The sequence below is a fragment of the Xenopus tropicalis genome, chromosome 8 (assembly GCF_000004195.4).
Source record: "Xenopus tropicalis strain Nigerian chromosome 8, UCB_Xtro_10.0, whole genome shotgun sequence".
NCBI lineage: Eukaryota > Metazoa > Chordata > Amphibia > Anura > Pipidae > Xenopus > Xenopus tropicalis.
The window spans coordinates 130,906,548-130,978,636 of record NC_030684.2 but is presented as its reverse complement, the minus strand read 5'-3'; the positions used below and the strand labels follow the sequence as shown (position 1 = coordinate 130,978,636).

At 41.8% G+C, this 72,089-nt stretch overlaps 1 protein-coding gene across 1 annotated transcript; it reads right to left on the bottom strand.

Annotated features, from left to right (window-relative positions):
• Positions 1–31,464: 31,464 nt before the first annotated feature.
• On the bottom strand, positions 31,465–57,405 carry LOC116406710 (SLAM family member 5-like). The gene is made up of 8 exons (XM_031891389.1): positions 57,058–57,405; positions 53,243–53,569; positions 47,995–48,318; positions 46,401–46,685; positions 39,153–39,274; positions 36,634–36,693; positions 35,735–35,851; positions 31,465–33,097 (listed from the first exon to the last, which is right to left on the bottom strand). Exons 1-7 carry the CDS (start codon positions 57,158–57,160, stop codon positions 35,735–35,737), a joined length of 1,338 nt encoding a protein of 445 aa, XP_031747249.1. The 5' UTR covers positions 57,161–57,405; the 3' UTR covers positions 31,465–33,097.
• Positions 57,406–72,089: the final 14,684 nt, after the last annotated feature.

The window sequence follows — 72,089 nt, the reverse complement described above, 5'->3', positions numbered from 1 at the left end:
AGGCAGGTTTGAAATGATCCTGCTGTGAAAGACCCTTGAGGTGCCTGTGGAAAGTAAATGTTCTCCATAGAGAAGAATATTAGAAAGATATATTACACCAGCTTATATTTTGTATACACTCACACATTTATTCCCCAGTGCATACCCTTGTTGGTGTATATGTTTGTTAGTGAATGACCTACGGCACACATGGAAAATTACATGCCTACCAACACTGGGGAATTTCAAGCAATTCTTGCCCACAAATGTGCACTAGATCAAGCAATGGAAAGCAGTGGGGAATGATATTGGGAATATATATATATATATATATATATATATATATATATATATATATATCAGCATATCCCCCCCCCGTTTGCCTGGGGTAAATGAGTGCTACAGTGCTACAAGGAAGCTAAATTCGGTTTATCTAATGGTGAATTGGATTATTGGTGCATTTGTAGAAGCATTAATAGTTACCCTGGAGATTTATGTTGCTGAGTTAATATTTGACAAGGCGGTCAGATGATTAACGCTTTCATTTTAACCATCAAGGGAATCCTATGTTGTCATTTTTATTCTGAGAGATGTTAAACAAACCAGCCATTGGTAAATAATGTACAGTATGTAGAACAAACGGAGAGCCGCTTGGTGCATTTACCATCACTTTGGTCACTGGAGGCCAATGATTGCTCTTGGGCAGCTCCTGTTTATAAATGCAAAGAGTGAAATAAGTTTGAATTACTGGTAGAATTAGCTAAACCCTTTTTATTTCTGGACTCTTGGCAAGTATGAGAGTTAATAAAAGACTTTTTAATACTGGAAGCCTCAGTGCTGTGTGCAGAACATGAGAGACTTGCAGGGAACAAGGAGCTCCCATTAACTAATGTTAGGGTTTCTGCTTTTATTGGGAAGAACAAATCACTCATGTGGAATTTCCCTTAATGGTTAGATGAATGGAAAAGGCTGTGAGACAGTTGGCTGCAAAGTACAGGTGCCTATTGCCAAGTATATTGCCAACAAAGCACTATCTTATCAGAGCAGTGTCTTGAATTTGTGCCTTTCAGTGTCAGACCCAAGTCTTTGTACCCCATTCACAGTTGTATGATGTGTATAAGGGCGCAAGTGGTTTCTACAACCCTTGTGTGTCATCCCACAGGCACTAGCAGGAGTGGGCACCAGATGCCAGTGTACTTACAACTTACTTAATGGGTCCTCCAACCAAAATCAATTTTCTTCCAATCAAAATCAATCCTGAAGACTTGAAACCTAAGCAATTTTCCAACAAAAACTGCTTACATTGACAACTGCAATTTTATGAATTTTGAATTATATTTCTTCCATAATACAAAGAAAATAGTATTTGGGTGGAGGGGCCCTTTAAAGCTCACCTCATAATAATTTTGTGTATCATGTAGATAGTGATATTGTGAGGAAATATGCAATTGGTCTTTTTTAATCTTTGTGGTTGTTGAATTATTTAGCATTTTGTTCAGCAGGTCTTCAGCAGCAATTTGGAATTTAAGCAGCTATCTGGTTGGTAGGGGACAGTTTACTCTATTAACGAGGTAGTGGGTTGAATGAGAGACTAGAAGGGCCAAATACAAAGATAAGTATAAATAGTAACAATAACAATAAAACTGTAACCTCACAGAGCAATAGATTTTTGGCTGCTGGGGTCAGTGACCCCCATTTGAAAGCTTCAAAGAGTCAGAAAAAGAAAACAAATAATAAAAAAAATGATAAACAAAACTGAAGACAAAATGAAATGTAAAGAACATTCTAGAACATATGAAATATTAAAGATTAACTAGCCATTAAAGACAGGAATACATGGTTCCATTGTGCTCCATAGTACTCTATACCTTGGCGTAGATTCAAAGGCTACAGAACAGAGAGAAATGAACACAGAACATATGTTTTGCCCCAGGGGAAGGATCGAGTACAAAGCTCTAAGCCTATTGCTTTCACCTACCAATTCTAAGTGCGCCCTAAAGGTTTTATTTGTGCATAAAAACAGTAAGTAACGTAGAACAGCTCTGGGAGAAACAACTTAAAAATATTTTAAAAATATGCTGTATACTCACGCTAGTGCTTGCATGGAAAAGTGCATTCATATATAGAATACACTGGAGAAGCTCTATTAACTGATGTGTTTTGCAAAAGCATGTTTTCCCATGTCAGTATGCCTTTAAGTCACCTTTTTTCACAAATCAGTTTTTAAAGAAACAGTAACACTGCAAAAGAAAGAGTTTTATATGCATTTTAACATAATGTACTGTTGCCCTGCACTAGTGAAACTTGAGCATTTGCTTCAGAAATACTACTATGGTTATATAAATAAAGCTGCTGTCTAGCCCCGGGGGCAGATATTCCAGCTGAAATAGGGCTAAATGGCCCAGGTTACACAGCAGATAATAGATAATCTCTGTAGAACACAATGGGTTTTGTTTTTACACAGGAAGATAAACAGGGGCCAAATAGCATTCATGACTCTCTACATGACTACAGACTGAAAATCTCTCTCATATAAAATAATAAAAAAATTGTTAACTAAACAAGAATGTTTATTTGTGGGTGCTGAATGAACAGATACAATTAATATAAAATACTTTCTTTTTTAATGTTATTGGTATTTAAATGGCCGAAACTCTATGTTTTTCAGAGAACAATCTGAGCATTGATCTTGTCTGAAACCTTATTTATATTACTGCAGGACACTGAGCAATTATACTGAGCACACAGCCTATGAATAGCCTACCTTAAACAGTTTCTAATCTATTTATACAGATCTGTAATTCCTGGAAAAACATTAAAGGAAACATGTAGAGATGACAGTATGACATTTAAAGTGCAGATTCACTAAAGGTCAGGATTTTCCTGCTGATAGGCAAATAAAATGCAGATTTTTCCCCAGTTTTGAATGTCGAATGGAACTTTTTAGCCTTGTTCCACGTGTATCACCATGTATTTGCGGTGAGTCTATTCATACTCTCTATCAAACTCTTATTAGAACTTCCCTATTAGTTTTTCACCAAAGCCTGTCTGGCAGCTCTGAGGTTGGTGAACATTTTTTGTGGGGAGGCTGATCCGTATTGGTGGAACGAAAATTCTATTGAGTTTATATGATGTTTGAATGTTTTTGGGCTTTACAGAACCTGTGTGTATGCATTTTCAACAATATGCAATACACATACGTAATAATTAGGGATGAAGCGAACCTAAAAAAAAAAGTTCGCAAACATGTTCGCGAACTTACGCCAAAACCCGCGAATATTCGCGAACTTTGCGAACCCCATAGACTTCAATGGGAAGGCGAACTTTAAAACCTAGAAAAGCCATTTCTGGCCAGAAAACTGATTTTAAAGTTGTTTAAAGGGTGCCACGACCTGGACAGCGGCATGCAGGAGGGGGATCAAGGGCAAAAATTTCTCTGAAAAATACTTTGTTGGCACAGCGTTGCGCAAAAAACGCAAGCTATTCTAGTGAAAATACGCGGCATACATATTTGGCTTACTTGCCCTATATTAAGACAATTCTGGGCTAAAATTATTTCATCAATAGCCAATATTACTGGGACTGCACTACAGGATATAGAGGGCTCAACGATTCTTTTATATTTTAGTCCCCGAGGAAAGTCAGTTATATCTGACCCACTCACTCTTCACTTATTCCATGCCGCAAAAACATTGATCCCACGCAATCGGAAATCGGTGATACCCCCATCCTTCACGGAGTGGGTTAACTTAGTGGAAGACACTAGAAAAATGGAAGAGATCACCCACATTTTACATAAAACAAGCACACTCTACTGGAAAATATGGGAACCATGCCACAATTTTATTAAATCAAACTCCTTTTGACTAGTATATTAGGATAGCCATTGACAAAAACAGAAATTACACGATAGAGATATTGAGCAGGGTGAATTCACACTTGTTGATGGGAATTATGTTAAGGAAAATTCTTTGTTTTGTGATCTGTTTGGATTGACCCCCTCCCTTTTCCCTTTTTTTTCTTCTGTAACCCCTTTATTTGTTCAGAAAATCAATAAAGAAAGAATATATAAAAAAAAGAAAATACGCGGCTAAGTCGCGCTAAACACCATGAAAACGGGTTTTACGGAACAACGCCATGTGTGACTTGTGCGGCGTATTGTACAATACTTTTGCAACGATAAAAAACGCGGCGGAAAACGCGGCGCGAACCCAAACTGCGAACATACGCTGAAAGTTCGCGAACATCACGAACACCCGATGTTCGCGCGAATTTGTTCGCCGGCGAACAGTTCGCTACATCTCTAGTGATAATAATCAAAATTGGATAACATTGCCAGCATAGGTTCCATTGCATCGTACAATTACATTCTTCACAATTTCACACTTCCTATAGTTTGGGGGAGGCTCTTCCCTGTTTCAGTACAATAATGCCCCTAAGTACAGAGTGGGGTTCATACAGAAGGGGTTTGCTGAGATGGGAGTAGAAGAAATTGACTGCACAGAGCCCTGACCTTAACCCAACTGAGTTCCTGTGGAATGAATTAAAACAATGATGCAAGCCAGGTCTGATCCCCAATATGAGTGCCCAAATTGATAGGAAGCAAATCCCACCAACAACCAACATATAATGGAAGCCTTCCCATAGGAGTTGAGGGTAAAGGATGAATTCATAGTACTAGCCCTTAGCTTTGGAATGAGATGTTGTACAAGCAGGGGTCTAAATACTTGGTCATATAGTGTATAGCAGTGTTTCAGTTGTTGATATGTTCCTCTGCATGTAACAGGTATATTGTGATCCACCAGTAGTTGTTGAATTGGTAACCAGTAAATAACAGCAGAGATGTCTCCTAGACCATCTGTCAGAGTGTATCCCATTACCCCTTATTGGGGCAGAGATGGTGCCTATAGTAGCAGTGGGAGGATAATAGCCTCTGGGAAGGGGGTGTGGCTGTGGGATAGCAGGTATAGTAGGGAGAGATGGTGCCTATAGTAGCAGTGGGGGGATAATAGCCTCTGGGAAGGGACTGTGGCTGTGGGATAGCAGGTATAGTAGGGAGAGATGGTGCCTATAGTAGCAGTGGGGGGATAATAGCCTCTGGGAAGGGACTGGGGCTGTGGGATAGCAGGTATAGTAGGGAGAGATGGTGCCTATAGTAGCAGTGGGGGGATAATAGCCTCTGGGAAGGGGGTGTGGCTGTGGGATAGCAGGTATAGTAGGGAGAGATGGTGCCTATAGTAGCAGTGGGAGGATAATAGCCTCTGGGAAGGGGGTGTGGCTGTGGGATAGCAGGTATAGTAGGGAGAGATGGTGCCTATAGTAGCAGTGGGGGGGATAATAGCCTCTGGGAAGGGACTGGGGCTGTGGGATAGCAGGTATAGTAGGGAGAGATGGTGCCTATAGTAGCAGTGGGGGGATAATAGCCTCTGGGAAGGGACTGGGGCTGTGGGATAGCAGGTATAGTAGGGAGAGATGGTGCCTATAGTAGCAGTGAGGGGATAATAGCCTCTGGGAAGGGACTGGGGCTGTGGGATAGCAGGTATAGTAGGGAGAGATGGTCCCTATAGTAGCAGTGAGGGGATAATAGCCTCTGGGAAGGGACTGGGGCTGTGGGATAGCAGGTATAGTAGGGAGAGATGGTACCTATAGTAGCAGTGGGGGGATAATAGCCTCTGGGAAGGGACTGGGGCTGTGGGATAGCAGGTATAGTAGGGAGAGATGGTGCCTATAGTAGCAGTGGGGGGATAATAGCCTCTGGGAAGGGACTGGGGCTATCACAAGAAAAGAGGAGAGCACCTTCACGCAGATGAACTGCTTCAGCCTTTATTCAAACCACAGCACACGACATGTTTCGGGCTGTATCAAGCCCTTTCTCAAGTGTAACTAGTTAACAACAGAGTGAACATTTGAACCCATAGCCCCACCTCCTAAGCACTAATTAGTGCTTGCAAATATCCAGCCAAATTACTTTAGATCACCATATATTTTCTTTTACAAAATATTTATAGAAAAATTCATCAGTTTAAAAAAGTCCATAATTAGAAAAATACTGTATAGAAAATCCTTACATGATCCATCCTTTGTGCACAGGAAACTGTGAAAAAATATTAAAATCAGAAAATCACCAATTAAACATACATCTACCAGGGTGCTTGGGACTGCACATCACCATGCCTACCAAATAAGCACCATGTATAACAAATAGCACGATAAAAACTATTATAAAAACAATCTTACCCTTAATTTTTATGTAGCTACCATTTCTGGTAAATAAGATTTTCAAAGCCTGCAAAAAGATAACACATATATAGAACCATCAGTGTATAGATAAGCTAAAGAATTTCATAGAAAAGGTTTTAAACTCCAAGCATCATTAAGCCCATCTGGCACCAATGTATTGAGTTTCTTTATCCATTTACCTTCACACTTTAAGAGCTCTTTCTTTCGATCGCTACCCCTCAATTTTAAAGTCACCTCATCTAAAACACACCATCTAAGTTGTGCTACATTATGCTTATGTTCCATAAAGTGTCTAGATACTTGTGTGTCAGTTTGTGTATTTGCTTTAAAGTTCCTAATATTCCCTTTATAATATACCCACATAGCCTAAGCCACACGGGCATTTCAATAGGTAGACCACATATGAGGAATTACATGTTGCATAAATTTTTAAAGGGATCTCGTACCCTTTTGTTGGATGATGTATAACTTTACCTCTCATTATTGAGGAGCAGCAGTTACAATTTAGACAGGAGAATGTACCTATTTTTGGCATACTTTTAAATCTTGGTCTCTCTAGTCTAGTGTCAGAAGGACATAAAATGTCTTTTATTGTAGAACCCCGTTTATAACAGAACAGGGGAGTATCTTGAAACAATTTACCAAAGTGTTTGTCATTTTGTATCAAAGGCCAGTACTTATGAATCACACTTTGTACCTTACTGCTATTTTGGTTAAAAGTAGAAACAAAAGTTATTCTCTGATTATTTTGCCTCTTATTTTTACTACATAACAAATCATTTCTATCCAATTTATCTACTTCATTGATTGCAGTCTGTATTTTGCATCTCTTATACCCTCTTTCAGCAAATCTCTCTACAAGCCCAGTTTTTACTTCCTCATATTTCTCTGGACGTGAAGAGATCCTTTTTACACGCATAAACTGCCCTTTAGGTATTGCGCGCATTACTTTTGGATTATGATAACTTTTAGCATGTAAAAATTGTTTCTATCCACTGTTTTTCTATACAGGTCTGTCTGCAATATGCCATTGTGCAAGGATATCTTCACATCCAAGAAATTTAATTCTGACCTAGACCACTCGTACGTGAATTTAATAGTATTATGGCTTCCATTAGCCTCACTCATCATTTCATGCAGCATCTCTAGCGAACCTTTCCAAAGCAAAAGAATATCATCCACATACCTAAAATATGCGTGTATAAAGTGACAAAAAGGTGCTTTTTCCAAAAAGAATACTTTTTCTAAATGGTTGACAAAAATATTAGCAAAAGACGGCGCGACCGTCGCCCCCATTGACGTACCTTGTGTCTGCCAATAATAGTCACCTTCAAAGTTAAAGTAATTCCTAGTTAAGACCATGTTAAGACAATCAAGTATAAAGTAGATTTTTTGATTAGCCAGATTGGTTTCAAGTAATGTTTCCTCTATATATACCATACCTTCTTCATGGGGGATAGAAGTATAGAGGCTTTGAATATCTATACCACACAGAATCAAATCTGGCGGTACTGGTCCCATCTGCTGTAATCTGACTAACAGGTCTGTTGTGTCCTTCAAGCATATATTGACTTTTTGTACTTCCTTCTGTAAATAAAAATCAACATATTTTGATAAAGGTTCCAAAACAGACCCTATGCCAGAGACTATCGGCCTCCCAGGGGGGTTTTCCAAAGTTTTATGTATTTTTGGTAAAAAATATAGAACAGGGACCCGTGGATGTGTAATCGTAAGGAATTCCCTCTCAACATTATCAATTATGGCATTCAACCATGCTTCATTAACCATCATATCAACCTCTTTTTTGATTTTACCTGTAGGGTCATTGGCTATAAGGGCATAATGTCCTGGTATATTTAGTTGTCTAAGGGCCTCCATCACATATTGGCTCCTATCAAGTACAACTATACCTCCCCCCTTATCTGCCTTACGAATAATGATATCACTGTTATTTTTTAATGTATGCAGAGCTTGTCTCTCACTTAACGTTAAATTCTTTTGGTGCCTTACCAACTTATTACTATCTAGTTTTCTTATTTCAGCAATAACAATTTTTTCAAAAGCATCAACAGAATCATTTTGTAAATCAGGAATAACTGTGCTAGGTTTCTTAAACATACTTGTCAAACTAGCATCACTTTTACCCAATAGCTCAGTATTTACCTGTTTAGACGTGCTTGTTGAACTAGCACTCACATCATTAGAATGACACATTTTTAACTTAAGTTTCCGTATAAATTTTAGAAAGTCAATTTCCAAGTCCTCTATACTTGTAAGGTATGTGGGAACAAAACCTAACCCTTTATTTAATAAGGACAGTTCAGCTGCTGAAAGTTCATAGGAAGAGATGTTAATAACCAAATTTTCTACCTCTGCTGATGTCTGTTTCTCCTGGGGTACTGTTCTCTCCCGATCGGTAGCCTGGGATTGATACGCTGTTTTGGCCTTACCATGCCTTCGTCCTCGATGCGTGCGGTGCCTAAAAAAGGTGCCCTCTGTGGAATACCAGATGACTCTTCCTCGCTGCTTGTTGGAACTGCAAGGCTGTGTCTCTCATTCCGGTTTCTCCAATGGCGCCGGCGGTTTCCCACACCGATCCTCGGGGATCCTCCTTCGAAACGCTGTCTTTGGTGGTCTTTGCGCCAGGTGTACACCCTCTCTTTGGCATAATCCTCTGAGTCGCTCTCAAACTTCGTCAGTTTACGTGTAAGGATGCTTTGTCGCAATTTATCAAGCGCATCCTTTTGCCGGGCATATATACGCTCTGCTTCTTCCATCCCCACATTCAAGGTAATCTCCAATTTTATCTGTGCAATCTGTCCTTTCAACTCCATTAATTTAACATGCAGCCTATCAATCATTAGAATCATCAAATCTAGGCTGCATTTATTAGTTATCTCATGCCAACATTGCATAAAGACCGCATCATCTGTGCATAAATTAGGGGTGAGATCCAATCTTAAACCTCTTGGAATTTGTTTTGCTTTAACATATCGAATCAAAGTGCTTTGATGCAATGACAGACTCACTTCTTTTTTCTGCAAATACAATAAATCTTTAGCAGGGTCTTTAAACAAACAAAGTTCCTTATTACCTTCTAGGCTTTGTTCCGCCTCATATAGGATGCGTTGAATTTCACTATCCGAATACACAAAAGTATTGCTGCAAGGGTCTTGTTCACTATTAGTGGTCATTTTGGTATAACTCGCCAACAAGCGTGGCGGCGTTCACACACGGTAATGGAGTCCAGAAAATTGAATATATAAACGCTCAGCCTTACTGCTCACACGGCACGATGCGTCAATCCCCAATAGCCCACCGCTTGGCTTTTTTGGAATATCACAAGAAAAGAGGAGAGCACCTTCACGCAGATGAACTGCTTCAGCCTTTATTCAAACCACAGCACACAACATGTTTCGGGCTGTATCAAGCCCTTTCTCAAGTGTAACTAGTTAACAACAGAGTGAACATTTGAACCCATAGCCCCACCTCCTAAGCACTAATTAGTGCTTGCAAATATCCAGCCAAATTACTTTAGATCACCATATATTTTCTTTTACAAAATATTTATAGAAAAATTCATCAGTTTAAAAAAGTCCATAATTAGAAAAATACTGTATAGAAAATCCTTAGATGATCCATCCTTTGTGCACAGGAAACTGTGAAAAAATATTAAAATCAGAAAATCACCAATTAAACATACATCTACCAGGGTGCTTGGGACTGCACATCACCATGCCTACCAAATAAGCACCATGTATAACAAATAGCACGATAAAAACTATTATAAAAACAATCTTACCCTTAATTTTTATGTAGCTACCATTTCTGGTAAATAAGATTTTCAAAGCCTGCAAAAAGATAACACATATATAGAACCATCAGTGTATAGATAAGCTAAAGAATTTCATAGAAAAGGTTTTAAACTCCAAGCATCATTAAGCCCATCTGGCACCAATGTATTGAGTTTCTTTATCCATTTACCTTTACACTTTAAGAGCTCTTTCTTTCGATCGCTACCCCTCAATTTTAAAGTCACCTCATCTAAAACACACCATCTAAGTGATATTCCAAAAAAGCCAAGCGGTGGGCTATTGGGGATTGACGCATCGTGCCGTGTGAGCAGTAAGGCTGAGCGTTTATATATTCAATTTTAAGGGACTGGGGCTGTGGGATAGCAGGTATAGTAGGGAGAGATGGTGCCTATAGTAGCAGTGGGGGGATAATAGCCTCTGGGAAGGGACTGGGGCTGTGGGATAGCAGGTATAGTAGGGAGAGATGGTGCCTATAGTAGCAGTGGGGGGATAATAGCCTCTGGGAAGGGACTGGGGCTGTGGGATAGCAGGTATAGTAGGGAGAGATGGTGCCTATAGTAGCAGTGGGGGGGATAATAGCCTCTGGGAAGGGACTGGGGCTGTGGGATAGCAGGTATAGTAGGGAGAGATGGTGCCTATAGTAGCAGTGGGGGATAATAGCCTCTGGGAAGGGACTGGGGCTGTGGGATAGCAGGTATAGTAGGGAGAGATGGTGCCTATAGTAGCAGTGGGGGGATAATAGCCTCTGGGAAGGGACTGGGGCTGTGGGATAGCAGGTATAGTAGGGAGAGATGGTGCCTATAGTAGCAGTGGGGGGATAATAGCCTCTGGGAAGGGACTGGGGCTGTGGGATAGCAGGTATAGTAGGGAGAGATGGTGCCTATAGTAGCAGTGGGGGGATAATAGCCTCTGGGAAGGGACTGGGGCTGTGGGATAGCAGGTATAGTAGGGAGAGATGGTGCCTATAGTAGCAGTGGGATAATAGCCTCTGGGAAGGGACTGGGGCTGAGGGATAGCAGGTATAGTAGGGAGAGATGGTGCCTATAGTAGCAGTGGGATAATAGCCTCTGGGAAGGGACTGGGGCTGTGGGATAGCAGGTATAGTAGGGAGAGATGGTGCCTATAGTAGCAGTGGGATAATAGCCTCTGGGAAGGGACTGGGGCTGTGGGATAGCAGGTATAGTAGGGAGAGATGGTGCCTATAGTAGCAGTGGGGGGATAATAGCCTCTGGGAAGGGACTGGGACTGGGGCTGTGGGATAGCAGGTATAGTAGGGAGAGATGGTGCCTATAGTAGCAGTGGGGGGATAATAGCCTCTGGGAAGGGACTGGGGCTGTGGGATAGCAGGTATAGTAGGGAGAGATGGTGCCTATAGTAGCAGTGGGGGGATAATAGCCTCTGGGAAGGGACTGGGGCTGTGGGATAGCAGGTATAGTAGGGAGAGATGGTGCCTATAGTAGCAGTGGGGGGATAATAGCCTCTGGGAAGGGACTGGGGCTGTGGGATAGCAGGTATAGTAGGGAGAGATGGTGCCTATAGTAGCAGTGGGGGATAATAGCCTCTGGGAAGGGACTGGGGCTGTGGGATAGCAGGTATAGTAGGGAGAGAATTTTATTAAAGTATATGAAACAGTTACAACAGAAATACAATTACATTTCAATCAAAAAGAAATATACAATAAACAATATCACATCAAAAAACAAAGTGAACATTTCTCCAAAGCATCTTATTTCCCACAGATTTCTCAATTTCCATTGTCTTAATAAGAATTAGTTCATTTACAATCACTTTTGCAACATGTTCTGCAGGATCTTTCGTTTGTCCAAATGTCCATTTGCATCTCATATGCCAGAGATGATACCTTATCACCATAATGATTATATACAATGTTTCTTTGTTCGTGCCATTCTCCCTCCCAGCACCCACCACCCCATAGGCAAACTCAGAATAGTTGAGGTCTCTAAGCATCTGTAGGTGTAACAGTCTCGCCAGTAGACATCTCAGAGATTGTGAGACAGGACACTCAATTAGAAAATGCTCCTGTGACTCCTCTGTCCCACAACCCCAAGGACATGCCCTGTTATCAACACTTCGATACTTAAGGTTTCCCCTTACAAATAGCTTCCCATGAAAGGACAGCCAAGCATTATCCCAAAAATTTTTCGGAATTCTCTTGCTATTCAGAAAGCTTAAACTCTCCTCCATAATCCTACTCACACAGTCCTGCACTATTGGGGGGGTACAAAAGAAAAAATCTAAAACCCGTAAATAAATACTTTTCCTAGAGAAGGAAAATAACTCCTGCTTTCCAATGCTCCATTTCCGCAGAAGCTTAACTGCCTGGCTCAGAAATGATGGGATGCTGCCTCCTCTCACTCAAACCTCCTTCACTCTGTCCCCAAGTAGGGATGTAGCGAACCTCAAAAAAAAAGTTCGCGAACCTGTTCGCGAACTTCCGCCGAAAATTGCGAATATTCGCGAACTTTGCGAACCCCATAGACTTCAATGGGAAGGCGAACTTTAAAACCTAGAAAAGCCATTTCTGCCCAGAAAATTGATTTTAAAGTTGTTTAAAGGGTGCCACGACCTGGACAGTGACATGCAGGAGGGGGATCAAGGGCAAAAACCTCTGAAAAATTGACACACGCCGTTTTTCGAAATTATCGGTAATTTTGCGACTTTTTCGTATTTTCCGGCGCTTTCGTAAAGTTATCGTAAGTTTTGCGACTTTTTCGGAGCTTTCGTACCGTTATCGTAAGTTTTGCGACTTTTTCGGAGCTTTCGTACCGTTATCGTAAGTTTTGCGACTTTTTCGGATCTTTCGTAACGTTATCGTAAGTTTTGCGACTTTTTCGGAGCATTCGTACCATTATCGTAAGTTTTGCGACTTTTTCGGAGCTTTCGTACCGTTATCGTAAGTTATGCAACTTTTTCGGATCTTTCGTAACGTTATCGTAAGTTTTGCGACTTTTTCGGATCTTTCGTAACGTTATTGTAAGTTTTGCGAATTTTTCGGAGCATTCGTACCGTTATCGTAAGTTTTGCGATTTTTTCGGTGCCGGCGAACCCAAATTGCGAACATCACGAAAAGTTCGCGAATTTGCGGACTTGCGAACACCCGATGTTCGCGCGAATTAGTTCGCCGGCGAACAGTTCGCTACATCTCTATCCCCAAGTAACCAGTCCTTGATAAATGGCGATACCCAGTCCTTAACACTGACTTCCCACAGCAATTTCTTTTCTTGCATCAAATTCCTAAAATTATATTTCAGGAAAATGACACAAAAGAACCCCACTGGACATAACATGTCCAACCCACCCTTTTTTCTCTGCAGGAAGGTCACACCCCTTTTTACAGGATTGATCCTGCTCCCCCATAGCATCTGGAAGAACAGGCTCTGGATCCGGACATAGAGAGCTTCTGGCAATAAGAAGACATAGGAAACGAAGAGAAACAAAGGAATCAGATAAGTTTAATAATGTCGATCCTTTCCCTATAGGTCAGCTTCCATGCCTTCCATCTCTGAACCTTTGCAATACCAACATCCAACTTTTCTTCCCAATTTACCTGAGCATTATCTCCTCTCCCAAATTTGATACCCAGAATTCTAACCTGCTCTGGGGCTACGGGAAAATTCTCAAGATTAAAACTTGGTCTCCCTTCTAAAACCCAAAGAGCTTCCGATTTTTCCTGGTTGACTAGAGACCCAGAGGCCTCTGAATAACTTTTGATGTGCTCCGACACCAGCGACTCCTCCTCTGGATAAGACAGAACCAAAGTCACATCATCCGCGTAGGCTACCGACTTAAAAGACTGACCCATGGGAAACGGAACACCCTCCAAACCACAACTCTGCAAACCCCTTAAAAAAGGATCCAGAGCAAATATGTATAAGAGTGGGCTAAGAGGGCATCCCTGTCTCACCCCAGCCTGCACTTCAAAGTCTTCACCCTGCCAACCATTAATTAAAGGGAAGCTCTTTGCCCCTCCATACAAAACTCTTAACCATTCAATAAACTGACCCGGGATGTGGTACTTTTGCAAAGTAGCCCATAGGTATTCGTGATCGACTTTATCAAAAGCTTTAGCCTGATCTAATGAGAGAAAGTACCTTCCCCATTTATTTAGTTTACACCTTTCCAAAGTTTCCCTGAGAAGTAGAAGTGCCCCATAGATGTCACGTCCCTCCACCGAGCAGAACTGAGAAGATGACAAAAGAAGCCCAGCAAACTTACCCAGCCTTACAGAAAAAATCCTTGCAAGAAGCTTCCTATCGCAGTTGAGAAGTGCAATAGGCCTCCAATTCTCAATGTGTCTCGAATCCTTCCCCTTTGACAACAGAATCAACGAGGAGTTCTGCATAGAAGAAGGAAGGCTCCCATTCACTAAACTCTCATTAAACACCTCCACCAGAATTGGTGCCAACTTCACCTTAAAAGTTTTATAGAACTCAGCTGTTAAACCATCCGGCCCAGGAGCCTTCTTCTTCTGCTGTTTGTCAATGGCCTGCAAAACCTCCTCCTCTGTTATTTCTTTCACCAAAGGGGAAAAGTCCAAATTCTCAATGTTAGGGCCTGGGGTCGCCTCTAGGAAGGCTTGCATCTTTCCCCTATCCAAAGCTCTTTTTCTGAAAAGCTCAGCATAGTATGATCTTACAACTCCCAGAATCCCCTCCCTAGTACTCTGTAAGTGACCCTGGGAGTCATACAGACCTTCCACCAACTTTCTCTTAACTGTCTCCTTACAGTTTTGGTAAGGGTCTGGAGAGTTGGACACCCCATAATCCCTTTCCAAAACCAAGGACTTGTAGCGGCTATACTGCTGCTGTCTTAACAGATACTTGAGCCGGTTCACTTTTTCCCCCACCTCTCCCTCCGAAACACAGACCTCAAGCTTCCTTCTCAAGGACCAGCACTTTTGCTCTCTTTCCCTCCCTTTCTTAAAAGAGACAGACTTGAAAAAGGTTCTAAAAGAATCCTTGGTAGCATCCCACCATTCTGATAGTGAGCCGAAAAAATCTACCTTTGTGACTTCCCTCTGCAATAAACGCTCAAAGGATTTCCCTACCTCTGCATCCTCTAGGGAACCTGCCCCCAATCTCCACAGTCCCCTCCCAAATCTGGGTTTTCCTACAGAACCATAACAAAATGACAGAGCTAAATGATCAGAAAATGCTACTGCTGTTTCCTTAATCTCTGAGAAAATCTCCCCTTTCTTAACAAAAACCAAATCAATTCTGCTGCTTCTCCCACCACAATAATAAGTGTGCTTCCCCTTCCTCCCATGGGCTGTAGCGATGTCTATAAGGCCGGTCTCTTCCACCAAATTCACCAGAAATTTCTCAAATTTCTCAAATTTTTTATACCTTCCCGTTCTGTCCACATCCCTGAGAACCTGATTAAAGTCCCCAGCTAGAATCACAGGAGCAGATGTGTATAAGAACTGCTTAATTTCTGATAATAATTTCCTCCTCTCCGAGATTGTCTGGGGCCCATATACATTTATCAACCTCAACAGGGACCCATCAATCTGCACATCCAGCATCAGACACCTTCCCAGCCATATGTCTACTACCTTCTTTACCTCAATTTTTCTACCCCCTTTAAAGAGGATACCAACCCCACCAGCTGGCTCAGTAGCCACCAACCAAAAAGAAAACCCCCCTTTCCAATCCCTTTTAGCCTCCCTTATCTCTTGGATAGAGGTCAGTCTAGTCTCTTGCAGAAAGATAATATCTGCAGCCACTGACTCTAGGAAATCAAAAGCCATAAAGCGAGTCTTTCTGTTCTTAATGCTGCAAACATTCATGGTTATAAAATGTATATCAAGAGGCATCTTTATGTTTCTTGTTTAGAGACGTATCAGAACTTTTCCCACCTGATCTTTTTACCTGTATCCTTATACCTGTCTCCTGATTCTCCATCCTGCTTTCTTCTTCCAACTCCCCTTCCTCCAGCGACTCCAAATCTGCCCCCTGAGACTGAAAAGCCCCTTCCCTCTTGCTCTTTTTTCTGCTGGAGATGATATCAGAAGAGAGACTTTTTCTTTTCTCCCTCTCTTCCTCCTCCTCCATTCTCTCCAACTCTGCCTGTTCTTCTGCCAAATCCCCCCACGACTTCCCTCCTGGCAAAACAAATCTATTTTCAGTTGGGAGGGTCATTACACCTGGGCACTGACCTTCCTTAACTTCCTTTGATTTATTGCCCACCACTATCCAACCATCCTCCCCCCCTTGGGATGCCTGTACCTTTGCCTTTTTATTCGCCTTATTCCTCCCCCTTTCACTCTTCCTGCCCTCTTTCTCTGCCTCTTTCTCTCTCACCTCTGTTGGGCGCCCCCTGTCTGTCTCTTTTCCCCCACCTGCCCTCTCCTTTCCCCCTCCCTCAGTCTGTGGCAAGTTCTCCCCTGGCATTGGGGTACTCATTATTTCTTCCAAATTTGGACAAGCCTTCCTAATGTTGCACCAGGCGTCGGGGCAGGCCCTATAAGCATGGCCGGATTGCATACACAGGTTACACTTTATTGCCTTTACACACTCCTTGCTTGGGTGCCCAGTCTCCCCACACAAAGCACATTTCTGTATGTTACACTTTACAGCATAATGCCTGTTGGACCCACATTTATAGCATAGCCTGGGCTGGCCCACATAGAAACAGACACCCCTTGCTTTCCCAATGAAAAAGGAATTTGGGAGATGTTTCTGAACATTCTGATCCACATGCAATTTTACTTGGACTTTATACCCCCCTACCCAGAATCCCTCCTCATCAAACACCGGCTCCAGGGGGGATAGGACAGCGCACTGGCGCCGGAGCCATATGAGGATGTCCTGCTCATGCACTGTCTCTCTCTTCATGATAATGGTGACCAGTTTGGTTTCGGGTTTGGACACAGGGATTACCCTAAACCCCTCCCACTCCTTGGCCCCTTTACTTGGATGGTACCGCCTCCAGAACTCCTCTAACCCTTGGGATAACTTAAAGCTTAAATCAAACTCTTTGTCTGTGACACTCAGCAAGGCATAAACATCCTGTGGGGTAAAACCCAGCAACTGCTTAATGATGTTTCTGCCCACAAACCTGCGCCCCGGGAAATCCTCCCTCTCTTTCTCCCACTTAATTTTCACCACATTCTTCCTCTTATCAAACTCATCATCAAACTCCTCATCCTGCTCACGTGCAAAGAATCTCCTTCCCTCCCAAACACTGCCCCCCGCAGCCCCAGCAACACTCTCAGTCCCCCCTTGCACATTGCTTTCCCCAGCAGAATAAACAACATTTTTTCCTTCCCCTCCCCCACCTCTCCCAGCTCCCTCAGTCACACACATTGCATTACCTGCAATCACCTGCACCTCAGCTGCACCACTCTCAGCCGCTTGCACCTCAGCTGCCCCAGCACTCACTGCCCCACCCCCCTCAGTCACACACATTGCATTGCCCCCAGCCACTTGCCCCACACTGCCCCCAGCACTCACCCCACTCATGGCAGCTGCACGCACACTATCAGCATTGGAAATACCGTTACTATGTACAATATCAGTAGCAACACTACATTGAGTAAGAGTTTTTGAAACCTCAGTCTCTTTGAGCAGTTCTGCAACTTTTAGCAGTCTCTCAGCAGTCATATTGCCCTCCTTCATTTGCTCAAACCTCTGCTTGTTGCCATACAGCTCCTTCCATGGCTCTATAACAGCCAGAATGTCTTTAATGTAAGTCTCAGTGTCTTCCAGCTCCTTATTGTGGAAAGCCAACTCCCTGATATACAGAGTTCTCCTCTCTCCTCTTGCCAACTTCAGATTTTTTATAAGCCTGTCAATGTCTTTATTTAATTTGCCTTGTTTCTCCTCTAAACACCTCAGTTCTTTCAAAGCATTAATGATAGTGTCATACTGTATTACAGTCTCAGTAACTTTGTGCCCTTCCCCTGCCTTCCCCAGGGGCCCGGCAGCCATTACCTGCTCACTGTCCTGGGCCACACGGTTTCCATGCTCCTCACAGGCAGCAGCCATCTCCTGGTCACTCAGAGCGCTCTCTGCAACCTCCAGGGCCACACGGCTTCCATATTCCTCACTGGCAGCAGCCATTTCCTGGTTGGTCAGAGCATTTTCTGCAACCACCATTGCCACATGGCTTCCATGCCCCTCACTGCCAGCAGCCATTTTGCAGCCATCAGACTCTCCTCTCACCTCCTGGTTTGCCTCTGTTGCAGCTCCGCAGCTCCCTGCAGTTACTCCAACACCGGCGTCCATTTCCACAGAGTCAGAGTCACTCTCAATGCCACTTTGGGAACAACTTTTACTTTTCTTATTCTTTCCTTTAATAGAGCAGGAAACATTGCCCTTTGCAGCGCGCTCCACAGTCACCACAATGTTTGATCCGGCAGCCCTCTTGCTGCTGCCCAAACGGGTCTTCACTACCCGGCTAAAAGGTTTTATTGCCTTCTTCCCCATTGAGTAGGGAAAGCACCAAAAACACAAAGAAAAAAGCACCCACAAAACTAACCCCCAGACCCAGCTGGGCCTGGGAGAAAGTCACAGAACCACAGAACACTCAAAGCACCTCCACTCACTAGCAACAGCAATGAGAAAATGGCCTCTGAGAAGGGGGTGTGGCTGTGGGATAGCAGGTATAGTAGGGAGAGATGGTGCCTATAGTAGCAGTGGGGGGATAATAGCCTCTGGGAAGGGACTGGGGCTGTGGGATAGCAGGTATAGTAGGGAGAGATGGTGCCTCTAGTAGCAGTGGGATAATAGCCTCTGGGAAGGGACTGGGGCTGAGGGATAGCAGGTATAGTAGGGAGAGATGGTGCCTATAGTAGCAGTGGGGGGATAATAGCCTCTGGGAAGGGACTGGGGCTGTGGGATAGCTGGTATAGTAGGGAGAGATGGTGCCTATAGTAGCAGTGGGGGGATAATAGCCTCTGGGAAGGGACTGGGGCTGTGGGATAGCAGGTATAGTAGGGAGAGATGGTGCCTATAGTAGCAGTGGGATAATAGCCTCTGGGAAGGGACTGGGGCTGTGGGATAGCAGGTATAGTAGGGAGAGATGGTGCCTATAGTAGCAGTGGGGGGATAATAGCCTCTGGGAAGATTAACTGCCCCCCCTGCATGGTTCTCACCTCAGATTCAGGCTGTAATCCCTCTGTATTGTTTAAACATGTAATCCCCTGTGTTGTTCCACCTTTTAATCCCTGCATTGTTCTACCCCTGCAGTGTTCACACCTTAGGCTCAGGCTGTAATCATCCATATTGTTCCCCTGTTCACACCTCAGGAGCAGTAGAAACCCACAAATAATCCCTGCACACTACAAAAAGAACATATACTGAGGTGGTACTGCAATTAAAAAGTTTTTTAATATATAGTTATTGTGCAGACTGTAGGAGCAGTGCCAGCATTGTGTCACTGTATGCTGCCATACACACAGGCAGCATAGGGCAGGCAGAGTATGGCACACACAGGCAGGGTAGGGAAGGCAGAGTATGGCACACACAGGCCGGGTAGGGCAGGCAGAGTATGGCACACACAGGCAGGGTAGGGCAGGCAGAGTATGGCACACACAGGCCGAGTAGGGCAGGCAGAGTATGGCACACACAGGCCGGGTAGGGCAGGCAGAGTATGGCACACACAGGCCGGGTAGGGCAGGCAGAGTATGGCACACACAGGCCGGGTAGGGCAGGCAGAGTATGGCACACACAGGCCGGGTAGGGCAGGCAGAGTATGGCACACACAGGCCGGGTAGGGCAGGCAGAGTATGGCACACACAGGCCGGGTAGGGCAGGCAGAGTATGGCACACACAGGCCGGGTAGGGCAGGCAGAGTATGGCACACACAGGCCGGGTAGGGCAGGCAGAGTATGGCACACACAGGCCGGGTAGGGCAGGCAGAGTATGGCACACACAAAGGCAGGGTAGGGCAGGCAGAGTATGGCACACAAAAAGGCAGGGTAGGGCAGGCAGAGTATGGCAGGTTTTTGCTGTACTACAACCATTAATATGGGTATGGTCATGTGATAACATGGGTGTGGTTTCAAGTGGGTGCGGTTTCAAAAAGGGGAGTGGTCAAAACTGGCTTCCATTATCGGCCCTCCACCACGTAGGTCAGAAAAATTCCGGCCCTTGGTACAACAGAAGTTGGACAGCACTGGTCTATAGGATAAACCCATGTAAATAGGACTTTTCTAGGAGCCTTAAGGAATTTCTTCCCAGAATCCTGTTATGACTTAGGTTTGAGAGAGAAATTCTTCCCTCCCCCAATAACGGTAATTCAATACCTTTCTCTTCCTGTGGTGAAATCTTCCTCTCTTAGTTTATATGTGAGCTCTGGATGTTCAAATCTTCTTGATGGTGGTAGAAGAAGAAGTCAAGATGAGTTGAGTCAAGTTGAGCTGAGCTACCATGAAACTTTTGGAGCAGTCTTTTATACAGTTTTAGTTCAGGAATTCCTTTGATGAACTTCTGATCCAATGGAAAATTAGTCCTTTGTCTTTAAATGGGAAAATCCTTTGGTGTAACCACCACAAGGTGTCACTGTTGGATCACATATGACGTAGAACCAATATTCCCCTATCTTGCATATCTCTTTAACCCTTTGCCTGCCAACACCGTACGGCGTACGTGTTGGCAAGGCAATGCACTGAGTGCCAGCGACGTACCTTGTACGTCTTCCTGCTTGTGGCCATGTGGATACTGATCGGCGGCTTCTTCCTCTTTCAAAAGCCGCCGATCGCTGCAGGATCCCCTAGGCAACGAGCGCTGGGGGCTGGAAGTGACGCTGTTGCGTCAGATGACCCCAAGAAGGACCCCAGAGCAGCGGCTACGTCATAGACATGTGCCTGCTGCTGGGGTATTTAAACTCAGCCCCCCAGCGCCGCCCTCTGCCTCTCTGCTGGTCCTGGATGTTGCTGGAGCCCTCCTGCTGTGTGCTGCTGTTCTCCTGCGGTCCTTGGCTGTGAGATTTGCTGTGCTGCCCTCGGGTAGTCCCTTTGCTTTTACATTACACACTTACTACTCACTTACTACACACTTACTACACACTTACTACACATTTTTACATTTTAGTACTTTACATTACTTTTTTTTTGCAGATTTACACTAACTACACTTACTAACTTACATTTGCACTCACTACACTTACACACATACACTTATACACATACACTTACACACATACACTTACACTTACACACATCTATAAAAAAAAAAAAAATATTTTGCTTTACGTTTGTTTTTGTGTCTTTGTGTCATTGTTCTTGTCCAAAAAAACCTGTTTATTTGGTGTTGTGCCCTTTTATTCACTGTTTGTTATTTCATTTATTTGTTCACTGTTATTTGTTCATTGCCTTTTATTGTGATTTTATTGATTATTCTTTTCTGCGTTGCTCTTTTGTTATATACTTTTGCTTGTTACCATCATTTCTGATTATTAGTGATTTTATTGTTTGAGTTTTGCTTTGCTCTTATTACTTGTTTTTGGTTGTACTTTGCATTTTCAGTTTTATATTACTGTTCATTGCTGGTTGTTTTGATTTTCAGTTATTTTATTGAATCTTGAGGTTTGCATTGCTTTTTATAACTGGTTCTAACTTGTTTTTGCTTGTGCTTTGAATTTATAGTTTTTTATTCCTAATTATTACTGGTTCTCTTGTTATTGATTTGTGATATTTTGACCACTAGTTACTACTAACTGCATTTTATTTGATTGTAAGTGCTTTGGCTAGTCTGATAGGGTTTTTGTTCCAGAAAGTTCCAGAGAGTTCAGGGAGTTGAAGAGTTCAGGGGGTTGAAGAGTTCAGGGGGTTGAGCTTATAGCATTTTTTTTTTCTTGGTCTGATTTGTTTATATTATCAGTTGGGTTTTTTTCTCCAGTCTCTGCCTTGCCTGTTGCAGTAGTTTTACAAGTATCCCATTTTATTGCTTTATTATATATTTTGCTTGTTACCACCATCTCATTGTTGTTTGAGTTTTGCTTTGACTTCTGACTAGTTTTGCTTCTGACTAGTTCTTGCTTGTACTTCTAGTTTTATATTGCTTTTCATTACTAGTTCAATTGATTTTCAGTGATTTTATTTTGAATTTTGAGTTTTGCTTGGTTCTAATTACTGTTCATTGCTTGATTTTGCTCTAATTACTAGTTGTAACTTGTTCTTCTTTGTACTGTAGGGACCCATAGGGTTAAGCTCCCTATGGTGTTTTCCCTTATTCTTATCTAATCTGTATTGTTATAGGGCAGAGCCCTCTGATCTCAGGTTACTGTTATTAGGCTGCCCTCTATAGGTTTAGCCCAGGTTGACCACTCCCCTTGGCAGACTATATAATGTCTTGCACAAGGAAGTGGCTTCCTCTTTTGGCTGCATGCTGTGTTCTGGACAGATCCCAACTGAGCCTGGACCAGAACATAGGCCCAGAAGCCATTTGTACCCTAGGGGACCACCTACCCTAGTGCTAAGTCGGGGACAGGGCCCCGTGAACGAGGTTAAGCCAGCTAGCACCCTCTAGGAGAGGTGATTGTAGTCAGGTTATTTAGTAAGGGCAGTCTATAGCCCCAACCAGGAGTTGTAACAAAGGGTTTAGTCCACCCCGGCTCTGTAGTCGTTCTTTAGGGACCGGTTTTATTAGACGCCAGGTACCAGTGTTAGGAGCTCTCCCCTGGACCACAGTCGGCCGGAACACTCCCTTCTGAAAGGTCTATATCTCAGGTGTCAACTAATCCTCTGTGCATCCTCCAAGTGGGTTATTCTGTGCCTAAGTGTCACCCTTGTATTATCCACGGTGATCACACATTCTATACTGCTGTGTCTGTGAGTATACCCTGCTGCACTATAAAGTTGTGCCTTTGTCCAATAAATTGTACCATAGTTATTAAGCAAGAATCCTCTGGCGTCCATTATTCTCTATTTGCACTACACACCTCAGCTAGTTGTAGTTCAACTACACCCTCAGTTCCCTCTAATTCTCCCATATAGCGGAGGCTCACCCCTTTGTATTAAGTGTCGCAATGTAACCCATGCTCACATTATCACTACTAGCCTGGGTTTGGTAAATTGGGTCAGAAAAGCGTTACAGTACTTTGGATTTTCAGTTTTATATTGCTGTTCATTGCTCTTGATTTTCAGTGATTTTATTTTATCTTTATTTTGCATTGTTGTTATAACTGCCTCTAACTTGACCTCTAGTTCTTTGGCTAGTCTGATAGGGTTTTTGTTCCAGAAAGTTCCAGGGAGTTGGGAGAGTTCAGGGGGTTGAGCTTATTAGCAGTTTTTTTTCTTGGTCTGGTTTGTTTATATTATCAGTTGGGTTTTTTTTCTCCAGTCTCTGCCTTGCCTGTTGCAGTGGTTTTACAAGTAATCCTTTTGCTTGATTGTTAGTTCTTTGTCACTGATTGAGTTTTAGATTAGCCGGTACATATTTTGTTAGCAACATGGCAAGAAGGTTTTTTTCTGCTGAAGAGGCTGCTGCACTGTGCATGGCCTCTAGCTCAGAGGAGTTTAGTGACTCCGATTCTGAGTATGTGCCCCCTGCATCAGAGAGTGACTCTTCTACTGAGGAGTCATGGTGTAGCAGCAGCACTGTTAGTGCTCTTGAGGAGCCTATGGAGGTAGATGAAGATGTTGATGATTTGGAAAATCAGGAAGCGGGCGATAGGGCTGATGCTGCAGCTGGAGGAGAGCCTGCGTGGAGGCCTCCTTGTAATTTTCCCCCTGAGATCCCCCCATTTACTGCAGTCCCTGGCGTCAAGGTGGACACCAGTAATTTTGAGCCCATAAATTTTTTCCAATTATTTATGACTGAGGCCATCCTACAGGATATGGTCCTCTATACCAATGTATATGCCGAGCAGTATCTTACCCAAAATCCCCTGCCTAGGTATGCTCGAGCTCATGCATGGCATCCCACCGATGTTAACAAAATGAAGAGGTTTGTGGGACTTACTTTAGCTATGGGTCTCATAAAAGCCAATTCTTTGGAGTCCTACTGGGATACCACTACAGTGTTGTCTATCCCTGTCTTTTCTGCCACAATGCCTAGAAACCGGTATCAGCTACTGCTCCGGTTTCTGCATTTCAATAGTAATGCTACAGCTGTACCCCCTGATCAGCCCGGCCATGACAGGCTGCATAAATTAAGGCCCCTTATAGACAGCCTGTCTGAGCGCTTCACAGCAGTATACACTCCCTCAAAAAATATTTGTATTGATGAGTCCCTTCTCCTCTTCAAAGGGCGCCTAAAATTCCGTCAATACATCCCAAGCAAGCGTGCCCGCTATGGGATCAAATTTTATAAACTTTGCGACAGCAGCTCGGGGTACACTAGCTATTTCCTGATTTATGAAGGCAAGGACTCCAAATTAGATCCCCCTGGTTGTCCCCCTGACTTGACTGTCAGTGGAAAGATTGTATGGGAGCTCATTTCTCCACTTCTGGGCCGAGGTTTCCACTTATATGTGGATAACTTTTATTCTAGTATCCACTTGTTCACTGCCCTATATAGTTTAGATACCCCAGCCTGTGGCACCATAAATCGTAACCGAAAAGGATTGCCCAGGCCTTTGCTTGATAAAAAATTGAATCGTGGAGAGACTTATGCCCTTAGAAATAATGAGCTCCTTGCCATCAAATTTTTTGACAAAAAAAATGTTTTCATGCTGACCGCAATCCACGATGAGTCAGTAATTACAGAACAGAGAGTTGGTAGGCCCCCCAAAAATAAGCCTCTCTGTAGCAAGGAGTACAGTAAGTACATGGGTGGTGTTGATAGAACTGACCAACTCCATCATTATTACAACGCCACCCGGAAAACAAGGGCCTGGTACAAGAAAGTTGGTATATATTTGATTCAAATGGCCCTCCGAAATTCATATATTGTGTATAAGGCAGCAGTACCAGGTCCCAAATTGTCCTATTATAAATACCAGCTGCAGATACTCCCCGCCCTGTTGTTTGGTGGTGTAGAGGAGACAGTGCCTGAGATGCCCCCTAGTGACAATGTGGCCCGATTGATTGGGAAGCATTTTATAGATACGCTTCCACCCACACCTGGCAAACAGAGAGCCCAGAAAGCCTGCAAAGTGTGCCGCAAAAATGGTATAAGACGAGATACACGGTACTATTGCCCAAAGTGCCCTCGCAACCCCGGGTTATGTTTCAAACCATGTTTTGAAATATACCATACACGGCTGCACTACTGAAAGGTTTATAAATTGTGTATTGGTTTGGATTGGATTTATAGTAAGCATTGGTATCCCATTTTGTGCAAAATTTATATAGTATACTTTGATTTATGTATTCAGGGCAGTTGTGGTTTTTTTGCAATTTTCAGTACCCTAATATATTCCTTATTATGGATGGCACTGGGGGTATAGCCAATTGAGGTGTTAGGTAACGCACAGGGCGCCTACAAAGTTGTGGTGCGTGATGATTATGATGATTCATCTTGCCTGCTGATGATTTCATCTCCCCTGCTGATGCCATAAAGTTTTTACTAACACCTCATAAGCTGCCCTTGCTATCTGTTTTTTTGGACAATATTTCAGATTTTACTAGTTTATTGGGTCTCCCTGAAATCTTGTTTTTATTATGGGCTCCAGCTTTTTTGTAAAGTGATTTTTGCATGTTTAGGGGTTTTTTTTGCAGTTGTGAAAGTAGTTATGGTTTGCTGATAGATGGGAACAGTTTGCATTTCAATACTAATCAACTATTATCTACTAATCAACTAATTCAATGCTAATTGTAGTCTTTCTCTTTATTATGGATTTTAGTACTGAGCTGAAGGCATAACTGACAACTTACTGAGGATATCTTTAATTTTGGGAAGCCTATATTTTCTTCTTAGTCACCTAGCACCACAATTTAGCAAAAAGCTAAATGCTTACATCAGGGGTCGTCAAATTTTTTAAGTGCTGTGTCCTTCCGCTCTCCTCTGGGTCTTTCCGCTCTCCGCTGCGTCCATCTGCTCTCCGCCTCGCATCATATTGGGGAACAGGTAAATTATCTTAGGGAGCCGTATCAAGCCCAAGGGCCATAGTTTGAGGATGTCTGGCTTACATGAACCGCAAGCGTGATCAGACTTGACATCACCTCTTTAGCTAATGCAAGCTTTATTGTTAGCATCTCAAATGCTCACAATTCAGTGAAGTACACATGAAACGAAAGGGCCGAAAGATGCTCAACTAAATAGATAAACGTAAGTAGAATTTATTTGGGGCTAAATTGGGCAGGGTGTTTTAGTCATTATTGCAATTTCAAGGAGAAATCTAACTTTGGATCTTTTTTTATCCTTTATTTTAGGCTAAACTGCAAAGTTCATCGGAGAACTGTGTCCACAATTCTATATGTAGGGAAGCAAGGATGGTTTTCCTGAATAGCTGCAGGTAAGCACTATCAAGGAATTTGGGGGTATTTTCCAGGTAAGGGGGGGTGTTAAGCAGTACCGCCGCTCCCTATATGCAGAGTACGCACTCTGCGTAGGGCACCAACTCCCAGGGGGGCACCCAGACAGTACCGCCGCTCCCTACACAGAGTGCGCACTCTGCGCAACAACATACCAAGTCTTCGCCAGCGCCAGTCAGCCAGTCAGCGCCAGCGGCTCCTTCTCTCTTATGCTGCGGCAACAGGCCCTTTTATAAGGTTGCGCCCGTGCGTATGACGTCACACATCAGCGACGAGGCGCAACCTTATAGAAGTGCCTGTTGCCGCGGCATAAGAGAGAAGGAGGTGCCGACGATCACTGGTCTGTTGGGGGTACTTTCTGTGGGGGCACTGTGCGGGCTGGCTACTGTCTATGGGGGGTACTGTGTATGAGGCAATTGGGGGTACTGTTTTTGGGGGCACTGTTTATGGGGGCAATTGGGGGTACTTTGTATGGGGGCACTGTGTGTGGGGGCTACTGTCTATGGGGGGTACTGTGTATGAGGCAATTGGGGCACTTTGTGTGGGGGCTACTGTCTATGGGGGCACTGTTTATGGGGGCAATTGGGGGTACTTTCTATGGGGGAAATTGGGGGTACTTTCTATGGGGGCAATTGGGGGAACTGTGTATGGGGGCTACTGTCTATGGGGGGTACTGTGTATGAGGCAATTGGGGGGCACTTTGTGTGGGGGCTACTGTCTATGGAGGGTACTGTTTATGGGGGCAACTGGGTGTACTTTCTATGGGGGCACTGTGTGTGGGGTCTACTGTCTATGGGGGTACTGTGTATGAGGCAATTGGGGGCACTTTGTGTGGGTGCTACTGTCTATGGGGGGTACTGTTTATGGGGGCAATTGGTTCTATTTTGGCCCCTATAGTAGGTGTTTTTTTTTTTTTTTTTTCCTCGGTAATATTTGGGGGAGGGGGCACCAAAGTAAATTTCACCCATTTGGCCAGCAGCGGCCCTGGTGTTAAGACTCAAAATCTAGCAGATATGCACTTATAGCATAGCCACCAGATTTAGCTATTGCCCTAGTTTTAGGGTGTTTGGTGGGTGTGTCTTTTGATACTCACATATGTGGGGTATCGTTTGATTCAGAAGAAGCTGAAGATTGATATTGAGAAGGTTTTTTGTAGTTGTCACGGCAATTTTAGGGAGAATTTTGACTTTGGATCTTTTTTTTTCTTCATTTCAAACCGCAGATTTCTACAAAGAACTGCGTCCACAGTTTTCCATGTAGGGGAACAAGGATGGTACCGCTGAATATCTACAGGTGTGCACTTTCAAGAAATATATGGTTTGTGGGGGCTATTTCACAGGTAGGGGGTGTTTTGACTAAAAAACTGCAAGGAGTGCACTTAGAGAGTAGCCCCAAACTTTCCAGCTGAAATTGCTCGTATGTATTGCCCCTGTTTTGGGGTGTTTGGTGGCCCCGTCTTTAGGTGCACACTTGCATGTGGGGTATCGTTTTGTTCGGGAGAATTTGCAGATTGATATTGAGCAGGTTTTTTGTAGTTGTCATGGCAATTTTGGGGAGAAATTTAACTTTGGATCTTTTTTTTTCTTCATTTCAGGCCAAACTGCGAACTTCTACGAAGAACTGCGTCCACAGTTTTTCATGTAGGGGAACAAGCATGGCACCGTTGAATAGCTGCAGGTGTGCACTTTCAAGAAATATATGGTTTGTGGGGGTTATTTTACAGGTAGGGGGTGTTTTGACTAAAAAACTGCAAGGAGTGCACTTAGAGAGTAGCCCCAAACTTTCCAGCTGAAATTGCTCGTATGTATTGCCCCTGTTTTGGGGGTGTTTGGTGGCCCCGTCTTTAGGTGCACACTTGCATGTGGGGTATCGTTTTGTTCGGGAGAATTTGCAGATTGATATTGAGCAGGTTTTTTGTAGTTGTCATGGCAATTTTGGGGAGAAATTTAACTTTGGATCTTTTTTTTTCTTCATTTCAGGCCAAACCGCGAACTTCTACGAAGAACTGCGTCCACAGTTTTTCATGTAGGGGAACAAGCATGGCACCGTTGAATAGCTGCAGGTGTGCACTTTCAAGAAATATATGGTTTGTGGGGGGCTATTTTACAGGTAGGGGGTGTTTTGACTAAAAAACTGCAAGGAGTGCACTTAGAGAGTAGCCCCAAACTTTCCAGCTGAAATTGCTCGTATGTATTGCCCCTGTTTTGGGGTGTTTGGTGGCCCCGTCTTTAGGTGCACACTTGCATGTGGGGTATCGTTTTGTTCGGGAGAATTTGCAGATTGATATTGAGCAGGTTTTTTGTAGTTGTCATGGCAATTTTGGGGAGAAATTTAACTTTGGATCTTTTTTTTTCTTCATTTCAGGCCAAACCGCGAACTTCTACGAAGAACTGCGTCCACAGTTTTTCATGTAGGGGAACAAGCATGGCACCGTTGAATAGCTGCAGGTGTGCACTTTCAAGAAATATATGGTTTGTGGGGGCTATTTTACAGGTAGGGGGTGTTTTGACTAAAAAACTGCAAGGAGTGCACTTAGAGAGTAGCCCCAAACTTTCCAGCTGAAATTGCTCGTATGTATTGCCCCTGTTTTGGGGTGTTTGGTGGCCCCGTCTTTAGGTGCACACTTGCATGTGGGGTATCGTTTTGTTCGGGAGAATTTGCAGATTGATATTGAGCAGGTTTTTTGTAGTTGTCATGGCAATTTTGGGGAGAAATTTAACTTTGGATCTTTTTTTTTCTTCATTTCAGGCCAAACCGCGAACTTCTACGAAGAACTGCGTCCACAGTTTTTCATGTAGGGGAACAAGCATGGCACCGTTGAATAGCTGCAGGTGTGCACTTTCAAGAAATATATGGTTTGTGGGGGCTATTTTACAGGTAGGGGGTGTTTTGACTAAAAAACTGCAAGGAGTGCACTTAGAGAGTAGCCCCAAACTTTCCAGCTGAAATAGCTCGTATGTATTGCCCGTTTTGGGGTGTTTGGTGGCCCCGTCTTTAGGTGCACACTTGCATGTGGGGTATCGTTTTGTTCGGGAGAATTTGCAGATTGATATTGAGCAGGTTTTTTGTAGTTGTCATGGCAATTTTGGGGAGAAAATTTAACTTTGGATCTTTTTTTTCTTCATTTCAGGCCAAACTGCGAACTTCTACGAAGAACTGCGTCCACAGTTTTTCATGTAGGGGAACAAGCATGGCACTGTTGAATAGCTGCAGGTGTGCACTTTCAAGAAATATATGGTTTGTGGGGGCTATTTTACAGGTAGGGGGTGTTTTGACTAAAAAACTGCAAGGAGTGCACTTAGAGAGTAGCCCCAAACTTTCCAGCTGAAATTGCTCGTTTGTATTGCCCCTGTTTTGGGGTGTTTGGTGGCCCCGTCTTTAGGTGCACACTTGCATGTGGGGTATCGTTTTGTTCGGGAGAATTTGCAGATTGATATTGAGCAGGTTTTTTGTAGTTGTCATGGCAATTTTGGGGAGAAATTTAACTTTGGATCTTTTTTTTTCTTCATTTCAGGCCAAACTGCGAACTTCTACGAAGAACTGCGTCCACAGTTTTTCATGTAGGGGAACAAGCATGGCACCGTTGAATAGCTGCAGGTGTGCACTTTCAAGAAATATATGGTTTGTGGGGGATATTTTACAGGTAGGGGGTGTTTTGACTAAAAAACTGCAAGGAGTGCACTTAGAGAGTAGCCCCAAACTTTCCAGCTGAAATTGCTCGTATGTATTGCCCCTGCTTTGGGGTGTTTGGTGGCCCTGTCTTTAGGTGCACACTTGCATGTGGGGTATCGTTTTGTTCGGGAGAATTTGCAGATTGATATTGAGCAGGTTTTTTGTAGTTGTCATGGCAATTTTGGGGAGAAATTTAACTTTGGATCTTTTTTTTTCTTCATTTCAGGCCAAACCGCGAACTTCTACGAAGAACTGCGTCCACAGTTTTTCATGTAGGGGAACAAGCATGGCACCGTTGAATAGCTGCAGGTGTGCACTTTCAAGAAATATATGGTTTGTGGGGGCTATTTTACAGGTAGGGGGTGTTTTGACTAAAAAACTGCAAGGAGTGCACTTAGAGAGTAGCCCCAAACTTTCCAGCTGAAATTGCTCGTATGTATTGCCCCTGCTTTGGGGTGTTTGGTGGCCCTGTCTTTAGGTGCACACTTGCATGTGGGGTATCGTTTTGTTCGGGAGAATTTGCAGATTGATATTGAGCAGGTTTTTTGTAGTTGTCATGGCAATTTTGGGGAGAAATTTAACTTTGGATCTTTTTTTTTCTTCATTTCAGGCCAAACCGCGAACTTCTACGAAGAACTGCGTCCACAGTTTTTCATGTAGGGGAACAAGCATGGCACCGTTGAATAGCTGCAGGTGTGCACTTTCAAGAAATATATGGTTTGTGGGGGCTATTTTACAGGTAGGGGGTGTTTTGACTAAAAAACTGCAAGGAGTGCACTTAGAGAGTAGCCCCAAACTTTCCAGCTGAAATTGCTATATGTATTGCCCCTGTTTTGGGGTGTTTGGTGGCCCCATCTTTAGGTGCACACTTGCATGTGGGGTATTGTTTTACTTGTGAGAACTTGTTCTTTCATATTTAACTTCATTTGAAAATTTTTATTACAGATTTTTTTCTCAAATTCACTTTTGTCTTGTGACTTTGATGGCATTTCATAAAATAAAAAAAATCCAAAAAAGTATTGTTGAATTTCGTAGTGATCTTTATGACGCCAACTGCATTTAGAGCAAAAAACTACCCCAGACCCAAAAACCTAGAGGTGTGTAGTTTCTAAAAATACGTAACTTATGGAGGTCTTTCACTTCTATCATTAGATATACCATGTTAACCTAGAGATGCGCTTATCGGTTTTGTTTCAATGTAAAATTGTAGAAAATGTTGTTTTATTATTGGGGTGTTTTCTGGGCAAGAAAAGTGGGATACCAATACACATTTGGTATTGGTGGATTCAGCAGAATCGGGGCTTTTACGAATAATAACATTTTTGTCAGTAAATGTAATTTTTCTTGAAAAAAAAACACAAAATAAAAACATTTTTCTTTCTTTATTTTTTTTTTTACATATTTCACTCAAAATTTTTGTTACATCTCTTGAAAAATTGATTTTTTTTTTACAGTGTTAAAGTCCAATTCGCTCCGGAAAAAACGATATATAATTTGCCTTATTTCATGTAGGCTTTCTTGTCAAAAAACTTAAGCAAATGTAATGAGTGCAAAATGTCTCAAAATTGCTTGGCAGTAGATGTTCGCTTTTAGGGCAAATTGGCTGGCAGTGAAAGGGTTAAATATCCCAAACTTTACAATATTATTGAAATAATTTAAAGAAACATATATCCAATAATTAATTAACAATATAAAGCTAAATAGTCTTAAAACATATAATACAAAGTATATAAGAAACACATTATAGATTCGGGGGTAAAATGTATGCATAAAACATCTTTAACAGATGTAGGGGCCCATAAATTCCCAAGACTCTACCTAATTTCCTTTAGTTTTTTCAGCCATTGGGGCCCCTAACTCAGGTCCTGAGAACCCTATTGTGTGTACATCCCTTATCTTCATTATGTTATTTCATCTGGTTCTCCAAAATACCATACGGTCATTCCCATACAAAGGCCTTATTACAACAGACCATAACTGTTAAGGACTTTTTTTCCCACCATTGTTTCCTTGGTCCCCTCTTCCTTTGTTTTACAGAAACTTCCCTACCATCTGTCCCTAGGTCTTCCTCTATTTCTTGCATGATGTACATATATGTAACTAAGTACAGGCCTGGTTTTATATGAAAGTTTCCATGATCTTGGACCAATATTTATATATATTTATATATTTATCAATATATATGTATAAATATTTTATACCTTAATCATTTCTATCAGATAAGAAGGTCTGTTGATTAGGAACTATGTGCTACAGTATTTATTACATCAGAAGCAGCAGTGCAGAGAATAGAAAACCATCGACAAATATCAGTTAAATAGTTAGTTGCAAACACCCATGCGCGGGGGGGGGGGGGGCGGCTGAGCGGGGCGGCCTCGGGGCGCCCCAATTTTAAATCCGGCGCTGTAAATAGGATCTACATAAAGTGGATTCCAGAGCAAAAATACATAGTAACATAGTAACTATGTTACATAAATAGGATCTATAGGATCCATAGGATAGGATCTATAGGATCCACTCTAGCTATGTTACAATGTATTTCTGCTCTGGAATCCACTCTGTGTGCAGAGTAGATCCTATTTATTTCCTGTTATTTATATAGTGCCAACACATTCCCACAGCACAGAGATAATAAATCATTTACACCAGCCCCTGCCCCAGTGTATATATCAGCGCACACAGACAGAAGTGGCAGAAGGCAGCGGTTGCCAGTTCTCTGCTGGCCTATTTACAGAACACAGAATGTGAGTTACACATATTAATGTATGGTGACTGATATAATTGTGAGCCTGAGCCCCAGTAGTTCTCCCCAGTATGTAGCCCCTGATAGGCAGCTATAATCCGACATCCCTGCAGCACATCACACCCAGCAGTAGAGAATTCCATGGAGTAGATAATCTGCAGTCACTGCCGTTGGACATTGATCTGGTTAGACACTGATTTTTGCTACTTTCTAGGGATAGGGAGTCTTTGTATAGGAAATGATCTCTCAGTTGCAGTCAATAAGCTGTAAATAAAATATAGAATTGGTTAATTGTTGATTGGATATGGCTTTTGAGCTTTAAATTTTAATAATTTGCATTAGTGTTTAGTGTATGAAATACAACTTATTTTATACTTAAGTAATTAGTAGACTTGAAAAAGTTAATCAACCTTTGCTACATACATACTATATACGCCTGTCTTGCTCATTCATACATCCATGTAGATTCTGGGTATTTCTGCTTACACGTGACTTTATTATATCCATAAGCAACAGTGAAATAAGGAGACAGAATTACTTTTAAAGGAACAGTTCAATGCAAAAATGAAACGGGGTAAAATAGACAGACTGCACAAAATAAAAATGGTTTCAATATGGTTAGTTAGGCAAAAATGTCATCTATAAAGGCTGGAGTGGGCAGATGTCTAACATAATAGCCAGAACTCTACTTTCTCCTCTACATCTCTCTAAGCTGTTAGCAGTCAGTAACCAATCAGTGACTTGAGGGGGGCCATGGACTTATGCTCACAAACCAACTGATAGTTGTGTCCCATGTGCCCCCCCTAAAGTCATTGACTAACTAAGGGGTTAGAGAGCTAAACGCAGGAAGTAGTGTTCTGGCTATTATGTTAGACATCTGCCTATGTTAGACATCCAGCCTTTATAGTTTACATTTTTGCCTAACTAACTATATTGAAAATATTTTTAATTTTGCCCAGTCTGTCTATTTTACTCAGTTTAATTTTTACACTGAACTGTTCCTTTAAATTCAAAAACAGCATTTTATGTTAATTTTATTTTATGCCACCTGAACAGCAATGATGTTACACAATTATGTTACAATGTTATACCGCTTCTGACCAACTAAAAGCAATTTGACAATGAAACAATACTGGACTTATACTTTAGGACATGTACAAATAGATTTTATTATGTTGTAGGAACTGGGACTGAGAGGGTGTATCTGGGTTCCACAGGAGGTTATATATACAGTAAGTTACTGTAACAAGAGATAAATTGATTTTTATGTTGAATAGTTACTGTATACTGTGTTACTGTTAAAAGTTTGCCCGAGTATCTATTCTTTTTCATTTACTAATTGTTTATATTATTGATTTAATGATGTTATTATTAATAAGAGCCCTTTGGATTTGCTGATCTTAACCTCACTTTAATTGGCTACTTTGTCAACACTGTTTGCTAAATTAGCCAGGCTTTTGGTTTTATAAATGTAACCTCTATTTCAGCTCAGTAGCTGCCTTCCCGGACTAGTACCAGTAGAACATGGGTTACACTGTACTCTCTTACCCAGAATGGGCCTTCGCTAAGTGGAAGAGGAAGGTGAGGGTGTTGTGCAACTACACCTCTCTTGCTGCTATGCAGAAAAATAAAAACAGAGGGCGCCAGAGGTTCTTGCAAATAACAAAATGATAAGTGTTTATTGAACACCCACAAGGTTACTCACAGTACAGCTTCTCAGGGGCAGTGGTACAGGCAGCACCACATGCAGAGTGTAATACAGACTGACACTCCCCTGAGTATAGACTTGGCAGGAATCTCCCTTCCCCTTTGCCACACCCCATAGTGGATCCCTTAGAGAATTCTATATCCTGATTCCCTATTCCCCAAATGTAGCCAGGCCCGAGCCCCGGGCTTACAGCACACACCCACCCTGTTCCTCTGTGGGAAGCAAAGAGAAAGGTGCCACTCCTTTCCCAGCACTATACCAAAGTGAGGCAGGAAGTGGTCACCATACCTTCTAACCAATAGCACACATGTTAATGAACTCACTTAGATACATTCCCTTCCGCCCAGCAACTAAGGGAACTGAACCTGTAGGGATTTAAAGCCATAGGGGCCATTTAACCCTATGGGTCCCTACATACTGTAAGTATTTGTGAATTTTCTTTTTGTATCATTTACTTCTTCTGTGGTCCAGCTCAGTGCCAGCCTTTAGAATGCTTGGAATGTCTCATACCGTTTGCTGAAGGTCTGGGGCATGAGCACTTGTATCTCATACCTGCTGGTATCTATTGTACATATGATTATATCTGCATGTTAGGGCAGGGGTACAAGGGGATATTAGTCGCGCCGCAACAAATCTGCGTTACCATGGGTGAATAATCTCCCTGCAATGCCATCTCACCGTCTAGAATGTAAATTGCTGTTGGGATGGCATATGCGGCGCCGCAATTTGCCAAAGTTGCCTTGAGAGGAAACTTCAGCGACTTCAGCAAATCACGGTGCCACAGCGATTTACATTCTAGCCGGTGGGATGGCATTGTGGGGAGATTAGTCGCCTGCGACAACAGAGATTTGCTATGGTGTGACTAATCTCCCGGTGTACCCCTGCCCTTAAACTTGGATCTTACAATCTAAGGTCCATATCTGGGAGAAAGCCAGAGGATCCAGAGGAAACCCACTCAAAGAGAGGGGGAAATTGATACCCACTGAGCCACTGTGCTGGGGTTGACTTGACAAACAAAGCACTTGTATGGGGTAAGCTTCTGGTTAGTAACTGGTATCACTATCTGATTACTGACGCTAAAAAGATGACTAACATTACTGTGAGCAGAAGTATGGTTACACTGGGTTGATACAAAAGATACAGATAGTTACAGAAAGGCCCATACAAGTGGGTGCTGTTGCACAAATACTCACCTACTGTTCCTCCTTGGTCATTCCTTTATTCTTTAAAAGTTCAGCATATACTGTGTCTCCTGTTTTTGTCTTACATTCCATGGTACGGTTACTGCTTATATTTAGCTTACTCACGCCCTATAAACAGCAAACAAACAAAAATGACTTACAGACCCAATTCTACTTAAAAATGATGTGTGTATGATGGTACTTGACCTACAGTCACAGTTTTCTATTTTAAGGTCTAATGTGCTGGAGGTATGGGGCCTTAGTATTGCAAGAGACTCTAAGCAGCTTTCTTATTCAGATAAAGAACTAGTTTGTAACATAATAATATTTTACAGTATAATAATATTTTACAGTATAATAGAGTATAAGTACTGTAAAGTGCAGGAATGCTAAGAAATACAATATAGAGGTCTATATCCCAAGCACCTGTACCCATAGGCATAGGTGGCATCTATGGTATCTATAGGGCAGATGTATCTTTGTCTTTTGGGTTTGTTTGTTTTTTTACATTGATTGTTTTTCTTACTTACTGAGTTATTAGAACCTTCATTAAAAAAATCTATTTCAAAATTTCATTGCACTTGCTTTTTGTGATTTTGTCTGTTTTTCTGTCTCTGCCGCTTTACTTTTTTAATCTATTAATGTTCTAACCATCAGGCTGCAAAGTTGTGCTAGAAATAAAAGGACTTTAGACAAGGCTGTTTCTAAGTAGAAACAAACACAGGTTTATGTCCATGTAAAGCTTTTGATAAAAATTAAATGAATTAAAATAGAAGAGGATAAAACTAATAGTGACAATCTAACCCTTTAATTGCTAGCTTCTAAGCATGTCTGATGTGTACTGACAGTGTGTATGTGGGAATGTTCCAAAGGAAATAAATGTAAAAAAAAAACCTCTTTAGATTTCTTACCGGATCAATATTTGAGACAGGCCATAAAATGTCCCTGTATATAATATCTTCTTTTATATCCTGAAAAGAAACAATATACATCATTTTGATTCAAGATAAATCAATTTCTTGAAAGAAAACATTTTAAAAGCACATAAACCTTCCAAAATCACTTTTTCTAACCTGGAACTGCAGTTACCCAGTGACTAACTCTGCAAAGTTTAGGGGCCCTAGGATTAATAGTTACAGAACAGCAGCAGTTTAAATTTAAACCAATAAAAGTCAATAGGTAAATTGTGATTGGTGGTTGGTGGGTGTGCCCACTTTTTCTAACCTTGAGTTGAAGTCACCCAGTGACAAACAGTGGCACCCTGGCATAAATAGTGTGAGAATGACAGCATTTTATATTTAAACCAATAAAATTCAATGGATTGAAATCTGAACTTGCCCCGTTCACTTTTCCTATTTTTGAACTGCAGTCCCCCAGTGACCAACTTTGCAAAGTTTGGGGACTCAGGCATAAAAATTGTGTGGCTGCAGTCAGTTTAAATATAAACCAATGAAATTTAATGGGTGGAAATGAATTGGCTGTTGTGGCACCGCCCACTTTTTCTAACCCTGAATACGTTGTCAGCCAGTGACTGGCTGTGCAAAGTGTGGGAACCCAGACAAAAATAGTGTGAGAAAAGCAGCATTTTAAATATAAACCCAAAAAATTAAATAGGTAAAGTCTGAATGACTGTTGGTGGCTCCACCCACTTTTTAAAACCTAAAAATGCAGTCCCCTAGTGACCCTGGTGTTAATACTGTGAGAATGGCATGAGGTTGGATTTCCCCATTGAAAATCAATAGGTAAAATCTGATTGGCTGTTGGTGGCTCCTCCCACTTTCCCCAACTCTGAACTGCAGTTACCTGGTGACTAGCTCTGCGAAGTTTGGGGACCTTAGTATTAATATATAAAGAATGGCAGCAGTTTAAATTTAAACGTATGAAGTCTATAGGTGAGATCTGATTGGCTGTTGTTGGCCCCGCCCACTTTTCTAAACTTGGAACATAGTCACCCAGTGACAAACTGTGCAAAGTTTGGGGACCCTGACATTAAACATGTGAGAATGGCAGCAGTTAAATTTCTCCACTGAAAACAATGAAAGAAATGTGATTTTTCTAACCTTGAGTACGTAGTCACCCAGGGACTGGGGAACCCTGGAATCAAACCAATAAAATTCAATTCTGACTGGCTGTTGGTGGCTCTGCCCACTTTTCAAAACAAAAACTGCAGTCCCCTAGTGACCAACCGTAAAAAGTTTGGAGACCCTGGGGTTAATAGTGTGAAAATGTGAGGTTGAATTTACCCATTGAAAGTCAATAGGTAAAATCCGATTGGCTGTTGGTGGCTTCCCCCACTTTTTTTAACCTTGAACTGCAGTTACCTGGTGCCTAACCCTGCAAAGTTTGGGGGCCCCGGCGTTATTACTGTGAGAATGGCAGCAGGTTCGATTTCCCCATTGAAAGTCAGTTGGTAAAATCTGATTGGCTGTTCACAGCTCTGCCTACTTTTGGGCATCCAACAATCATCATATTTTCATTCAAGCGGTAAGATTGGCAGCAGTTTCAATTTCCCCATAAAAGTCAATGGGTGAAATTAAATTGGCTGTTGTTGGCTCCTCCCACTTTGGGGGTCATCCAACAAAGTTGCCGTTTCATTCGGGGTGACCCCATGATTATGTTATTCAAGTTTGGGGGGTGTAGCTTCAGAGCTGTAAGATTGGCAGCAGTTTGAAAATCTTCCCTGTCAAAGTCAATGGGAAAATTGGGGGGTTCGGAGCGGCGCCACAAAAAGACGGGGGGCGGGATCGCTTAGAAAAGCATAAGCAGCCTGCTCCGCTATACGGCCAAGAATAATAAAAAAAAGCGGAAGATTAGCTGGTTGTAGAACAGTATGTTGGGTTTTTAAACCCAGCATAATAAGAAACGGTAATAATAATGTGGCACTGACTATAGCTCTTAGGGGGTTATTTAATAAAAGGCACTAAGTTTGCCCAGGAGCAGTAACCCATAGCAACCAATAAGCAGGTAGAATTTTCTGGTGACCTGTTTAAAAGCAAACATCTTATTGGTTTCCATGGGTTACTGCTCCTGGGCAATGTTATTGCCTTTTATTACATATGGGGGTTAATATGTTAGGCTATATCCCCACAGCACGCTGACAGCACACTGGCTAATACAAACTACCCACTGGACTATATGAAGACTGCTTCCCGCCAGTCTCACTCCCTGCCCCACAATAGTTATGCCAGTGACTTTTCAGTCAGTTTGCCAACCCTAATCACACTCCCTTACACAAAGAGGTTTGAGCTGGCAAACATGATGCAGTGAAAGTGTAGAATATCATGTATAAGTTAGACAAAAAGTATCTTAAATATCATTTTTAGTATGTAAAATTTGTTGATAGTATGAATATAAAAAGTATGGAATTGAAAAGTCATGGCATTTCAGGTTTGCAGACAGTATGCCTTAACACATTATATAAATCACTTACCTGCATTATTTGTTTTCTTCTGCAACATTCAGCTTTATATACAGCTATAATGATGCAGACAAGTATAACACAGAGCAAACTCATGGCAATTATTAAGGGCTGAAGATAATCTCTTCTAGGTGCTGAAATGACAAAAACAACAACAATGCAGAATAAAAAATGTTTATCTTGGTTTAATAAAAATTAAAAAAGCTAATATAACCCTATCCTCACCGTTTCGGGCACTTTTGACAGTGTTACACTCCACGTGTGGCGCTTACCTGATGGCACGGGACAAACCTGAATCACTCCGCAGTGGTATGGGGAGAGACTGGGTACCTGGTACTTATTAGCGCAGTGCCTCCACCTAGTGGGATCCGGGAGTGCACCTACGGGTGGCCCCACTAGGAACAATAATAATGCACACACAGTACTTGATAAACGAAATAACTTTTATCTGAAATAAAGGGGAAACTAATACATATAACACTCCTATCAAAGTGGAAATAAGGGCCTTACTAACTAGCTTTGCCAGCGCAAGCTATCTCACTAACTATGTACAGTCCTTTAGCTCAGTCCAAAGGAAAGTTTATATACTTTAATCTTCAAGCGCTCCTTTATTAGTTTCACTTTAATGATACTCACTCCAGGAATCTCTTTGGGCGATTCACACAGAATCTTCAGGCGAGTCCAGCACTTACAGCCATGCAGTGCGACTACTAGCCCCTTTAGCTACTCAGATGGGATTCCTCTGCAGGTGTTTGTTCCTCCAGTCAGGACTCCTCACAGGATCTCTGTCTCTCCAGTTACAGGGTCTGCCTTCCCTGTACCAGCCTGTTCCAAAGGCCAGCTTCTTGTTATACTGCTCCTCTCTCTGAGCCCACGTGCAGCTTCTGGAGTTCTGGGGCTTTTTCTCTCCTCCCACTGACTTCCTCTCCCAGGCTGCTTTGCAACTTCCGGCAGCCCTGAGCTTGCTGTTCACCTTGTTGCTAGGCAGCAGCTCACAGCACAAAGTCTCAGTGCCAGCTCCCCTACAGGGAACAGCAGCAGGAGGGGGGTAAGTGCAGGGACCCAGCACTACCTCCCTACATTCTCCCCCTGCTTGAATGGGCAACGTCCTCGCTTGCCCTTTCTCACCATTCTTATTCTCCCTAACCTTTGGGGGAGATACACAGGGTAAAGCTTTCTCACTAACTGCCCTGACACTTCCCCTGCCTGAAGGTCTACGCATTCCCAGGCCCAGTCTCTTACTTTTATTGGGGGTGCCAGAGTGCTCAGAGACCATCCTCGTGCCACAGGATTTCTCTTCACAAATATCCACTTCACATGGGAAAGATGTCACATATACATCAGTGAAGTCTTCATTCCGTCCCCAGTCACAGGTGTGGGGAGTATGACCGTACCAACCACAGGTGTAACACCTCACCTGATTACGTCTCTTCCGATACCTCTTTTGGGGTGGCTTCCTCACAGCACAGCCATATGAAATAACTTCTGTAGCTGCAGCATTTTCACGTTGCGTCGGACAGTGTGGGGATATATGGCCCAACCGGCCACAACGGAAGCACTTTGGTGGGTCACCGCGAGCACCACCTGCTTTAGGAAATGAAGAGGGTCTAGACATAGTTGACCCCTCTTCCTTTTCGGACACACGAGCCTTGAGCTGAGCAACCTGTTTTTTTAACTCAGCAATCTCTTCCGCTTTCTGCGAATCACTGGATGTCCTTTCAGAACCACGACTTTTCTTCTCTCGTCGCAGAACATTAAACTTCCTCCTTTCGGATCTCACGGATCAGCTCCTGATAAGTTGGTTCTTTCTTTCCTCTGTAGAAGATCTCAACATCACAGCTGTGGGGTCCATAGATAAAGCCCCTCTGAATAACTGTTGTAGCCTCATAGAATCAACACGATCTGTAGCAATGATTCTTCGGCAAACAAGTAATTTTAGCATTTGCTGCAGTCGCTTCAAGTACTCAGACAGATTCTCTTTTTCTTTCTGCATGCAAGACTGAAATTTGTACAACATTTCAATTTCATCTTCCACCGGTCCATATGTATCTTCCAGTACTTCTATCAACTTCTCAGGACCATCTTGTGGGCACACCTCTCGGTGGAGCTTAATTAGGTCCAATGCAGGCCCTCGCAAACTCTCCTGGATCTTGCGACATAAAGCAGGGCCAGAGCCAGGCCAATCGGTAATAGCAACCAAAGCAGCATCTCTCCAGGCCTCAAAGGCCTCTTCACCTGGAGGAGTAGGTTCCATACCTGAGAATATTTTTAGTCTCTTATAATTTCCATTGTATGCCAGCTGTCTCAAATTCTCACCGACTTGGGCCAAGACTTCCACCAGCTGAGCTGCCTCAACAACATCACTTAGAGGTCGGCTCCTCCCAGCAGAGTTCAAGCTTTCACATGATGCAGTGTATTTCAACTTTGTCTCAGGAGTCACATCAAACAGTCTTTTAGTCACTGGGCTGTGACCAGCAGCAGGTATCTGTGGGGTGCCACTGCACAAGGGATTTGGGTTCTCCAGATCACCTCCCACTTCATCCTCACTGTCACTAAGTTCCTTCTCCGCAGGGACATCCGGTAAGACAATTTGCCAGTAACCATGGTCTTCCGCCTGTACACCACGTGCACATGTTTCTCTGTTAATCTCACCAGGACTATCCACAAGCACATTTAAGAGGATGCCATCTGGATCTCGTCGTGAAGCTACCACTCTAGGCCTATAAATAGATCCATCTGCATCTAGGATCTTGTAAATAAATTCCTCTTTTGTTTTTGGTATCATAGGGCCCACTACAGCAGTCTTTTTCGGGTTTAGGCCCAAACTCTTGCACCAGTCCAGAACACTCTGGGGACTCTCAGTAGATGACGCATCATGCTTCACTTTCTGTGCAACCAGGTCCCAGCCGAATCTCAGCAGTGCCTCCAAAATGTAACCCTATCCTCACCGTTTCGGGCACTTTTGACAGTGTTACACTCCACGTGTGGCGCTTACCTGATGGCACGGGACAAACCTGAATCACTCCGCAGTGGTATGGGGAGAGACTGGGTACCTGGTACTTATTAGCGCAGTGCCTCCACCTAGTGGGATCCGGGAGTGCACCTACGGGTGGCCCCACTAGGAACAATAATAATGCACACACAGTACTTGATAAACGAAATAACTTTTATCTGAAATAAAGGGGAAACTAATACATATAACACTCCTATCAAAGTGGAAATAAGGGCCTTACTAACTAGCTTTGCCAGTGCAAGCTATCTCACTAACTATGTACAGTCCTTTAGCTCAGTCCAAAGGAAAGTTTATATACTTTAATCTTCAAGCGCTCCTTTATTAGTTTCACTTTAACTATACTCACTCCAGGGATCTCTTTGGGCGATTCACACAGAATCTTCAGGCGAGTCCAGCACTCACAGCCATGCAGTGCGACTACTAGCCCCTTTAGCTACTCAGATGGGATTTCCCTGCAGGTGTTTGTTCCTCCAGTCAGGACTCCTCACAGGATCTCTGTCTCTCCAGTTACAGGGTCTGCCTTCCCTGTACCAGCCTGTTCCAAAGGCCAGCTTCTTCTTATGCTGCTCCTCTCTCTGAGCCCACGTGCAGCTTCTGGAGCTCTGGGGCTTTTTCTCTCCTCCCACTGACTTCCTCTCCCAGGCTGCTTTGCAACTTCCGGCAGCCCTGAGCTTGCTGTTCACCTTGTTGCTAGGCAGCAGCTCATAGCACAAAGTCTCAGTGCCAGCTCCCCTACAGGGAACAGCAGCAGGAGGGGGGTAAGTGCAGGGACCCAGCACTACCTCCCTACACTAAATTTTCCCCAGTTTTTTTACCCTACTAACTATAGTCTTCTTTCATATAATCCTCCTTTGGAAACAGCCACACAGGTGATTATGTACATGTGTGGCCCTATCTAATGCAACATGCTTTTTAGACTAACTTACAATGTTGGTGCTAAATTGCACAAGTGCAGTTACCTATAGCAACTAATCACGTTTGCTTCCATTTTTCTAACAATACACCAGTTGATTATGTTTGTAAATAAGCCCCTCAGAGTTTACATTTCAGGCACTAAGACAGTGGCGCACAGATGCTTTACATCCCCACAGTCCCCTCAGGCCTGACTTACTGTACATGTTCCAGACTGATCCTTAGCTACAGTACGTTCCATAACCAGGGTATCTGTAGAGCAGCACAGTAATCTAATCTAAACTGTCTGTGTGTCAGTATTCTTAGAGAAGATGGGAATACTTTGGTAGCCATTCTAGTGAGAAGTCTAGTGTTAGACGATGGCCCTGAAGAACCACCGGAAAACCTGGTATCAAGGGCCCCATCCACTAATGAGCAGTAAACGTTTCCTTCTTGCAGAGAAATGCACTGGTCTCCCCATATTTGAAAGATAAAAGTCTTATGGTGACGGGAGTTTAACGGGAGGGGGAGTAAATACTTATGTTACAGAGCTCTTTGGAGCCTGCCATTTCTGCTTTATTCAAAACTCAAACCAGATGAAAGTGTGATGGTGGCAAACACCCCTTTTGACCATTTATTAAGCAGATTATATACATTTATTTTTAGGTTAAGGTATTTCTCTGTCCTACCTGATGAAAAAATCTCCCCCTTCCAGCCCTGTATAATTACCAACCTCAATGGATTCTCCTGCTTATCTGGGGCAATACAGGGTAGTTTGTTAGTTTGTTGCACAGTAACAAAACCGCACAAGTCTATTTAAAAACATTTATAATATACAGGTATGGGATCCATTATCCGGAAACCCGTTATCCAGAAAGCTCTGAATTATTTTAATCAAATAATTTAGATTTTTAAAACTGACTAACTTTTTCTTTGTAAAAATAAAACTAGTGCCTTGTACTTGATCCCAACTAAGATATAATTACCCCTTATTGGGGGCAGAACAGCCCTATTGGGTTTATTTAATGGTTAAATGATTCCCTTTTCTCTGTAATAATAAAATAGTACCTGTACTTGATCCCAACTAAGATATAATTACCCCTTATTGGGGCAGAACAGCCCTATTGGGTTTATTTAATGGTTAAATCAGTGCTGTCCAACTTCTGTTGTACCGAGGGCCGGAATTTTTCCGACCTACGTGGTGGAGGGCCGATAATGGAAGCCAGTTTTGACCACTCCCCTTTTTGAAACCGCACCCACTTGAAACCACACCCATGTTATCACATGACCATACCCATATTAATGGTTGTAGTACAGCAAAAACCTGCCATACTCTGCCTGCCCTACCCTGCCTGCGTGTGCCAGACTCTGCCTTCCCTACCCTGCCTGTGTGCGCCATACTCTGCTTTCCCTACCCTTCCTGTGTGCCATACTTGGCTAGTTTGTGCCATACTTGGCCTGTGTGTGCCATACTCTGCCTGCCCTACCCTACCCTGCCTGTGTGTGCCATACTCTGCCTGCCCTACCCTGCCTGTGTGTGCCATACTCTGCCTTCCCTACCCTGCCTGCTTGTGCCATACTTTCACTGTGTTTGCCATTCTTGGCTGGTTTGTGCCATACTTGGCCTGTGTGTGCCATACTTGGCCTGTGTGTGCCATACTCTGCCTGTGTGTGCCATACTCTGCCTTCTCTACCCTGCCTGTGTGTGCCATACTCTGCTTGCCCTATGATGCCTGTGTGTATGACACACACAGGCAGCCTACAGTGACACAATGCTGGCACTGCTCCTACAGTCTGCACAATAACTATATATTAAAAAACTTTTTAATTGCAGTACCACCTCAGTATATGTTCTTTTTGTAGTGTGCAGGGATTATTTGTGGGTTTCTACTGCTCCTGAGGTGTGAACAGGGGAACAATGGGGTGATTACAGCCTGAGCCTGAGGTGTGAACACTGCAGGGGGGGAACAATGCAGAGATTAAAAGGTGTGAACAACACAGGGAATTACATATTTAAACAATACAGAGGGATTACAGCCTGAATCTGAGGTGAGAACCATGCAGGGGGCCAGTTAATCACAGTACTGATACAATTTAAAGCTTACACAAGAGTAAGCCATCAAAGCAGCCAGACAGGTGGGGGGCCACACAGAGGGGGGTCGCGGGCCGCATGCGGCCCGCGGGCCGCCAGTTGGACAGCACTGGGTTAAATAATTCCCTTTTCTCTGTAATAATAAAACAGTACCTGTACTTGATCCCAACTAAGATATAATTACCCCTTATTGGGGCAGAACAGCCCTATTGGGGTTATTTAATGGTTAAATGATTCCCTTTTCTCTGTAATAATAAAACAGTACCTGTACTTGATCCCAACTAAGATATAATTACCCCTTATTGGGGGCAGAACAGCCCTATTGGGTTTATTTCATGGTTAAATGATTCCCTTTTCTCTGTAATAATAAAACAGTACCTGTACTTGATCCCAACTAAGATATAATTACCCCTTATTGGGGGCAGAACAGCCCTATTGGGTTTATTTAATGGTTAAATGATTCCCTTTTCTCTGTAATAATAAAACAGTACCTGTACTTGATCCCAACTAAGATATAATTACCCCTTATTGGGGCAGAACAGCCCTATTGGGTTTATTTAATGGTTAAATGATTCCCTTTTCTCTGTAATAATAAAACAGTACCTGTACTTGATCCCAACTAAGATATAATTGATCATTACTTGATGCAAAGCAATCCTATTAGGTTTAATTATTGTTTAATTGTTTTTTTAGTAGACTTAAAGGAACAGTAACACCAAAAAATGAAAGTGTATAAAAGTAACTAAAATATAATGTGCTGCTGCCCTGCACTGGTAAAAGTTGTGTGTTTACTTCAGAAAGTCTACTATAATTTATATAAATAAGCTGCTATGTAGCCATGGAGGCAGCCATTCAAAGGAGAAAAGGCACAGTCCCATAGCAGATAACAGATAAAACACTATTGTATTCTACAGAGCTTATCTGTTATCTGCTATGTAACCTGTGCCTTTTCTCCTTTTTTCCAGCTTGAATGGCTGCCCCCGTGGCTACACAGCAGCTTATTATATAAATTATAGTAGTGTTACTGTAGCAAACACACCAGTTTTACCAGTGCAGGGCAACAGTGCATTATATTTTTATTACTTTAAAGCTCTTTCATTTTTTGTGTTACTGTTCCTTTAAGGTATGACAATCCTAATTACAGAAAGACCCCTTATCCGGAATTCCCTTAGACGCCCGCATTCTGGATAACAGGTCCTGTGCATTAAAAAAAAAACCTGTACATTAAAAAAAAAGTTAGTGCTGTGTTTCCTCCCATACATACCTCCATTCTTTGCCTCCCTACATGGATATAAAGGGACAGATGTGCTGTTCCTGTGAGCAGGATTCTGTACCCAGCAGGTAAATTCTGCCCCCAATGCCTTATCCTTCAGTGATACAGTGATTGTGCTGCCATTGGCATATAGTCTGTCAGTGCCAGTATCTCTGTAGGTCCAACTGTAGGACAGGGTTGGTGAGTTTGATGGGACAGAACAATGAAGATGGCAGAGATCAGTGGAATTCCCATCTAATGTCTTCTCTATTACTGGGGTTGGGATGGGGAGAGGCTCTGTAATTAGAAGCAAATCAAACTTTAAAAATACATTTATTAAATAACAGTTATACATTATTCTAGTAACTGTATAGCTTCTTGTTAGAACTCCTGGGCCATTGTGTGTTATTTGACATTAATTCTAGGCCAAGGCCTACTTAGTGGCACATTTACAAAAACTCTGTAATTAAAAAAAAATAATAATAATTTTCAAGCTCGACTAAACTCATTTACTCATATCTATCTATAGAAATAGTCTGCACCGAAAACCTTGACTTTTTCGAATTGTCGCACAAAAATCAGCGTAAAAAATCCAAGACAAAAGAAAAATCTTCCAGTAAAGTGAAGGGACATCTGCCATTGACTTCTACATGAACTCAGCAAGTTTTATATGGCAAATTATGGGATTTGGATATTAGCTATTTAGACACATAGTAAATCTCAAAATGTTTTTGTCCAGCAAATTTTAGCGCTAAAAATCTGAATAGAGAAAAGCAAAAAATTCCAATGGTTAGTAAATGGGCTACTATGTGTGTAAGCCAAATCCAGCTCATAAACAAATAGTAATCTCTGCTTCTTCATTTACCCAAGTGCCCAGATCAGAGAACTTCACGATAGTTGATACAGTTATAAGTGTCACTGGGGCTGATTCACAAAAGGCAGAAAAGGCGATATTTTTAGCATGCTTTCAAAATAGTATCACTTCTTATATTTTTAGAATTAACAATGGATTCACAAAAAGGGCACTTGTCTGACTTAAGAAGTGATTTTATTGTCGTTATTTTTCGTGCAATGCCATATTTTAAGCGATATTATATATATGTTAATGCGTTATTTTATAGCACGTGATATTATCACACGCTATTACCCAGGTAACCGTTACTTTCTAAAAACTACCACGATAATTGAGTTTTGGCGCATGCGATATGACTAGTTACACATGCAAAATGACTTTGATGAATCGTTACTTAATTAAAGATCATTTTTTAAAGCATAAAACTATGGGTTAAGTGATAATGACCTTTTGTGAATTGGCCCCATTAGGTACAATAGCATCCTCTGCCAGTCACTGATATTTGATCCAATTACTAGCAGCCTTGGGGGCAGATTAATCAAAATATAAGCACATAAAAACTCACCCACGTTCTATTCTTTCCTATGGAATTTTTAGAAGTGCATTGATCAAATGGTGAGTTCCAACTTTCACCCATTAATAAATACACTACTAAAAATCCGATAGGAATGAATAGAACATGGGTGCGTTTTTATGTATTAGGCTTTAAACTCAAACACACACTCACACTTACATACACACACAGTCACTTACCCAACACTGTGAGATAATAATCAGTGCTTATAATTTCTTCATTAACAAGAATCTGTGCAGTGAAGATCCCAGAATCCTCCATTCTCAGCTCCCTGATCAGTAATGCGGTGCCACTGTTAGACCCTTCCAGCCGGTTGGGGAAATAATTCTTATTCGCTCTGATAAACTTCTGGTCTCTGAATTCAGCCAGGATTATTTGTTTCCCATTGACATGATGCAACACCCATGTAACTCTATCAATGGGATCAGGCAGAGTCAGAGGGCACGGCAGTGAGACAGTCTCCCCTACACGGCCAGTCACTGGGAGAGGGATGTCTCCTCCTCCTGCAACACATAGAAGTAGGGAATGAGTAGCACATAGAAGTAGGGAATGAGCAACACATAGAAGTAGGGAATGAGCAGCACATAGAAGTAGGGAATGAGCAGCACATAGAAGTAGGGAATGAGCAGCACATAGAAGTAGGGAATGAGCAGCACATAGAAGTAGGGAATGAGCAGCACATAGAAGTAGGGAATGAGCAGCACATAGAAGTAGGGAATGAGCAACACATAGAAGTAGGGAATGAGCAACACATAGAAGTAGGGAATGAGCAACACATAGAAGTAGGGAATGAGCAACACATAGAAGTAGGGAATGAGCAACACATAGAAGTAGGGAATGAGCAGCACATAGAAGTAGGGAATGAGCAGCACATAGAAGTAGGGAATGAGCAACACATAGAAGTAGGGAATGAGCAGCAGGAACACTCAGGTGCCTAATTAATGGGGGAGACAGAGAGGGAATCAGTTTGGGGCCCTCAGTCTAACAGGGAATTCCCTTGGTTCGGATTTGTTTGTGGTGTTTTGGGGAAAGTACAAAATACAGCTGGCTACATTGGGCAATAACTGCTATATAATGGGAATATTCCCCACCAGAAATGAGCCTCAAGCTATTTTGCACTACAGTTCCCAGCATCTCATCAACCAATCAATAGGCTCAGGCACACAGGGAATTGTGGGAGTTATAGCTGAACATCAGCTCATTGGTTGTACTGTCTATGATTTAACCTTTTTACTGCCAACGACGTATGGGATACGTCGTGGCAGTAAAAGGGCTTAAATGCCAACGACGTGTCACATACGTCGTTGGCATTTAAAGGCTGCTCTCTGCAGCGGTGGCATGTGCCGCCGCTGGAGAGAGTTTCTATCAATGACAGCCCCCCTGGGCAACATGCCAGGGGGGCTGTCATGAGGGTCCTGCGAATCGATCTGTCGCAGGACCCTCCAGGAAGCAGCAGACGCGATCGCATCGCGTCTGCTGCTTCCTGCTTCCCCCCTAGTGCCGGCCCACTGGAGGAGGAGGCTATCGGGTCTTCAGGACAGGTAAGGAGTTTGTTTTTTTTGCACACTTACACACTTACACACACACTTACATACATTTATACACACTTACAGCACACATTTAAGCAGTTTTTTTTTTCATTTTTCACACTTTTATACACTTATTTACACTCATATACACACTTACACACTGTCACACAACTTTTACACATGTACACACATGTATACACAAACACTTTTTTTTTTTTCATTTTACCACTTTGTTTCTAGTTTTTTTTACCTAAAAACTGTTTATTTTGACAGCGTGACTATTGGATCAGATATTCTGACTGCTAATTACACTGTCATGTGACTTATTTTGTTGTTTCACTGATTTGCACAATTTTTGTGGTTTTATCGCATTTTATCCCTGTATAAGTGTTCCTAATCTGTTTTTAGGATAGCTTTGCCAGGTGTAACTTTGGTGTACAAAAATAACTTTACCTATTTTGAATTCATCAGAATGTGTACTTTCCAAAAATATATGGTTTTCTGGGGGTCTCTGTATAGTTGGGGGGGGGGTTACTGCACATAATACGCTGTCAGGGGGCTCTGTGTGCAAAAGCTGAGTTGGCAGGCGAGAAATCCATATGCGCTATTTTCGTTTTGGGGTCAGTACATACCGCAGACATTGGTATATCTATGCATATTGGGCATCAAACTGTTCAGTAGGCCTCTGGCATTCCTTATGCGCTATTTTCATTTTGGGTTCAGTACATACCGCAGACTTGGGTATATCTATGCATATTGGGCATCAAACTGTTCAGTAGACCTCTGGTGTTCCTATTTGGGGTGACTTGCCTTTGTACGCAAGAAATTGAGTGAGATAAATGTGGCAAATTGCAACATTTTTAGCCGATTTTCTGAAATATCATAAAAACCAATAACTTTAGGAAAGCTCTGCAGATTGGTACTTTGGTGTAGAAAGGACTCTTTACCCTTGTTGGATTTGTCAGAATGTGTACTTTCCAAAAATATATGGTTTTGTGGGGGTCACTGTATAGTTAGGGGAAGTTTCGGCACATAATACACTGAAAGGGGGCTCTGTGTGCAAAAGCTGAGCTGGCAGGTGAGAAATCCTTATGCGCTATTTTCATTTTGGGTTCAGTACATACCGCAGACTTGGGTATATCTATGCATATTGGGCATCAAACTGTTCAGTAGACCTTAGGTGTTCCTATTTGGGGTGATTTGCCTTTATCCGATCTTTATCAAGAAATTGTGAGAGATAAATGCGGCAAATTGCAACATTTTTATGCGATTTTCTAAATGTCATATAAATCTGCAAACTTAGGAAAGCTTTACAGCTTGGTACTTTGGAGCAAAAAGAAATGTTTACCCATTATAGATTCGGGGGGATGTGTACTTTCCAAAAATATATGGCTTTCTGGGGTGAGCGTACTTTTTTTGTAGCTTGATCCCACATAAAGGATGTAAATGTGTTGATTTTGCAGGAGCTGAAATGATAGATCATATGGGGGTATGTTCCCATTGGGGCCCCTACATGCCACATACTTAGGTAAACCTATACATATTGGGCATCAAACTATTCAGTGGACCCCTGGCGTTCAAATTTAGGGTGTTTTATCTTGGTACCTAATGCTATGTGGGAGATAAGATGCTGCAAAGTGGAAGCTTTGAGGGGATTTTTGGAAATGTCATCAAAATTGCTAACTTTAGAAAAGCTGTGTGGCTTGGTACTTTGGAGTAGAAAGACATGGGTACCCATTTTAGATTCGGGGGAATGTGTAATTTCCAAAAATATATGACTTTCTGGGGTGAGCATACTTTTTAGTAGCTTTATCCCACATAAATTATGTAAATGTGTTGATTTTGCTGGAGCTGAAATAACAGAAATGATTAATCATATGGGGGTATGTTCCCATTGGGGCTCCTACATGCCACATTCTTAGGTAAACCTATACATATTGGGCATCAAACTATTCAGTGGACCCCTGGTGTTCAAATTCAGGGTGTTTTATCTTGGTACCTAATGCTATGTGGGAGATAAGATGCTGCAAAGTGGAAGCTTTGAGGGGATTTTTGGAAATGTCATCAAAATTGCTAACTTTAGAAAAGCTGTGCGGCTTGGTACTTTGGAGTAGAAAGACATGGGTACCCATTTTAGATTCGGGGGAATGTGTACTTTCCAAAAATATATGACTTTCTGGGGTGAGCATACTTTTTACTAGCTTTATCCCACAGATAATGATGTAAATGTGTTGATTTTGCAGGAGTTGAAATGACAGAAATGACAGTACATATGGGGGTATGTTCCCATTGGGGCCCCTACATGCCACATACTTAGGTAAACCTATACATATTGGGCATCAAACTGTTCAGTGGACCCCTGGCATTCATATTTAGGGTGTTTTATTTGGTTACTTTATGACCTGTAGGAGATAAGATACTATAGACTGGAAAGCTTTGAAGCGATTTTTTAAAAAAATCACAAATTTTGATAAAAACCAATAACTTTAGGAAAACATTGTTAGTTGATAGTTTGTTACTTGATAGTTTGGAGTAGACAGACAGTTGTGCCTATTCTGTATTCCCCAGAATCTGTTCTTTCCAAAAATGTACAATTTTCTGGGATAAACCTTCTGTTAGTGGAATTTTTGGCCTTGAAATCTAAAGTATGCAGCTTTCTGGAGCAGTGCTTTGGAAATTTGGTAGTGTACTGCTGGGAGTTTTTGACCTATACAAGTGAGAAATCTCCATAAAACTGTATATATTTGGTATTGGCACGTTCAGGAGACATGGGACTTTCCAAATCAGTTGTATATTCGTGCATAAAATAATTTTTGTTTCTAGTATGTGTGATTATATTATGGAAAATTAGATTTTTTTTTGCATTTTTAGACATTTAGAAGCCTATATCTTGTTACAGAATTGGAATTACACAAAAGAAAAAAACGATATATTGTTTTCCTGGGTAAACTAAAAGTCCCCCCGAGGAAAGGCCCCTAAAGTGAAACAGTGCAAAATGTTCAAAAACTGTCTGGCAATACAAGTTCCGCTTTGACCAAAATGGCTGGCAGTAAAAGGGTTAAGTTGTTTGTTCTTAGATGGGGCAGTTGTTTTGTTTTTTTAAATTTACCTCACAGTCAGACTTACATGCACACTCACTCACACACGCACACACACACTCATCCTCTCACTCACACACAAAGACTTACATGCACACTCACACACACATACATACACACTCACCCACACTGATACTCATTCACTCAAACACACTCACTCATGCACATACACACACACACACACTCATTCACCCACTCACATACACACTCACACACGCACATACACACACAATCACTAACTCACACGCACATATACACACTCTCTTACACACACTCACCCTCTCACACAGACTTACACACACACTCTGAGATGCATTCACACACACTCACTCACCCTCTCACACACACTCAGATACTCATTCGCTCACACACACTCAGACTTACACGCACCCTCTCACACATATTGTCAAACACACTCATGCACTCACTCACCCCCTCACTCATACACTCAGACTTACAGTATACATTCGAGTATAAGCCGATCCGAATATAAGCCGAGGTACCTAATTTTACCTAAGAAAACTGGAAAAACGTATTGATTCGAGTATAAGCCTAGGGTGGGAAATGCAGCAGCTACTGCTAAGTCTCAATAATCAAATGATTTAATAAAAGGACACTCACAAGTGCTTACATGACTACCATATTAATAAACACAAGGTGTTCGCTGGAAAATGAGGTATAAGCCGAGGATTCCTTTTTTAGCACATTTTGAGTGCTGGAAAACTTGGCTTAAACTCGAGTATATATGGTATGTACTCTCACACACAATCACCCTCTTACTCAAAGACACACTTACTCACCTAACACTTTGAGATTATAAGAAATGTCTCTCATTTCTTTATTAACAACAAATTCTGCAGTGAAGATCCCAGAATCCTCCATTCTCAGCTCCCTGATCAGTAATGCGGTGCCACTGTTAGACCCTTCCAGCCGGTTGGGGAAATAATTCTTATTCTCTCTGATAAACTTCTGGTCTCTGAATTCAGCCAGGCGTAATATTTCCCCATTGCAATGAAATCCCCATGTTACTGTATCAATGGGATCTGTCAGATTCAGAGGGCACAGCAGTGTGACAGTCTCCCCTACACGGCCAATCACTGGGAGAGGGACGTCTCCTCCTCCTCCTCCTGTAACACATAGAAGTAGGGAATGAGCAGCAGGAACACTCAGATTCACATTTTATGGGGGAGACAGAGAGGGAATTTTCCTTATGCCACTAATTCTTTAGTTGGGATTTGTCCTTGGTGGAGAACAAAGTGTTGTTATAAGGCAATGACACCCAACCAGTGGCTCAGGGCAACATGTTGCTCCCCAACACCTTGGATGTTGCTCTCAGTGTCCCCAAACCAGGGAGTTATTTTTGAATTCCTGACTTGGGGGCAAGTTTTGGTTGAATAAAAACAAGATTTCCTACCAAATAAAGCCCCTGTAAGCTGATAGGGTACATAGAGGCCCCTAATAGCCAATCACAGCCCTTATTTGGCTCCTCCATGAACTTTTATGGTGCTTGTGTTGCTCTCCAAGTCTTTTTACATTTGACTGTGGCTCACAAGTAAGAAAGGTTGGGGACCCCTGTTATAGGGTGTAAAATCTGTTTTTAGCATTCAACTCCCTGTTGCTTTAACCGATTAGTCCTTAAAGGAGAAGGAAAGGTATAGTCACAGGGCGATGCCAAAATTTGAGGCCCCCCAGTGATTGTAACCTGATACCCCGGGTCGGTGCTCCTATTGGCAGAAAACTGCCACAGCCTGGGGTACTGCAACGACCCTCTTCTTGCTTCTTTTTTTATGCCACTTGCACATGCGCAGAACAGTGAAAGTTGGAAGTTTAACAAAAAAGCAGACTTTTCCATTCTACTGAGCAGGTTACAATCACTAACAATCCTAATGTTTGGCACCCCTCAATGATTGTACAATTGAATATTATTAACCTCAGTGCATAGACAAGAAAAAATTCCACCAGCACACCTGTACCTCTTTCTTTATCCCACCTGGTGCTCAGTCTAGAGTAGCGGTTCTCAACCTGTGGGTCAAGACCCCTTTGGGGGTCGAACGACCCTTTCACAGGGGTCGCCTAAGACCATCGGAAAACACATATTTCTGATGGTCATAGGAACCGAGACACTGCTCCTCTATGGTTGGGGGTCACCACAATATGAGGAACTGTATAAAAAGGGTCACGGCATTAGGAAGGGTGAGAACCACTGGTCTAGAGGGTCGGCACCCTCAAATACACAACACAAAAAAGTTTTTCAAGTGAAGCAATGTTTCTGCCCCCCAAACAGTGCTTCACTTGAAATACACATGCAGGGGTTAAGCCCTACTTACATTGTACCTGTTGTGCCGGCCAAACCTTTTTTGCATTTTTTATATCCCAACAATCTTGTCCAGGTTTGGTTCAAAGCTTAGGTCTGGGCATGTGCCAAGACTGACCTAACGTAGAGGATTTTTGGGACCAAGGATTCACCCTAACTGGCCTTCAGGCTGGGCCCCCTTAGCCCATAACAAGGTTACAGATATATAGAAACATTGGGGTAACAGTCACCTTGCTATAGTTCCAGGGGTGCCCAGGGCACAAATAAGCACTCACCCCAAATCCCCCCTAACTGGCCTTCAGGCTGGGCCCCCTTAGCCCATAACAAGGTTACAGATATATAGAAACATTGGGGTAACAATCACCCTGCTATAGTTTCAGGGGTACCCAGGGCACAAATAAGCACTCACCCCAAATCCCCCCCTAACTGGCCTTCAGGCTGGGCCCCCTTAGCCTATAACAAGGTTACAGATTTATAGAAACATTGGGGTAACAGTCACCCTGCTATAGTTCCAGGGGTACCCAGGGCACAAATAAGCACTCACCCCAAATCCCCCCCAACTGGCCTTCAGGCTGGGCCACCTTAGCCCATAACAAGGTTACAGATATATAGAAACATTGGGGTAACAGTCACCCTGCTATAGTTCCAGGGGTACCCAGGGCACAAATAAGCACTCACCCCAAATCCCCCCCCTAACTGGCCTTCAGGCTGGGCCCCCTTAGCCCATAACAAGGTTACAGATATATAGAAACATTGGGGTAACAGTCACCCTGCTATAGTTCCAGGGGTACCCTGGGCACAAATAAGCACTCACCCCAAATCCCCCCTAACTGGCCTTCAGGCTGGGCCCCCTTAGCCCATAACAAGGTTACAGATATATAGAAACATTGGGGTAACAGTCACCCTGCTATAGTTCCAGGGGTACCCAGGGCACAAATAAGCACTCACCCCAAATCCCCCCTAACTGGCCTTCAGGCTGGGCCCCCTTTGCCCATAACAAGGTTACAGATATATAGAAACATTGGGGTAACAGTCACCCTGCTATAGTTCCAGGGGTACCCAGGGCACAAATAAGCACTTACCCCAAATCTCCCCCTAACTGGCCTTCAGGCTGGGTCCCCTTAGCCCATAACAAGGTTACAGATATATAGAAACATTGGGGTAACAGTCACCCTGCTATAGTTCCAGGGGTACCCAGGGCACAAATAAGCACTCACCCCAAATCTCCCCTTAACTGGCCTTCAGGCTGGGCCCCCTTAGCCCATAACAAGGTTACAGATATATAGAAACATTGGGGTAACAGTCACCCTGCTATAGTTCCAGGGGTACCCTAGGCACAAATAAGCACTCACCCCAAATCTCAACCTAATTGTAATTTATGATAGACTTCCTTTGCCATGCCCCCCAATATTTAAATATTAAAAATATATTTTATGCTGGGGGCCAGTGGCTTCAAGTTAAGGCTGCGGGCAGCTAGAGAAAACATGAAATGCAATATATTTTTAGGTTTCCTTTAATAAAAGGGTTGGATTTGGCTGGTGGTTTTTTTGCCTCAACTAGTATGATACTGAGTGCGTGAGTAAGCCAGTTATACAACTTATATTATAGGTGTAACACGGCTGCAAAACATTGTTCTTGGCACACCCATAAGTATTAATTAACATGAATTCTACACCTAAAACCACATACATACAGCAATAAAGTTATAACCCTGCACTCCCATCTGTCTATTGCATATAAATTCAAGGCTTTCAGCATAGTCAAGAAAATAATGTATATTTTGTACTAAAAATAAGCAATTCTTTTCTCTGACCAGTCCATGTTGCTAACCTTCCCCATATCCAACCCCGTCATTTCCTCTCCTGGATCTCGAGTTTTTCCAGGTTTTATTACACCCCCATTACATTTAATGTGACCTTTCTTTGTTGCTTATAAATAACCAAAGCAAACAAACCAAAATCCTTGGGAAGGAATAGCCCATTAGCCAATAGGACTGATACTTGGGGTTGATTAGGGAACTGTTTACAATATAAGTTGTGCAAACTACCCATACACCAGAATAACTGCAACAACCTACTTTTCATATACAACCTGCATTGAAGCAAAGTAAAGGTGGATTTTAACAAACTGTTCAGGGGTTTTGTTTAAATCTGTTGCATTTGTGAGTGTAAGCTCTGCTGTTCAGGGTGCACTTTACCTGCTGTTATCTGTCACCCGTCTATTGTACAGCTCCGCTGAATATGTTGGTACCTTTACCAAAGCTTCTCTGTATAATATGGGATAGTAGACAGATGTACTCACCGCGGGCTCCCAGGAATAATGTTGATGTAACAAAGACAAGTTGAGTGAGTTTCAGCATGTTGTCTCTGATGAGAGTCAGGTTTTCCAGGGGTAATAATCTCATAAAACCAATGCCCCTCTGCCCTTAATACTTACATTAAACTGTTACAGTAGTAACCTAAAGCTTACATTTGTATTGGGCTGTTGCTAAAGCGTATCAGTAAGCTCTATAAGCAAAAGCAAATAGAATAATAGTTGGACTTCTTTCTCCTACACACAGAGAGTGAATAAAAGCAGCCAAGCAAGTTCTCTCAGTAAACAGAATCAGGGAATCGAAACTATAAAGGGAGAAGGGAGGGGCTTTATCTGAACATGGAAACCTACATAGTCATAAAGTATTTATGCATTTTTTAAACTCTTTATATGTATGCACCATTGGTGACAAGATATTTCCTTGTCTGCCCAGGAACAGGAGAGCATAGCCCCCTGCAGCAGCCCCAGCTGTGCCCCCCCCCCAAACTATTCATCTCTACCATATTGTTTAATAGCTCGGTTATTGCTGAACTACATAGAAATCAGTTTAAAATTACCTACATAGGATTTGAAATCTATTCTGATCTAATCCACCAAGTTCTTTTTGTATAATAAAAGGAAATAAATATAATTCTAAGAAACTGTCTATATATTAATTACACATTTTGATCAGTTTTACAGTTATAATGTTGGGCTCAAAAACCCCACAGACTGTTCTTCCCCTTCAGCTGATTCTTCCGCTTTTTCTTATTATTTTGGGTTGAAAACCCCAACAGACTGTTCTTCTACTTTGGTTTATTCTTCCGCTTCTTCTTATTCTTAGCGCCCCCCATTTTCTAAACGCTACTCCTGCTACAGTTTTAGGGGTACAACACCCAAACTCCCCACACATCTTCGCCCTATAGCGGAGCAGGTTGCTTGTGCTTTTATAAGTGATCCCGCCCCCCGTCTTTTTGTGGCGCCGCTCAGAACCCCCCAATTTTCCCATTGACTTTGACAGGGAAGATTTTCATACTGCTGCCACGCTACACCCCCCAAACTTGAATAATATGGGGTCACCTTGAATGAAACAGCAACATTTGTTGGATGACCCAAAGTGGGAGGAGCCAACAACAGCCAATCAAATTTCACCCATTGACTTTTATGGGGAAATTGAAACTGCTGCCAATCTTACAGCTTTGAGGCTCCACTCCCCAAACTTGAATCACACAGTCATGGGGTCAGCCTGAATGAAAATATGATGATTGTTGGATGCCCAAAAGTGGGCGGAGCTGTGAACAGCCAATCAGGTTTTACCTATTAACTTTCAATGGGGGGTAAATCCAACCTGCTGCCATTCTCACAGTAATAACATCGGGGTCCCCAAACTTTGTAGAGTTAGGCACCAGGTAATTGCGGTTAAAGGTTAGAAAACATGGGCAGAGCCACCAACAGCCAATCAAATTTTACCTATTGATTTGGTGGAAATCCAACCTGCTGCCATTCTCACAGTAATAACACAGGGGTTAGGCGTCAGGTAATTGTGGTTCAAGGTTAGAAAAAGTGGGCGGAGCCACCAACAGCCAATGTGATTACACCTATTGAATTTTATTGGTTTGATGCCAGGGTTCCCAAACTTTGCACAGTCAGTCATTGGCTGACTACGTATTCAAGTTTTAAAACTAGTGGGCGAAGCCACCAACAGCCAATCAGATTTTACTTATTGACTTTCAATGGGGAAATTCAACCTGCTGCCATTCTCACAGTATTACCACCAGGGTCCCCAAACTTTTCACTAGGGGACTGCAGTTTTAGTTTTGAAAAAGTGGGTGGAGCCACCAACAGCCAATCAGATTTCATCTATTGATTTTTATTGGTTTGATGTCAGGGTTCCCAAACTTTACACAGTCAGTCACTGGGTGACTACATATTCAGAGTTAGAAAAAGTCGGCAGAGCCACCAACAGCCAATAACGTTTCTTTAACTGATTTCAGTGGGGGTATTTTAACTGCTGCCATTCTCACATGTTTAACGCCAGAAACCCCAAACTTTTCACAGCTGGTCAGTGGGGGACAAAGGTTAAAGGTTAGGAAAAGTGGGTGGAGACACCAATATCCAATCCATTTCCACCTTTAAATTTCATTGATTTATATTTAAACTGATGCCATTATTTAAGTATTCATTCTAATGTTGTTAAACTTTGGAAAGTTAGTCACTGGGTATTTCAAAGTTAGTGGGCAGAGCCACCAACAGCCAATCACATTTCACCTATTTACATTCAATAGGCAAATGTAAAATGCTGTCAGTCCTGAGTCTTTGTTGGTCACTGGGGGACTGCAGTTTAAAAATAGGAAAAGTGGATTGGGCCACTAACAGCCAATCAGATTTCATATATTGAATTTTATTGGTTTAAATTTAAAATGCTGCCATTCTCACACTATTTATGCCAGGGTGCCCACTTTTTGTCACTGGGTGACCGCAGTTCCAGGGTTTGAAAAAGTGGGCAGAACCACCAACCGCCAATCAGATTTCATTCAGTGACTTCACGTTTTTCAAACCAACTTGAAGTTTATTCTTAAACTTCCCTTTCTAGTTAAGATTTGTCTTCCCAGGAGGGCATTGTCTCTTTTCTGGGATCTTCCTCTGGTCCTCAAATCTCTGTGAGAGCCTCCATTTGAGCCTTTGGAAGAGGTGTCATTTAGTGTTTGTGAGGTCTTCTGCTTGTACTTTCTTTAAGTTCTATAGTTTGAATGTTAAAGAGCATTTTCAGTCTAGTTTGCTTTCCATTTCAGTTCATTAAATCTGTTTTATTGGTCCCTCCCTCTTTTTGTCTGATTGCTTGTTATATCCCATAGTATTGCTGGCATGGAGTGGCCAGGAAAAATGAAAATTCCCTATCCTGGCCACTTTTCATGTTAGCAGACCTTCCCTCTTGACTAAATTATTAGATGAGCTGGTAAGGGGGTTATGAGTCTTTTATTGCTTTGGGGGGTGGAGAGACAGTGCTAACTGGGGTATGGGGGTGGGGCGAATACCCGTAGTATTGCTGAAATGAAAAGTGGGCAGGAAAAGAAATATACAATAAGTATGGTAGGTAATTTTAATTTTTCTCTATTTAATCTCCATTTTAGCCAAATAAAGGGTTCTTCCTAGATTCAAAGTGCTGGTTTATAGATTAGACCCCAAAGATCCAGTGTCAGAAATTGAACTGTTTTTATGTTGGATTTCACTGCAGTCGAGAGAAAGGTTCCTCACCCACATACACGTACGTGACAATGGAAAAAACATCCTGACCAGAAGAAACAACACATGGGGCCTGACCATATCCGTTAGAAGCGAGGGGTCTAATACCAATATGCGTGCTTTGGCCGGCTGCCTCACTTCCCTTAGTAAGATGGAAATTCTAACACTACAGCTTGGTATAAACGTGTTAACCAAATACTTGGAACTCACCAAATATATTTAAATAAACAAAACTCATGGCTGTTAGGAATGAGCAGGAGAATGGGTATGTGTAGAGCACATGATTTATAAATAAGTAATATAAAAAATATAAAAATAATTGTTTGGAAAACATAAATATGCTTAGAAGCATATGTATATTAAGCCAAACTGTAACCTTCTTACAACTCTTCCCCCATTATTCCCCATTATTCATTATACCCCTATTGGTCACAGATGAAGGTACTCCCTGGGTTATTTGTAGGGACAAATGAAAAAAAAATGACATTGTGAGTTCAAGTCCAGTCCTGAACTCTCCCCCTCAGTGGCATAACTTTGGGGGCAAGTGCCCCCGCAAATTTCTCCCAGACCAAAATGACAGGCCCCCTCAGACATGTCTCCCAAGGCAAAGGGAATATCTGTGAATGTCTGAGAGTCAACCTGCTTGGGTCCCCTATTGGTGCTTCCTTAGTGGTTTCTAGTCATATTTAGAGATGTAGCGAACCTCACAAAAAAAGTTCGCGAACCCGTTCGCGAACTTCTGCCAAAAAGTGCGAACTTTTGCGAACTTTGCGAACCCCATAGACTTCAATGGGAAGGCGAACTTTAAAACCTAGAAAAGCCATTTCTGGCCAGAAAACTGATTTTAAAGTTGTTTAAAGGGTGCCACGACCTGGACAGTGGCATGCAGGAGGGGGATCAAGGGCAAAAATTTCTCTGAAAAATACTTTGTTGACACAGCGTTGCGTTTTGTGCTGTAAAGGGCAGAAATCACACTACATTTCTAAACTTGTGTAATAAACTGCTTTTACAAGGACTATTGGGTTACAGCAGATGAGATCAGCAGGACAGCTGTCCCCACAGCTACATACAGAGCAGTAGAAAGTAGATTACTAGTCAGCAAAGCTACCTAAACTGTCCCTCAAACCCCTGCACAGCTCTCTCCCTATGCTAACTCATCAAGCACACACAGGCAGAATGTAAAATGGCTGCTGGGCTTCGGTTTATATATGGAAGGGAGTGGTCCGGGGGTGGTCCAGGAGGGAGAGCTGCCTGATTGGCTGCCATGTATCTGCTGGCTCTGGGGTGAGAGGTCAAAATTTGGCTCCAGCTAAGGCGAACCCAAAATTGCGAACATCACTAAAAGTTTGCGAACTTGCGAACTTGCGAACACCCGATTTTCGTGCGAATTAGTTCTCCGGCGAACAGTTCGCTACATCTCTAGTCATATTCAGGTCTGGATTTAGAGATGAGTAAAATGAAATCAGTAAATTGAATGGGCCCATAGGGTAAAATCACCTCCTGGTTTGGGACATTCCCTGACTAGTCTGGAAATTCTCTGTTATCTAAGGAAGTCCTGGTAGCTGTAACCTATTTCCCTGATCAGGGGTTACCTTTCCCTATTAACCCAGGAGGGTAGTGTCTATTTCCTGGTCATATTTAATATCTTGTAGTAACTGGAAGCACATGTCTATTTCCCTGTGGCTTTCACCTGCTCTACAGGGTGGGTGCTGCTTCTTGAACCTGGGTCATAAGGCCCCAGTAAAGAAAAGTGTCCTAAAGGAACCAACTCTTTAATGTCTGTCATGGAACAGGGACCCCAATGAACAAGATATTTAGACAGTGACAGAAACAGCAACTGTTTTTGACTGCCCTTCAGAAATTACTAGAAAAATGGGGCAAACTTCAGCTATCCTGGTTCGGAAGAATCCAGGCAATCAAAATGACTTTCATTCCCAAAATCCTCTATCTCCTACAAGACAAATTACAAGACAAAAATCTGGTGATTGACAAGCCCCTATCAAAATTATATAAACTTCTGATTAACACTCTGATATCATTCCCCAAATCCTTCTGTAGTGCATGGGAGAAAGAGTTAAACACAACTATATCAGAAGCTCTTTGGGGTAGAATATTAAACCTGGTACACAAGGCCTTCAGGGCATCTAGAACATGTGAAGCTACCTATAAATTGACCACAAGATGGCATTACACCCCAGCCAAACTACACAAAATGTACCCGAACAGCACTCAGGTCTGCTGGAGATGTAATACTATGGAGGGAACTCATACTTGGCTCACATGTGACTTATCAGTAGCAATGACTTATTGTCAGAATTGCTGCCTTAGACTGTACTTGAAGGCTGTAATCTAAAGAATAACCCCCCCTTCCCTCGAAAAATACAAAATAAATGAAGAATTGGAAAAAGAAAGGTTTAGCATCTCTACAGTAATAATGATCCAGGCCTTTAAAGTTGTCACAGGAGCTCCTCATCTTGGATTCTGTTAGAAGTGTCAGTGACACTGCACATGCTCAGTGGGCTCTGGGCGGCTGTTGAGAAGCTGAGCTTAGGGGTTGTAGCAAATGATCAATCAGAAAATGAGGCTGGCCTGTCATATAAACTGATTATTACATGCTGATGCTAATTGCACTGCTATGTAATGAGAACCTACATTAATTAATAGACAGTTTTGTATTGTGACACTTATATATGTATATATATAGTATATTGTGCCATTTATATTGTATATATACAGTGTAGTGTGACATTTATATTCTATAAATACAGTATAGTGTGACATTTATATTGTATATATACAGTATAGTGTGCCATTTATATTGTATACATACAGTATAGTGTGCCATTTATATTGTATATATACAGTATAGTGTGACATTTATATTGTATACATACAGTATAGTGTGACATTTATATTGTATATATACAGTATAGTGTGCCATTTATATTGTATACATACAGTATAGTGTGCCATTTATATTGTATATATACAGTATAGTGTGACATTTATATTGTATACATACAGTATAGTGTGACATTTATATTGTATATATACAGTATAGTGTGACATTTATATTGTATATATACAGTATAGTGTGACATTTATATTGTATATATACAGTATAGTGTGCCATTTATATTGTATACATACAGTATAGTGTGACATTTATATTGTATATATACAGTATAGTGTGACATTTATATTGTGTACATACAGTATAGTGTGACATTTATATTGTATATATATACAGTATAGTGTGACATTTATATTGTATATATACAGTATAGTGTGACATTTATATTGTATATATACAGGATAGTGTGCCATTTATATTGTATATATACAGTATAGTGTGACATTTATGTTGTATATATACAGTATAGTGTGACATTTATGTTGTATATATACAGTATAGTGTGACATTTATATTCTATATATACAGTATAGTGTGACATCTATATTCTATATATACGGTATAGTGTGACATTTATATTATATATATACGGTATAGTGTGACATTTATATTCTATATATACAGTATAGTGTGACATTTATATTCTATATATACAGGATAGTGTGACATTTATATTCTATATATACAGGATAGTGTGACATTTATATTCTATATACACAGTATAGTGTGACATTTATATTCTATATATACAGGATAGTGTGATATTTATATTCTATATACACAGTATAGTGTGCCATTTATATTGTATATATACAGTATAGTGTGACATTTATATTCTATATACACAGTATAGTGTGCCATTTATATTGTATATATACAGTATAGTGTGACATTTATATTCTATATATACAGGATAGTGTGATATTTATATTCTATATATACAGTATAGTGTGACATTTATATTTTATATATACAGTATAGTGTGACATTTATATTCTATATATACAGTATAGTGTGACATTTATATTCTATATATATACAGTATAGTGTGACATTTATATTCTATATACACAGTATAGTGTGACATTTATATTGTATATATACAGTATAGTGTGACATTTATATTCTATATACACAGTATAGTGTGACATTTATATTCTATATATACAGTATAGTGTGACATTTATATTCTATATATACAGGATAGTGTGATATTTATATTCTATATATACAGTATAGTGTGACATTTATATTGTATATATACAGTATAGTGTGACATTTATATTCTATATATACAGTATAGTGTGACATTTATATTCTATATATACAGGATAGTGTGACATTTATATTCTATATATACAGGATAGTGTGATATTTATATTCTATATATACAGTATAGTGTGACATTTATATTGTATATATACAGTATAGTGTGACATTTATATTGTATATATACAGTATAGTGTGACATTTATATTCTATATATACAGGATAGTGTGACATTTATATTCTATATATACAGTATAGTGTGACTCTTATATTTTATATATACAGGATAGTGTGACATTTATATTCTATATATACAGGATAGTGTGACTCTTATATTTTATATATACAGGATAGTGTGACATTTATATTCTATATATACAGGATAGTGTGACATTTATAGTGTATATATACAGTATATAGTGAGTGGGCCCCTTAGCTCAGGTAAGTGCCAGCAGCACAGAGTATGGGCAGGGAATCAGCAGAAAAGAAGATGGGGGGCTACTGGGGGATCTTTGGGGGCACAGATCTTCCCTGCTAAAGGGCTGGGGTTTCAAGTTTTCTGAGGTAGTTGCTTGGGTTTCCCAAGTCAAGCCACTGCCTGTCATTGAAGTCCCATGACATCACACACACACAACACTTTGGCACTCATTTCCTGGAAGGTAGACCAGGAGGCTAAGTCATCACCACCAGAATGGTATGGTATGGTATGGTATGCATACTTATCATTACAGTGTAACTGTGCTTCTTTACAAAATATTCATAACTGTGGCATTACTGATGGCATTAGCCTTCTTCCTTGCAATCAATAACTCAGTGCACACCTACTAACCACCAAAAGGCAGCAAATGGTATGTTTAACATATAATGCTCTTTATATAGTAAATATTCACAAACCAGTAAATACAATTACAATGCATAATATACATACCACCAGTTGGACAAAATATAATAAAACAGAAAAAGCAGACACGTGTGGATTGAGAAAACCCCAATGTTTCAGAACACAGTCCTTTGTCAAGGGGATTCATTAGCATTCTTCCTTGCCTGCACCCAGAACCATTGCATTGGCCTGGGTGCAGGCACATGTGGTGGATGTCAGACCAAAATCTGCCACGTGTGCCTGCACCCAGCCTGCATTTTTCTGTAGGCTGAGAATCAGCCTATGTGGAATTAGCCTTAAAGTTCCCCAAGGACAGTGCTGGTGACCCACTTTACAGTAAAATACAAAATGGGAGAGCCAAAATGCCACTTTGTGGCAAGTACAGGGCGGAAATTTTAAAACTATTAGACAACCTGATTCCAATTGCCAGCGTTGCTGGAGGGATTGCTGGTCTGGTCCACTTCGGAAAGGCAGCAGGGACTCCAAACAGATATCTTCCTGTAGCAAGGCAATACTGCCCAAAAAATTTAGTGAGCACTACCTTCTCTGTGTGCAAAAAAACATCTTTTCCTGGGAAAAGAACCTCTGATGTCCTAATATACTGATTGTGCAGTATGAAAGTTGTAGTTACACAATGCCTCTCCTTTCCTCCACCAAGAGAAAGGCTTACATACAGGCCCGGATTTGTGGAGAGGCCACAAAGGCCCGGGCCTAGGGTGGCAGAAACCTGGGGGCGGTATGCCGCCCAGCCGCACAATAATCTCAAAATTTCTGCTCCCATACGGAGCAATGGGGACTTTTCCCCACTGCTCTGTATGCAATTGGCCCACGATGCATGCACGCTTGCTTGCCCCCGCTGTTTGCGCATGCGCGCCTCCCCTCGCGCCTGCGCACTACCGCTGGTCAGGCATGACGCACGCATGCGCACTGGGGGGGGGGGGGCGTGGGACCGGGGGCGGCCTGGGGGCGGTGAGTTTTGAAATCCGGCCCTGCTTACATACAAACATACATTACAGGAGGACTAATTCTGGGTATACCTCTTAATGTATAAAAACTGAAGGCTCAGTTTGGTAGAGAGTTAATCCAGCTATTTTATGCTCCCACAGCACCTCAGACTATAAGCCCTTACACCAGATGCCACTATTTCATTTCTTTTTCATGTTTATTAGCATGTAAGATTAATTAAAACTGATAATACCCACAAATCTAGAAGAAAAACTTTCTGACCACATATATATATATATATTTGGTCTTATTGATGTTTGGAGATAAAAGGCCGGAAGCTTTGTACTCATACTAAGGAAGCAAGCATTTAGCCATCCATAGGCTATAGAGATTAGATCTACCACAATGCAATGTGTGAGATTTGGTCAACTGCTGTCTCTAACGCATCATGGAAAAGTGTGTACTACTATGCTGTGGTATATATATATATATATACACAACACAAACGCTGCTTATGATTCAATTAAAACCATTTGGGTGCACATAGGTGTGGTCTGTACCTTACACTATACACATTACCTCAGCACTCCACAACAATAGGTGGCACTCAAAATGTACACAAAAAAGTGTATTAAGTTCATAATAATAAAAAACATCTTACACACAGCCTGCATGGCGTGATATACTGTATCCAGCGACGTTTTGGGCATGCAATGTGCCCTTTATCAAGCTCAAACAAACAATAGCAGTGCAGGTCTATCTTTCCAATTAAATAGCTTAACACAGGAAGTGACAAAAGTAGTAGTATCTTAGCAACGTTATACACAATCTATTGTACCACATTTCTACTTCCTGTGTATACAACCTTGGGGAGACCACTCAGATAGTTAAAGAGATACTGACACCAGAAATGAAACCTTTTTTACATCTGTCATAACATTGTGTTTGCATGCTATTTATAATTTTGCCATAAAAATATTTGTCCAAGCTTTTACATTCCCTATCTGATCCCCCATGTTCCTCTGTAAGGAGGCTGCCATATTTGTCCAGCAGGGGGCCGTTAGCATTAGAAGCTGTAATTGACAGGCTGAGAAGGGACAGTCAGGTTGGCAAAACAGTCAGGTTTTGGGATTTCAAGTAACAATTACTTACAAAAGCAGCCATATCAGCAAAAAATGATCAACACGACCTATAGGCAACTTTTTATGTAGATTCATATTTTAAAAAGTTGTTTTTTCGTGTCAGTATCACTTTAAGTCACGCATATCTAAACATAAATCCTATATCAACTTGGGAAATACTAAACTGGCAGTCTCTAAACACTTATTAGATATGGGCCGTAATGCAGACCAACTGAAATTTACGGTTCTAGAAGGGATTCCACCCCTTAAATATTGAGGGAATTGGGAACATAAATTAAAGCAGAAAGAAGTTTGGTGGATACATAAACTGCATTCCCTAGCACCAAAAGGATTAAATAGAGATTATGATGTGTATCTTTTTTATGAACGTATATATTGTGTTCTAATTGTTTGTGCACAAGGTTGCATACACAGGAAGTAGAAATTGGTACAATAGATTGTGTATATCTGTTGCTAAGATACTACTACTGTTGTCACTTCCTGTATTAAGCTATTTAATTGGAAAGATAGACCTTGCCTTGAGTGCAATTGGGTCCCAGTTTGGATCGAAATGCTATGTTGGCTGTTCATGCTGTTTTTAATACATGTTTTGATTTTTAACAAGAAATCCCAGGCAGATGTCTCTAGCCTGGTTTTTTAATCATATTTTATGGTGGTTACATGTTACTACATGTTACGTTTTTCGTAACTTAAATTTGAATACTAATTGTATGTGGTACAATGTTAGCTAGGGTAATTGTGTTTTACCTTGGAAACATTATTTTTATTATATTGTATTCTCTTTTCAGTTTCATTTGGAGTTTTATCACTTTGAAGTCTGTGAGGTCTTTCCTTTCCACACTTTGGTGTCTTGTCTTTGGTGGGCGGAGCCAATCTTTCTATTTCCAGTGATGGTGAGTATGGGGCTAATAAGCTGGCATTTAACATGCATGCATGCTGAACAGTCCTAGACCCGGACCGACACATGGGTATATCCAACATGTATTAATCTTTGGACAATAAAGTTTTGCTAATTTTTTAAAACCCCAGTGTGCACTGTATATAAAGTGAATTGTATTTGTTCAGTATGACAGCAGAACCTGGGTGCAACAAGTGCGCATATGACCAGTTTGGGAGAATATATATTATATATATATAGGTATTAAATATTGCCTTCTAGAGGGTATTTCTAGCCAGGGGATGTGCAAAACCTACTTATGTGTCACCCATCTTGCATTCAGTCTCAGCAGACGCTGTCAGTGCTACCTACACAGACGGCCAACTCTTTGTACTTAATTCAAAGAGTATATAATATGTCACCTGTTGCCGGCAGGCTGGTTAGAGGGTTATGTGCATTTTTGTTCGGTGATAGAAATAAAGAAAACAAAAAGAGAAATTCTGAAGCGAGGTGTGTGTGTGAGTTGCAGTGCTGGTTTTGGAACAAGTGATTTACAGTAAGTTGCAAAAGGAAACAATGTTTTTATTTCTCCTTAGTACAGTATACTGTACAAGGCATATACAAAGTATTATAATATAAGAAAAACAAACAGTGTTCAAGTGAGAAATCGGAATGCCTACAATAAATATATAAATACCTTTCCCAAACAAAACCAATAACATTTAGTTGAATTCTATACTAGATCCAGACGGTCCTATATTTCATCATACAAAATGGTTCGGTTTTATAGAAAGTGTTCCCAGAAGCAGTGTTCCAAAATATAAATTATCTACAGTATGCCGTACTGCAGTTCTACTTACTCTCCTATTTCTATAGGAGAAATTAATTCAAAGCAACATAACCCTTCAACAGTGTCAGACTGGGGTATCCAGGGCCCATCCAGGCTGCCACCTTGGAGCCCCCTACCCCAGTCATGAGCTACTCTTTCGATCAACCCCCCTCCCCCCCACTGGATACCACAATTACTCCTTGGGGGGTGGGAGCATTGGGAGCCACAGTTACCAGTGGGGGGGGGGCGGTCTTGGGTCGATGGGACCCGTGGGGCCCATCAGGTTTTTTATGGTGCCACACTGGTAAAGTCCGACAGTGCCCTTCCAACACTTTCCTATATCCATATTTCTTAGGTACTCTGTATCTATATATTTGAGGCCTACAGTATGTAGAGCTGTGCTAAGGTCGAAGCCAAACTGCAGCCATTTTGATGTCACATTATTTCACAGCAACCACTTTGTTTTTGCATTTTCTTATAAGATGCGTCTTTTCTTCTAAACAATATTCTTATTTTTCCGAATTGTAACACAAGTGCGACTGCCATGCAAGTGTAATAACTAACAAAGGAAGCCAAGGCTAAATCGTGTCCATTTGCCTAACCTCTAAAGCCAAAGTAGCAAAATGATAAGAACTTGATTGGCGGACTTTTTCACAGTTCATCTAAAAATAATAATAACCGGCGCACTACTTCTCCTTTTCTGTATGATGGTAGGATATGCTATTTGTATGTATAGGGTATAAAAAAGTATACAACCTCTTTGCAAAGAACTAGCTCAGTGCTTTGTCCAACAATATCACTGTCTGTGAAGAAAGAGGCTCTGTGAGGCTCCAATTTTATTATTATTGTTACTTTTTATTACTTTTCATTCTATTCATTTTCCAGTCATTCACACTACTGCCTGGTTGCTAGGGTTTTTTGGACCCTAGCAACCAAAAAGCTGCTGAAATTGCAAACTGGATAGCTGTGAAAAAAGCTAAAAAATTCAAAACCCACAAAAAATAAATAATGAAAGCCCAGTTGCAAATCGTCTCAGAATACTACTGTCTATCATGCTGAAAGAGAACTTAAATTTGAACAATCAGGTGCTTTGGGGTCAGAATTGCTCCATGAGATTGTGGTATTTATATGCGTTTTTGGCACACATCTACACAGTGTTATTCCTAGAATTTAGCATAATTTTGGGCACCTGCTAAGTAGTGCCCACTGCAACTTGCACCAATATGGATGCAAATTAGAATCAGCTTTTTTTCATGGTACACATTTTTCTTACTACATTTGTGCTCTGGTGGTATAACTTTAAGTGCACGGCCTCAGTAACATCATTAGCAACTGATTAATTTGCCACCAGTTGTGGTTATGGCTGCAATTCACAAGGGTGACAGGTCAGGCTACTGGTAATTCCAGGGTTCATCTGCCCCCATTCATGCAATTAATCAGAGCAGACTGCATTGATGCTTGCCTCAAGTTGCAAAGGAGCCTGTATGGATGTAAATGCAAACTTTGCCATTGTACGGATAATTGTGAATCCATTTTAAGTGTCTTGCTTTGTGCTTGCTTTTATAAATGAGCCCCAAAATGGGAAATATGGAACTGATCAGTTGAATAAAGCCAAAAATTAAGTCATTTCAGTGACACCTTGCCCCTCTGTTATCCCTTGAAATTATTGTACACAGCAAATGAACTTAAGAGGAATAGTATGACACACTGATATCAAATATTTTCAGTCCTGTATTTTCTATATTTCCATAACTATTGTTAGGTTAGTAAGAATGTGGACTATTCCAGAATATCCTCTGCACTGGGCTGTACTGATTGCATTACAATTCTCCCGTATCATCTGGTAACCTTAACCCATGAAATTCAAAGTATCCAATATCACGCAAATTCTTTTCCAAATGGTAGATTGTTGGAGGTCTAGCTGCCCCAACTTTGTGGCCCAAGCTGATTACAAGGATTAGGGAGTTCAATGTTCAGTAACTTCAATCCATATAGCTGCAATCCATTTACAAATGTGGGAAGCCTCTTAAGAATATTTATTTTGGTATAATTTTGAAAATAGTTACTACCCTTTTGTTGGTTTTGTTGGTAATTTTAACTGACCAGAAACTTACTATACAACAAGACCCTGAGACAAGGTTCTCAGTTATGAAATTATTTCTTTATTAATCAAACAAACACAGAGTCTTGTGGAAGCTTTCAGTAACACAGAACAGCAACTGAAATGTGTCACTAACCGCTTCAAATGAGACCCTGAAAGTCTTAAGGTCCCTATGCAAGGGCCGATTCTAGCCGCCGACAGCTAGATCAGGCAGGTTAAAAAATGTAGTCGGATCCACAAGCCGATGCGGTCCCCGGACCGACTTTGCCTATGCCCGTTGTTGTAATTCGATCGTTTGGCCCCAGGGCGAAACGATTGAATTACCCTGGATTCTCCCGATATTTCCCACCCGTAGGTGGGGGATATCAGGAGAAGATCCGCTTGCTTGGCAACATCGCCAAGCGAGGGGATCTCCCCGTGTACCAGAGCCCTTAGTCTTTTACAGAGGATGACATACCTTATCTAAAAAGTATATGATACCCCTTTAACAACTTTCTGTGTGCTCTGTGGTTACAGCTGTGCAAATGGCAAAGTGCAAGTAGGGGCTTAGCTAGTCAGCACTATCATGTCTGGCCTTTGTGATGGTAAACTAGGCTTTTATATTCTTTTTTTTATACTTTGCATATATAGTATTTTTATACCTTTATCTCCTATGTAACCTGCCTTGGGTTGTCTTTATAGAGGACACTGGGGGATTTTATGTGTCCCTTTATATAGAACTTACCCGCCATAAAAGAGGGTCTCAACAGTTTGCCAACAACAAATCACCCAGAGTCATAAAAGTTTAAAAGAACATTTTGATCAGTTTACCATTAACTAAATGAATGTTTGTGACCCATCA

Bases quoted from the DNA above. Each gene is read 5' to 3' on its own strand.
- LOC116406710 (XM_031891389.1), bottom strand. From the start codon at position 57,160: ATGAGATTATTACCCCTGGAAAACCTGACTCTCATCAGAGACAACATG. The intron at 48,319-53,242 runs GTGAGTAAGTGT...TATGTGTTGCAG, and splicing joins TTATAATCTCAAAGTGTTAG to GAGGAGGAGACATCCCTCTC. The intron at 36,694-39,152 runs GTAAGTGATTTA...GTTTCTTTTCAG, and splicing joins GAAGAAAACAAATAATGCAG to GATATAAAAGAAGATATTAT.